Here is a 60948-nt window from a genome sequence, read left to right as displayed (position 1 = left end):
GCGAGCCGGGGATCGAGGGCCAGGGCGGCCGCCATCCAGGCTGGGCCGTGTTTAAAAAAAAAGAGAGAGAGAGAGAGCGAGCTCAAGTCGCGGCGGCGGCGAGCGCTCCGGGAAGCAGGCCCCAGGCCGCGTGCGGCGGGCGGGCGAGGCGGGCGGGGGGCAGCTGAGCTGCGGCCCGGAGCCGGCGGCGGCGGGCGGAGGCGGCGGCGGCGGGCGGAGGCGGCGGCGGCGGCTGCAGGAGCAGCGGCGGCGGCGGCGGCGGCGGCATCTCCTCCTCACATGACCCCACTGTTTGTCCCCGTGATCAGCGCGAGCGGCTCCCGTGTCTCCTCCGTCCCCTCCTGCCGCGCGGCGTGAGCAGCGCCGGGCTCGGGGCCCCCCCCCGCCGGCCGCCCGCCCCCTCCCCTCCCCTCCTCCCTCCCCTCCCCCGGCCCCCCCCCATGGACATGCTGGACCCGGGTCTGGATCCTGCTTCCTCGGCCACCGCCGCCGCCGCCGCCGCCAGGTAAGGCGCGCCCCGCGGCCGCTCGCGCCCCTCCCCGCAGCCCCGCAGCCCCTCGCGCGCGCGGGGGCCGCCATGATCCCCAGCGGCCTCCGGGCCCGGCTCAAAATGGAGGCCGCGGGGAGGGGACCGGGGACCCGGGCCGGGATATGGGATGTGGGGGGGGCACCCGGCCACAGTGTTGACCCTGGCGGGGCCCCGGGGCGGGCGGGCGGCGGGCGGGGAGGGTGCGGGCCTCGCTGACCCCGGGCCCTGCCCCGCGTGTGTCCCCGCAGCCACGACAAGGGACCCGAGGCCGAGGAGGGCGTCGAGCTGCAGGAAGGTGAGTGCTTGCGGGGCCGCGGGGAGGTGGCTGCGGCCCGCGCCGCGGGGATGCGGGCCTGGGGAGGGGCGGGGGGTGACGACGGCCGCCGGGAGGCCCCCCGCGCGCCCGCTGAGCGAGCCCCCGCTGCCCCCACAGGCGGGGACGGCCCGGGGGCTGAGGAGCAGACGGCGGTGGCCATCGCCAGCGTCCAGCAGGCGGCGTTCGGCGACCACAACATCCAGTACCAGTTCCGCACAGAGAATAATGGAGGCCAGGTGAGGCGGCCGGGGAGCCCCGAGGGCCAGCGGCGGGGCGGGCGGGCGGGCGCAGGGCAGGGCGGACGGACGGACGGACGGACGGATGCTCGCCGGCGCCGGGGCGAGGGGAAGAGGCTCCGACCTGGCCCCCTCCTCGGGCCCTAGCGTCGCTCTCGTCGCTCTGCCGCCCCCTGCAGGTGACATACCGCGTAGTCCAGGTGACTGATGGTCAGCTGGACGGCCAGGGCGACGCGGCTGGCGCAGTCAGCGTCGTGTCCACGGCTGCCTTCGCGGGGGGGCAGCAGGCCGTGACCCAGGTGGGTGTGGACGGGGCAGCCCAGCGCCCCGGCCCGGCCGCTGCCTCTGTCCCCCCAGGTCCCGCGGCACCCTTCCCGCTGGTAGGTGGCCCCGCACGCAGCTCCTGGGGATGGGCTGGGGAGGGGGGGAGCCCCGGGGGTGGGGTGTGACACACGCGTGTGAGCGCGCACACACATGCACACACGTTCTCTAGGCCGCCAAAGCCGTGTCAGGTTGACGTTTGGCACACACCCTGGACGACCCTCTTGGAATTTTTTCTTTTTCTGCTATGAAACAGGGGGGAAAAACTTTTAAGAGGAGAAAAGTGGAGTAGAGGAGCTAGGGGTAGTTGAGTCCTGTGAGAGACGAGATACTAGACAGGATGGGGCACACAGCGGCCTCCCCCTCTCCTCACGTGATGAAATAAACACCCATCCCAACAACAAAGGCGGGGTGTAGCTGGGGGTGTGTGGGGCGTGGGGGCTGCTGAGGATGGCCTGCGTCCTCTTCCCTAGGCTGTGATTCAAAATCCATTCAGCAATGGTGGCAGCCCAGCCGCAGAAGCTGTCAGCGGGGAGGCCCGGTTTGCATATTTCCCAGCATCCAGTGTGGGAGATACCACGGCTGTCTCTGTGCAGACCACAGACCAGAGCCTGCAGGCCGGAGGTAAGGGGAGGGAGGGTAGCTAAGGGAAGTCACGCAAGCAGCGCCACCGTGACCCCTTACTGACGCTCACTGCACATTTCCCGCAGGCCAGTTCTATGTCATGATGACACCCCAGGACGTGCTTCAGACAGGAACACAGAGGACAATTGCACCCCGGACACACCCCTATTCTCCGTACGTGCTGTACTCCCGTTTTTTGGGGGGCCCGAGGGAAGGGAGGTTTTTTGTTTTTTGTTTTTTTTTTTTGGCTTAGCCGCTGGACCTGTCAGAATACAGCAGGAATCCGCTATGGGTTTTATTAGCTTTTGCTTCTGGAGTACCAGTTTTAAGAAAAATGAAGTTCAATTTTCTCTTTATTGCCACATGGGTTTACCTTGTAAAAATAACCGTTGTGGGCTGGAGAGGTAACTCAGTGGCATTTTGCAAAGCCCTGGGTTTTTTCCTAGTGCCGTGAAAAAGACAAAGGTGTTTGTCAAGTTTGATAGTCTGGTAAATACTTGAAGACATGGGTCTAAGATAATAAGTGTCTGTCGTTTCCCCTTCTATTCTAGAAAAATCGATGGAACCAGAACTCCTCGAGATGAGAGAAGAAGAGCTCAGCACAATGAAGGTAAGGACGGTGTTCTTGGCCAGCCCCTGGCCTCCAGGGTGCTTTGAGCCCATTGCCTGGCATGCCCAGGTGCCGGAGAGGTGTTTGCTGAATTCGCCTGTCAGGGCTGATGGGTGAAGGGCAGCAAGCTGTTAGGAAAGACAGAGGGCGTGAGTTGGGTTTGGCCAGGCGCTTTCTCGTGCCCAGACTGTGATTCGAGTTGGGCTATTGGCCGGCCTCGTAAAACGGCAGCCGCTACGTCAGTAAGTAGGTTTTTGTTCACGCGTTCTTGCCCCGTCTGTAGCTGGGCAGCCTGTATGTTAAGGAAGTTGCACTTCTGACCAGTTGAAGCCGGTACCTCCTGCCCTTCCGGGAAGCTACAGCTCCACCCTGAGGTCTTTTGTGTTTTAGGGTTGTTCTTTGGTCTCCCTGGCTTGATTGGTCATCAGCATATTGCCAGGACTCAAGGCAAGGCAGTTCTGACACCCAAGCAGCCATCACCCAACAAATATTTACTGACCCTGGGTCCCAGGCAGGGCAGGGCAGCGCAGGCCCTGTGCCAGGACTGCAGCCTGGCCTAAGGACGGCTTGTGGCTGAGAGACAGAGGAAGATTTTTCTGGGAGCTTAGCAAGTAGAGGGGGACACAGGCTGACGAGAGTCAAGTTGTTTCAAGGTTGCTGTTTGCTTGTCACTGAAGCTTTGTGTGGTTTCTCTGAGACTGAACCAGGATGAAGACCTCAGGCCCTGAGGCTTGAGGGTGCTTTGATATCAGAGGGAGTGGGGGGGGGGGGCTACTGTTTAAGCTGCTGGCAAGCTTTTGGCCAACAAGCGCACAGCCTCGCCGGCCTCCATCTAGGCCGCAAGTGCAGTGGACGACAGAAGAGACACGGTCTAGGCTCTTGCACCACTCACTGGTAGGAGACAAACCACACGGTTACCATTGGACCCTTAGCATGCCTGAGCACTGGAAAGAACCCTGAGTGGAGCCGAGTGCTAGACATGAGCTTCAGAGGCCTCTCAGGGGGTGACATTTGAAGAGGCCTCTCAGAGGGTGACATTTGAAGAGGCCTCTCAGGGACCTGGGAAGAAACAGACGAAGGCTCGGGCCCTTCAGCCGTAGACACTTTTAAGTTTGAGGAAGAGCCAAATGGGGAAGGGAAAGAGGAAGGTTTGGGGACGGGCACCCGCAAGGCTGGCTCACTCGCACCAGCTCTCTAGAAGAGAAGCCCTTCCCAGAGTGGCTATCCTGATCCTGGTGTCCAGGGATGGGGACACCAGTGTGGGGTCTGTGTGGAAGCAGGGTGTCACACGCTAGAGATGGCTTCTGGGATGGGGGAGGTCTGGTCTGAGGTGGCGAGATGTGGAGAAGATTCTGGAGCTGCTGGGTTACGTGAGGGGAAGGGTGAGCTGAGATTGGAAGTTGGTTTGGAAGTGATGCAGGGGGATTGCGGGTCCTCTGGCTGTTAAAGTGTCCTGTGTGAAATGAACTCAGGCAGCCCTCAGTGATGCTAGCCCCCCACCCCTAACTCCAGCCCCCCACTGAGCATGCCACCCCCTCTCCACTTCCTTCTGCCCTTCCTGGACTCAGCCAGCGTTGCTGTTTTTCATCCTCCGACCAGCAGTTTCCATAACCTCCCCACCCTCCAGCCACAACCAGCCCTCTGGCTTCTAACCTGTCGAAGGTTTGAACCACCATCTGCCAGTCCCTGTGGCTTGGCAGTCTAGTCTGGCCTACCAGACTGGCTCCATTGAAGGTCACCTGTGGTGACCTCATTGCCAAATCTGCTGGCTTCCTTTTCTGTCTGAGCTCCAAGCATCTGCCCCTGCCTGTTAACCCGCCTGCCCCCCACTGCTCTTGGGAAGGTCCCTCTTCCTGCTCTCTCTTATTCTAATGTCTTTGTTCCTCCCACCCTACCCTTGGGGGTTCTGACTGACAGAGGAGAAGCCCAGAGCTGTCTTTGCTGCACACGCCCTCAAGAACGGGGCACTACTGGCTTTGGCTGTGGGTGCTCCTTGGGTCTGAGTCTCCCCCAGCCAGGGGTGCAGAGAAGCTCTGGTTGTCTGGCCTCTAAGACTCAACCCCAGCACCAGAAGTCTTACTTTTTCTCCAGCGAGGTGATAGCTGCCTCTTCCTACCTTCCTAGGGCTTGACCCCCCCCCCACACCCGTGGCGCCACAAGATGGAGTTTCTGCTCCTTGGGAGCTTGCAGCTCAGAATCTCCGTGTCTAGCAGTCTATGAGATTCACCCTAGCTTATGCACAAAGAACATGCTGTCTGCCCTCCTAAAGGGCTCCGTGTATGCTTCTCTGCCAGAAATGAGGCAGGGCAGCTTTCAGAGTTCAATCCTTGCCTTCCCAGGACTCACCAACATGAGTTCCCCCTTGGCTTCTCTCTCATTTCTGCAGGGGTGGGGGTTGGGGGCTCCAGAAGGTGCGTGCTGGGCCCTGAGGGAGCAGCAAACATTTGTTGTGCCAAGGGGTGGGTGGGGAGCCTGTTGTTAATGGTAGCAGAGTTTACTCTCTGGTGGCGGAAATGCAGGTCTACATGAAACCTAACTTTAAATGCCGAGCTGCGTTCTTTTTCTGTTTTATTATTTCCACTGTTTGTAACAGAGTCTTAACCTGTGGTGGTGGTCTTTGCGGAGGGTTCTTTGTGGACACTGGGGAAGAGCCTAGGCCTAAGTGCTAGGAAAGACACTTGTAACTAAACCCCCAGCCTTTCCTCCTTAAATCTTTTTGAGACAGTCTCACTAATTTGTACAGGCTGGTTTTGAACTCGGAAGCCTCCTGCTTCATGCTCCCGAGTAGCAGGAATCACCAAGTCTTTACTTTTTAAAGCTGGGTATGGTGCCCTTTTGTAAGCCCAGCACTGGTGAGGCTGAGGCAGAATTGTGTGTTCAAAGCCAGCCTGAACTACATCTAGGGAGGCAGAAGCAGGCGGATCTCTGTGAGTTCGAGGCTAGCCTGGTCTACAGAGCGAATTCCAGGACAGCCTCCAAAACAGAGAAACCCTGTCTTGAAACCACCAACTCCCCCTCCCCCCCCAAAAGAACCTGCCTTAAAGAAAGAACAAATGGTGTTGGCGCATGCCTTTAATCCCGGCACTTGGGTGGGGGGGGCAGAGGCCAGCCTGGTCTACAAAGCTACACAGAGAAACCCTATCTTGGAAAACCAACCAACCAAACAAACAAACGAACTTTTTCCTGATGTAAATCTATAGCTTCAGACTTTGTCTAATGCTCCCATTTATACAAATATTTCTATTATCATTTATAACAATATTTTCCAGGTCTCTTACGATTTCTTCTTTGGCCCCAGGCTATTTAGGAGGCATGTTGCCCAGTTCCCAGACGTGTGTAGGGCTTAGGCTCTCGCTTTTGTTGTGGTTCCAGTTATTTGAGGATGTAGGACTTACTGAGCTCTGCGTACCGTCTGGCCTGGAGAAGGTGCCCCCGTGTAGTGTAGTGGATGTATGCCTGCTGCTGGGAAAAGTCCCCTCCACAGGAAGGCCAGGCTGGCTGCGGTGGCTGGGGACTTCCGGCCTGGTGTTTTCTTGCTCTCCTTGGAGAGAGGCAAGCTAGTGTCTCCCACTGTTCTGTCCCTCTTGTCCTTCAGCAGGTTGTACTGTGCGGTGTGGGGTTTGTTTATTAATTTATTTAATTATTTTGGTTTTAGGGACAGGATCTTTCTGTAGATCTGTAGTTTGGCTATTCTAGAACTCACTGTGTAGACCAGACTAGCCTCCACATCGCAGAGTTCGTCCAGCCTCTGCGTCCTCTAAGTGCTGGGATTAAATGTGTGCTCCGCCGCACCTGGCTGTGAGTGTGTTTCAAGTGCTGGGTTGCAACTCCAGGGCTTCTGTAAAATAACTGGCCTTCTGCTGGTCCTCATAGTTTTTCCAAGCACAGGCCTAACCATGTTACCACCTGTAGACAACTTACGTAAAAACAACACGCACACCCAAAAGTGGTTCATGTCATCTTATTATCCATCTTCCTGGGGACCCCTTAAAGACTGTCTGGAGATTTATTGTACTGTGGGCCCCGTGCAGAAAGTATTGTTCCACCCTGCCCTTCCTTGGGCCCAATTACTGTGGGCCCAGCGTCCCCCTGCTCATCCCTTTACAGTGCTGTCTTGAGCACCAACCAGGACAAAGCCAGCATCCAGCCCACCCTGGAGGACATCCGCATTGATAGCCACACACTTGTACTTTTTGCAGGACTGAATGCAGACCAGAGGAGCCCTGTCACACACACCTACCCTAACCCTAATGGGCTGGGGTGTGGTCGTCAGTGAGGCGGGTGCCTGGTGCCTAGACTTGAGGAAAGTGGGTGGGAGGAGGGTGGGGAGCACTGCGTGAGCCCTGTAGCTCTCTGCCAGGGAACCCGGAGGGTGGGGCTTCTGGTCCTGGCTGGACTCTGCCTTGCTGCTGCCGTCCACCACCAGGTTCCCAGAAGATTCTACCGCACTTGATGGTGACAGTGACCATCCCTAAGCCTAGTGGAGATGCATCCCTTGCCAAGCTCAGTCTGATCTCAGAGAGACTCATTGCTGTGAAGAGGGAGTAGACAGAGGGCAAGAGAGTCTGCTTTGGAAATGAAGTCACTCGTGCCAAAGGAGGAGACTCTTCACAGCAGCCTGACTAAGCAGAGGCCGTGACCTCTACCTGTTCCTGGGCCTTGAGGTCCCTTAAGGGAATGTCATGGGCAAGGTGTGAGTTCAGGTCTGAAGAGAAAGGAGCCTGCCCTCACCCGCCCTCTCCCTTAGTTTTCCCCATTTTCTGCTCACTGCCCTCGTTAGGAAATGCCTCCTTGCCCTTTCTCCACAGCCCACCAGGCTCTAGCCCCAGCTCCCTCCACAAATTTGACCACTGTTTTCAGCCCTCCTGACAGCAGGACAGGGCTATGAGGGGACTTAGAGATACCAGGGTCTTTTGTGCTGCCATGAGGTAATGAGGAAGTGCCTGGAAGCCTCGCTACAACAAGCTGTGAACCTGGTTCCAAGTCAGGTGGTTCCTGTTGGCACCATGAGCATATGCCAGGCCACAGCAAGCCGCGGGCCATGTCCGTGGGACAGCGTCACTCGGTATGGCTAGCAGTGGGAGGTTAGAGTTTAATTAAAGCACAGGTCCGAACTTTGACGTGAAGTCTGTCCCTTGCCATCCTTTGCCTTCAAGGTATGGGGCTCACACTCTCCGATGAGGTGAGGTTCAGAGGGCCAGGCCTCAGAGCCATAGCCCTCGTCTGGAGAGTGCAGCTTGCCAAGGCTGTGGAGGGGAATTTTAAACGGGCAGGGCATGATCAGATTTTGGCATTGAAGATGAGAAGGGGCTGGCGTGTAGCTCAGTTGTCTCAGCCATGAATAAAACCAGGCATAGTGGCTACTCAGGAAATGGAGGCAAAAGGGTCAGAAGTTTAGTCACCCTTGACTACACAGTTTGAGGTCAGCCTGACCTACATGAGACCCTCTCCCCCAAGGGGACGAAAAATAAATAAATAAAAATAAGATGAGAAAAGTAAAGTTACAGAAGCCAGAGTCTCTGGGGACGTGCAGAGAATGAAATTCGAGGGTCACAGAGACTGGGGTTGCTGGGTTCTGCCCCTCAAAGAAAGATGGATCCCAGCTCCCGGGGCTGCATTTTCAGCGGCCCGAGTGTGTGTGACTCCGATGTGTGGAGTGCCAGGAAGGCAATGAAACACGCCTGCAGCTCGTTGTCACCGTGGGCTCCTGTCCTGACAGCGTGGCTCTTGAGGATTGAGACTTGGTTGGGCTTCTCGTGAAGCAATGTGGCCCGTGAGGAGGTGGCAGCCTAGGGTCCCTGTGAGGTCCTTACCAGTGCCATGAGGGCACCTGCACCATGCTGGCTTCTGTGAACCTGCCCATGAAGCCATGCCTGTCGCTGTCTCCTACAGTGGAGCGGAGACGGAGGGACAAGATTAACAACTGGATCGTCCAGCTTTCAAAAATCATTCCAGACTGTCATGCAGACAACAGCAAGACAGGAGCGGTGAGTGTCCCCAGTCTCCCGTCCCTGCACAGGAGTGGCCCCGTCCTCTGACTCGGGCCTGCCCCCCTCCCTCCCCACTCCAGAGCAAAGGGGGCATCCTGTCCAAGGCCTGTGACTACATCCGGGAGCTACGCCAGACCAACCAGCGAATGCAGGAGACCTTCAAGGAGGCCGAGCGGCTGCAGATGGACAATGAGCTCCTGAGACAGCAGGCAGGTGTAGGCCGGGGTCCACTGGGGGCCCAGGGTGCCGAGGGCTAGCCCCTGGCTCATGTGTCCTCTCTGGTGCCTGCAGATCGAGGAGCTGAAGAACGAGAACGCCCTGCTTCGAGCCCAACTGCAGCAGCACAACCTGGAAATGGTGGGCGAGAGCGCCCGGCAGTGATGCCCACCCTGCAGCTGCTGCCGGCCTCTGCCGCCCCTCCCCCAGCCCTTAGCACAGAGAGGGAGATACCCCTCCCCAAGCTGCGTTTTTTTATAGTAGATTTTTAACAAAAACAAGGAGACATAATGCATTTCTGTGGATACGTTGCCCACTACCCTCCTCCATGCGGAAAAGATGCCACCTGCCCACCTGTCCACCAGCCTCCCTTCTCGCTCCTCACCAGCCCAGCACTTGTAATGGGCTACCAGGAGGAGCAAGGGAGGAGGACAGAGGCCCCGCTGCCCGCTGCCTCCTTGGTCTCTAGAGGTATTGAGACAGGGTGCTCATGGGAAGGAGGGAGCTTCGGGGACGCCTTCCCTGGGGCCTGGACCTATGCAGGGAGGCCACGTCCCCCACCCCTCTTGTTTCTGGATCCCTGCTCCCCTCTGGGTGTGTGGGTGTGTATGTATGTGTGTGCGTGTGTGTGCGCGTGTGTTTAATTTTCTTTATGGAAAAATGAACGAAAAATAGAGAGAGAGGTATTTAACTGCAATAAACTGGCCAGTGTGGCCCCGCCTTGTCTGTCTGTGTGTCGGTCGGAGTTGGGTGAGGGGACAGGCAGGGATCCTAGGGTCTCCCCGAGGTCTGAGCTTCAACTATATTGTGACTGTGTAAAAACGGCCGGGAGAATTAAGGACTGCATTTCTCCTTTGAGGCCCTAGGGTGCGGATGAGGGGTATGGGAGCTGCGGTCAAGGATGTGACCCTTGGTGTTGAGGGGGGTGAGGCTGGAGTCTCCCAGGTCAGGGCTTCTTGAAAACAGAGCCGATGAGCATCCCTGGCCTCTGGGGCTGAAGCCCTCCCCTCGGCCCCAGCCAATGATGGGGCCTGGCCTTGAGCCCCCCACCCCCAAGGGAGGGCAGAGGGCCAGGAAGCCAGGCTTGGCCCGGCAGTCTGTCGCCGCACACCGTGGCTCTGGCGCCTGTGCTGTGACCCCTGCCCTTGGCGGATGATGAAACCTGTCCTGAGCAGCCACAGTGATGCCTGGCAGGCCTGGGGGAGACCATCATGTCCCCAGGAGACTGACCTATTCCCAAGATCCAGGCCTGCTTGTCAGTCACCTTGCTGTGGTTTCGGCCTTGCCACAGCCTGAGTACACCTGATGGTCTCTGGCTTGCCCCTCCCTGGTGATCTCTTTCAGAGAGCATAGCAAGCAGCCTAGGGGCTCTAGTGAGCAACAGCGTTGGGGTGGCGGCCGCATCCCCAGGCCTCTACACAGGATTGACTCTGGTGTTCCTGTGTGAGTCAGGGGCCGTGTCAGTAGCCAGTGAGTCAAAGTTCCAGAATGTCTCCAGCCATGCACAGCAAGGGAGCCAGGTAATAGACAGGAAGGAGGACACCACACAGGTTTCAGTAGTACCCCAAGAACCAACCATAAACACCCTGGAGTGTGCCCTGTACCAATTTCTGTGGTGTATATTCTCCCAGCATGGCAATTGAGAAGGTTCTGGCCTAATTCCTCTGCTCTGCCAAGTCTAACCTGCTGCTGAGTCCCTTGTGCTTAGAGGGAGATGGAAGTGTGATGATCAGGCCAGGCCCCTGGTGTCAGTGACTAGAAGGCGTCTGTAAGCCTAAACTAACAGAATCCGGGAGGACCACTCGGAGGCCGAATAGCACTAGCTGCTAACACGGAAGTGGGTTGGTACCGGTGCGTAAGATGTGGGGAGCTAGTGAGCCCTGGTGTGTGAAGGAATGGACTAGCCCACATGCCGGGCTGTGAAACATGTTGGCTCTGGCTGTGACTAATGACTGCCACCACCATAGGCAAAAGGGGACTTCAACACGACAGCTACGTCGTGTGGTCTGGACATTGGACACCACAGGCAGCCTATGCTTGGGCATCTGTCTGTCCTGACTGGTGCTAGAATGTGCCCTGCATATGTGTACCCCATTGCTGGGTCACTCTGGGAAGTCCAGTGACAGCCATACTGAAGACACCGGTACGGGTAGAGGGCAATGTCCAGGGGAAAAGGGGAATTTTTCTGGGATCCACAGCGTGACATCACAGGTGGCCGGCTGGAGGAGTGTGTCCATGGCCCTAGCTGCCCCACCCCCTGGATGCAGCTCTGCTGGCTGAGGGTGACACAACCCTGTCCCCTGTCACTCTGTTCCCGCTTATCTCTCCCGCCTGTTCGGCGCCACTATCTTCTTGGAAATGGGTCAGGGCAAAGGGGAGGGGGCTCAGGTGTCCCCTCCTCCAACTGGTCCCATAAAAAGGCCTAGGACTGGGTCCCAGACACCAGGCAAACCCTCAGATGGCACAGCAGGACGGAAGGCACGATGGCACAGAGCACTAAGATCCAGGCTGCCTGTTTCTTGATCCTCCTCATCGCCAACCTGGCCAGCAGCAGCATCCTCCAGCAGCTGGTGAGCACCCTAAGCCTGCTACCGTGGGAGAGCCACTGTCCGGGAGGCAGGGGCTCCTCAGTTATGCAGGGCAGCTACTGAAGGGACAAGGGTGGGCCACTCTCTAGCTGCACAGGGACTGTGGAAAGTGGTCATAAGGAACATGCTGGAAAGCCAGAAACAATGTTCCTCTGGCTGTCCTATTCCAGTCCTTAAAGTGCCTTTACTTGACTATTTAGAAAACACCTATTTGTGGATAGCACAAAAGATGACGGCCGAAGGCCAGGCGTTGGTGGTGCACGCCTTTAATCCCAGCACTTGGGAGGCAGAGGCAGGCGGATCTCTGTAAGTTCAAGACCAGCCTGGACTACCAAGCGAGTTCCAGGACAGCCTCCAAAGCCACAGAGAAACCCTGTCTCGAAAAACCAAAAAAAAAAAAAAGATGACGACCGAATTACTGCCATCAGGAAGGACCAGAATTGGGGCCAAGAGGCAGAAAGCCAAGCCAAGGTGTTTTATAAGAAAAATGATACAGAGCCGGGCGGTGGTGGCGCACGCCTTTAATCCCAGCGCTCGGGAGGCAGAGGCAGGCGGGTCTCTGTGAGTTCGAGGCCAGCCTGGTCTACAAGAGCCAGTTCCAGGACAGGCCTCCAAAGCAATACAGAGAAACACTGTCTCAAGGGGAAAAAAAAAAAAGGATACAGAAAGGGCTGTAGAGGCGGCTCAGCGGTTAGAGCACTTGATGCTTGTGCAAAGGACCCAGATTCAGTTCCTGGCACCCGCACGGTGGCTCCCAACCATCTTTAACTCTAGCTTCAGGGCATCTGATGCCTTCTGACCGTCACAGGCACAGGGCATGCGTGTGGTGCCCATGCAGGCAAAACACACACAAACAAATCTGTAAGGAAGGAACCGCTGCAGAGCCAGGCTTGGTGTGGGCACTCAGAAAACGGAGGAGGGGGGACCGGGAGTCCACAGCCACCCTTGGCTACATAGCAAGTTCCGTGCCAGTCTGGGCTGTGAAAACCCTGTCTCAAACGACAGCGAAGACACTAGATTTGTACCTTGGAGCTGAGACAGCAGAGTGGGCACTCGCAGGACCCTTGGGCCTGTAGGATCTGATAAGCGGCATCAGTGTTGGAAGTAAGGAGAGGGTGGAGGTGGTTCTGGCGGTGCCAAGCTTTGTAGACAGCTGTGCAGATGATGGTTGGTCCTTGGGTCGCTGAGAATCCAGCTGATGATGAGTTACTCTGCTCTGTGGTGACCTAACTGTCAGAAATAAGATGCAGGGAGAACTATCGGGAAGGTAGTGTCCTGAAGGAGGAGAGTACGGTAACAAAGAAGGTACTTGTACAAAGCAGAGCATCCGAGGCATGACGGGGCAAACAGGGCAGGGAGGTCTCTTCTCGGAATTCCATCTGAACACATGTCCCTAAGCCCCCGGGGAAGGACCAAGCTGGCAGAGACAGGTCAGAAAACTGTACTGGAGACTCAGCAGTCAATACTCAAGGGCCCTTTCTGCTCTCCCAGGTGAGACAGCCTGAAGCACTACAGCCCAGGCCCAGGACAGAAGCCAGGACAGAAGCCAGGACCGACGGGACGGTGAGAGCCACTGGGACTCCCTCCATGGTTCCCCAGCCTTTCCCACGCCCAAGCAAGGCGGCTCACTTCCCTTCCTTTCCACAGCTCCTGATCCCAAAGCGAACGAGGCGAGACAGCCACTTCCCATTCTGCACTTTCTGCTGTTACTGCTGCGGCAATTCTGACTGTGGCTTCTGCTGCAAAACATAGAGCCGCCTGCCCGGCCTCCCAACATCCCCTGCCTCCCCTCCGCCCTCCCCCCATTTATTTATGAGCTTGAAATAAAGATGACAATTTTACTTTCACACTATGGTGTCTTTTTTTTTTCTTTTTGCCTTTAACAAAGTTAAAGTTCTTTTCATCAACTTCTCCCTCTTTTCCCCCAGTATTAGATGATCAAACACAGGCCCACACAAAACAGTCAAGTATTTATTCCAAGTTATGCCCTGAGCCCAAAGAAACTTTAATTTTCAGACAGGGTCTTGTGTAGCCTGCCTTTGCACTAAGTAGCCAAGGATGACCTTAGATTTCTGACACCCACCTCTGGCTCCTGAGTTCTGGGTTTATAAGTATGTGCCATCGTGTGATGCTGAGAATCAAACCCAGGACTTCCTGCATTCCAGGCAAGCACTGTACCAACTTTGCCTACACCTCTATCCCTATATGTAGCCCAGGCTATACTAGAACTCACTATGTAGCTTAGGCTGGTTTCTAAACTGGTTGTATGCCTCAGCCCAACTGGAAATTAAAAAGAAAAAAAATCGATCTGCAGGACAAACTCAGACTGGAAGCCAACAGGCACCAACTTTTAGCACCAGAAACTGTAAGAGGCTGCTCAGCTAAGGGAGGCGAAAAGACCACCCCCCCCCCAGCCTAAGTGTTTACAACCTTGCAATTTCTGCTACCCCAGGCTCCTCTTAGCTTTAGTTGTTCGACCTCACAGGCAGGCTTGATGAGATGCTGTAAAGCTGTAGGCGCTGATCACAACCTCTGGTAGGGTTGAGTCCAGGACAAGGAGTGTACTCAGTACAGCAGAAGGCAACACCCCTCCCCCAACAATGACGTCATGGCCCCTGGTCATATGGCTAAGACAGACACACAAATCACAGGACTCATATTCTGGAAAGTGTCTGAGCTCATGAAGAGCTCCACCCCCCTGGTCTACCCTTTCGCACTCTTCAGAAGTCCCTCTCCCCTCACCCACAATTTAAGGATACAACGGGTAACTCTGAATGAAGGTGGTTCAGGGTTCCACATAAGCCAATTCCCCCAGGATGGACACAGGTCACAATATTGCCTAGATTCCCAGTTTGCTCAGCCCACTGAAAGGTCATTTCTCTTAAGACTCAAGCAGCCGTAGTGGACAAAGACCAGAAGCCAATTCAGGGTTTCCTAAATGGAGACAGAAGGGGCAGGGAGAGGACCCAGCTACGGAAGGATTGGCTCCTCATGGCACTGACACTTCTGCCGGTTAAATTCAGTCAAGGAGAGGAGTATAGAATTGTTTTTGGTAACTGTCAAATGCCCCCTACATGTGCAAAGTCAGTATTAACAGGGCAGAGGTGAGGTCTTGACCCTATTTCGTTTTGTTTTGTTTTGAAAACAGAGTCTCATCGTAACCCCAGATGTCCTGGAATTTGCTCATAGACTAAGGGGCTGGAGAAACGATATGACAGTTAGGAGCACATACTGCTCTTGCAGAGGTCTAGAGTTTGGCTTCCAGCACCGATGTCAAGTAGCTCACGGCCACCTCTAACCCCAGCTCCAGGGGATCTGCTGCCCTCTTCTGGCCTCTGAAAGTACCTGCATTCACGTGCGCATTCCCCTGCATGTGTGTACACACTCAATTTTAAAATGACGAAAGCAAATCTTAGAAAAGAAAGCCTCAGCCTTAGCGTCGCCTTCCTTGAAACTCCTGCGCTAAGAGAGTGAAGTGAGGGAACATGGGAATGCAAGGGAAGAAAGAAGAGGAGGTCCAGGTCAGCTAGCTCGTGCACCCAAGAAGGCTGGAGGAGCAGAAGCGAATGATCCTGAAGGCTGAGACGCTTAAGGCTGGGACACCGGAACAAGTTGTTGGCCTGTATGCCGCTGTCGGCAATAAATCTCAGTGGACCTGGGACATTACATTCTGCTCAATGAGACCACCTGAGAGACTATCTTCCTGTAACCCAAACAGCCCTGCTGGTCCTCTGCCCTGCACCTGTGGCATTCTGGACTCATTCTAGTCTTACCTGTGGCCAAGTGTAACTCTTAATTATCGTTCTCACTGCCTAAAAAATAAAATAAAAATATGGTTGAGCCGGGCGTTGGTGGCGCATGCCTTTAATCCCAGCACTGGGGGAGTCAGAGACAGACGGATCTCTGTGAGTTCGATGCCAGCCTGGTCTACTGAGCGAGTTCCAAGACAGGCTCCAAAACAATACAGAGAAACCCTGTCTCGAACAAACAACAACAAAATACGGTTGAGTGGAGTTTTAAGTTCCAGCGGCCGTCTGTTTCTTTTCAGGCTCCATACCGGAAACAAATGTCCACTCCTTCCTGCCATGATGCTCTGCCTGAGGCAACCGACTGCTCTCCTCTGAAACCATAAGCTGAAGCACAACCTTCCTCCTTTGAGCTGTTTCCAGAGGTGTTTTGCTACACTGGCAAAAAGTAACTAATGTGTAGCAGTGCTAATTACACTGGATAGCTCTGGGTAACTAATATGTAGCAGTGCTAATTACACTGAATAGCTCTGGGTAACTAATGTGTAGCAGTGCTAATTACACTGGATAGCTCTGGGTAACTAATATGTAGCAGTGCTAATTACACTGGATAGCTCTGGGCACCCTTCTCTTGTTTTCGGACACATTTCTCCAGAAGGTCCTAGAGTTGTGACATGTAAAGCAGAGGGATTAAAACCTTAGTGCGGCCGGGCGTAATCCCAGCACTCGGGAGGCAGAGGCAGGCAGATCTCTGGGAGTTCGAGGCCAGCCTACTCTACAGAGCAAGTTCCAGGACAGTCTCCAAAGCAATTCAGAGAAACTCTGTCTGAAAAAAACAAAAGAAACAAAACCTTAGTGCGTGTGTGCAAGCCCAGTGTGGTGGCACACGCCTTTAATCCCAGCACTTGGGAGGCAGTGCCAGGCGGATCTCTGTGAGTTCGAGGCCCCTTTGACCTATAGAGTGAGGTCCGGACAGCCAAGGCCACACAAAGAAACCCCTTCTTGGAAAAAATAAAATAAAATAAAACCCAAAACCCAGAAAAGCAAAAATTTAACAACAAAAACAACAACAAAAAACACCCTTTAGTGCGCATGAGGGCAGATCTAATGCAACCCTATTCAAATGCCCACCGCTCCACTGCTGACCTCTCCCTGGAACTTCTCATTCAGCAGACAGGCTAGACCTAGAAATTTTTAGTTTTTAGAAAAAGTCTTCCCTGTGTAGCCCTTGCTAATTATACCAGGCTGGCCTGGAACTCACAGAGATCCCCCTGCTTCTGCCTCCTAAATGAGGGGAGTAAAGGCGTGCGCCACCACTGCCCCCCCTGCTCAACTCCCCCCCCCATCCTAGTCTCTCCTCCCCTTGCCTCCTTCTGGTAACCAAGGCTGGTCTTGGACTAGGTAGGTGAGGACCATCTGGAACTTCTTATCCTCCTGCCTCTCCCTTCTGAGTGACGGAATTATAGCCAGACCACTGTCTACCCAGTGTATGTGGGGCTGGTCTCCAACACCAAGCCGTGTGCATGCTAGGCAAGCCCTCTGCCAACTGAACTACAGCCCCAGGCCCTTGAACTTGCTACAGAACACAGCCCTATAGCTGCTGCTGACCTGAGTGTCACACTGTGATGACCCTTGACATGAAATACCAGTCCTGACGAAGAGCAGCAAAGGGACTCTGGGCTGACCAAGCCCCAGGCCCAAGACAGCCTTAAGGGATAGAATGACTATCAGAACGACATGTCTGGGCATGTTTTCTCTAGTTTGCATGTTATTTTGGATAAAACTGGGCTACCAAGCAAAAAAATCATTACACTACACAAAATTTCTGTGCCTTCCTCACGTATATCCTGACATGTTAAACCCCAGTCCCTCAGAATGTGACCTTAGTTGGGGATGGGGTCTTTTTTTTTTGAAGCAGGGAGGATAAGACAGGGTCTAATGTAGCTGAGATGATCTTGATCAGATCCTCCTGTCTCTGCCTCCCAAGTGCTGGGATTACAGGTAAGTGCCACTATATCTGGCTTTGGTGGTAGGTATTTACTGACAGTAGCCGACAAAATGAAATTATAATGAGAGGCCCTAATCCAATAGGATTGATGTCTTGGTAGAAGCAGAGATTTGAACACAGACAGATCCAGGTAGAGCTCTGTGAATATGCAAACCTCTAAGTCCAAGACTGAGTGATGGAGCCACTGCGGAGCTGGGGGGCTGGGGGACTGGGGGGCTAGGGGGGCTGGGGGACTGGGGGCTGGGGAGGGGCTGGGGCAGATCCTCTTTCTAAGCTCAGTAGGGAGAAACCCTGCTGGCAACTTGATTCCGAAATCGAAACCTGAAAAGATGTGAGCTAATACATTCTAGTTTGGAAGTGTGTCCCCGGCCCCTAGCCCTTGCAGACCGAATACCTGCTTTCTTGAAGGCCTCAGCCGATCAGTGTGACAGGTAGTGCTCTCACCCAGCCCTCTCTGGCTCTCATTCCATCCGCTCCACCCTTATGTGGGGCCCTCCCAGCCCCCTGGCTCAGCAACCGTCTCCCCTGCCCATTTCCCCCCTCTCTAGGGACTGCCTCCAATTCACCTGGAGTTGACAGACTCACTCCACAACCCTGCAACCCCACCCCGAGCGCGCCTGGGCAGGAACACCAACTCAGTGACGCCGGTGTGGTTAGCACCCCAGAATCTTTATCTCTACCCCCAGAGTCCAGGCACCAGGGCTCTCGCTTCTCCGGAACCCAGGCTCTGAAGCCCCACCCCACTTTCAATGGACCATTGTCCCAGACTGGGAAAGGCACGGGCAGAATCTGACATCATGAAGCCTGAGGTGGGGGGGTGGCACCCCCACCCCAGTCTTCCTAACTCCTGATCTGCCCCCACCCCCACCCCAGCCTAAGGGATTTCCCTACCCTCTCTCTTGCAAGAAAGAACTCTCCCTCCCCCACCTCCGTCCTGCTCTGGCACCTATAATAGCAACACTCTGGAGACTTGGGCATGTTGTATTGAAGCCTAGCCTGGGCTACATAGTGAGCTGGAGGTCAGCCTGATATATATATCCTCCAGTAACAAAAAAAAAAGAGGAGAGGACCAGCAAGATTGCTCAGTGGGTATTGGGGCTTGCTGCTAAGCCTGAGGACCTGAGTTGCATCCTCACTGATGAAAGGGGACAGTAGATCCCTACAGGTTGTCCCAGGTTGTCCTCTGAGCTCCACATGCAGCTGAGGTACACCTGCAAATCTGCACACATACACTAAATAGACACATAAATCAGGAGCCTGAAAATCGGCACTCGCTGCTCTTGCAGAAGACCTGGGTTCAGGTCCCAGCACCCATATGGAGGCTCACAAGCATCTCTAACTTCAGACCCAGGGGTTCTGATGCCTCATCTGACTTCCACGAGGATCAGACACGCAAGTGGTGCACAGATAACAAAGCACCCACTCACGTAACATCAATCTGAAATAAGCAAATCAGTAAACGCAGCCTTTAGGAGGGGGAGTCACACCTCCAGCGTTAAGCACCATACTTCTGGGGGTCAGGAAGGATGGGGTGGAGACAGCTCTCCAGGAACTTGAGGGGTAAGAATAGCATCTCAGAGCCAGGCGTTAATCCCAGCGCTCGGGATGCAGAGGCAGGAAGATCTCTGAGTTTGAGACCAGCCTGGCCTACAAGAGCTAGTTCCAGGACAGCATCCAAGGCCACAGAGAAACCCTGTCTCAAAGAAAGAAAGAAAGAAAGAAAGAAAGAAAGAAAGAAAGAAAGAAAGAAAGAAAGAAAGAAGGAAGGAAGGAAGGAAGGAAGGAAGGAAAGAAGGAAAGAAGGAAAGAAGGAAAGAAGGAAAGAAGGAAAGAAGGAAAGAAGGAAAGGAAGGAAAGGAAGGAAAGGAAGGAAGGAAGGAAGAAAAGCATCTCTGAGTCCCAAATGTCATGGGGCATTAGCAGAATATATATTTTAACTGGTGGAGATCAGAACTACACAGACAGTCCTTGTCCTCACCAGGGGAGCATGGCTGCCTCACCAGGAGGTCATTGCCGAGGACAAGAAGTGTCAATGAGAAAACAGACCAGGAGAGGAGGCACCCACACAGTTGACTCAAGGCGGTGGAGGTGATGGAGCCGCTGAAGGAGAGGGCGTGTCTCCTCCTGGCAACCGTCTCTCTCTCTGTATTGGCCTCTTGGGACCAAGATCACATTTAATGTTGCCAACAGTTCCTCGAAGACAACCCGTTTCACCTTTCAGCTGGCAACTTTCAGAGACATGAGGCCACTCCCACCTCCCCAGCCCCCGAATTAGGGTGCACATCAATGGAGGAAGGGGGAGGAGCAAGGCGGGCAGACCCCTCATCTTCTCTAGGAAGGAGCTAGTAGGACCCAGGCGTCAGGCTGCCCGGTCCCAGCTTTGTGGTGACAAGGGCCCCTTTGTGCCCCCCTCCCCCGAGGGCAGGGAGGAGCTGGGCCCTGGAGGCAGGCGGCCCCTGGCACCCAGGGGGAGAGGAGGGGCTGACAAGTGGGGGCCCTAGACCCTGGGAAGCCAAGAGACTGTGAGCCCGGTCAGCGGAGCAGAGGGCACCGAAGCCAGACCGTCCAAGTGAGTACTGAGGCAGAGAGGGTGAAGGGGAAGGCGGGGCAAACCACCCCCAGGGGGTCGGGAGCATTGGTAGCCAAGGCACGTGAGGGCCAGGTATGCCAGGAAGTCGAGGAGCGTCACTGAGAACCGGAGGGTCACTCCTTTCAAACGGGACGGGGCGGGCGGGTGGCTTTGGAAAGCATTGGGATCGGAGGGGAGACAGCAGCAGGGCTTTGAGACGAAGAGATAACGGGACGTCAATCATGGACACACCTCATGATGGAGGCAGCTTCTGCCATGCCAGCTCCCCTGAGGTTCCCAAATTTGGGAGAGTTTGGGACAGTGATCTGGGCTGGGGCAGGGGGAGGAGAGGATGCAGAGGCATCAGACACCTGAAGCCACCGTGAGGGAGAGGGCGAGGCCAGCAGGCTGGGAGCACCTGGGAACACCGTGGGGGGGCGAGTGTGTGTCTGCCTCCCCCCGGGGAACCATCTGCGTTAGTGCTCATGAACTCTTCTTCATCATACTTTACTAACGAGATCTGCAGGTGTGGTTTTTCCTGCCCTCACCCCTCCTTTGGATCTGTGCCTGTTTGTTGAAACAGGGCCACTCATAGCCCAAGCTAACCTCCAGCTTGCTAAGGCTGGTTTTGAACTCCTGACCCTCCTGCCTCCCGTTCCACATTCTGGGATGACAGGTGTGCCGTCACCATGCCTGGCTTCTCCAATGGAAATTTAGCACCACAGATCTGATATATTCATATATACATATATGCATTGTGATTCTTTAGAAAAACTTCAATTCAGCATCCTAGCTGAGGACGGCTTGGGCCCCCACCCAAGACCACAGCTTGCCCGAGCAAAGGAGGCTAGTGTGCCCGCCTGTATCACCCATCTGCTTACACTGAACTGGTCGGCTCTCCCCTCTGGGCATCTCCAGGTCCTTCCAGCCACAGCTGCCCCGTGCCCATAGATGTGTCTGGGTGGAGACTCCGTAGTCACCCTTCAGTGCGTGAGCAGGTCCTTGGGACCCGTGAGCGTGACAGCCAGAGCCATGACTACCCAGGGCAGTCGGGTGGTCTGTGCATTGCCTGTGTGTGCATTGTGGATGCTCCCCCGTAGAAACGGGGGCCTCAGGGCAGGGGTGTGTCCTCACGAGTCTCCCAGTCTCCCTTGTGTGAGTCTGTCCTTGCTGGCTGCCGGGCTTCCTACTAGCGTTTGCAAGCTTCTGGGCATGCATCTGTGGGAAGAGGGGGCAGTCGAGGCTGGAGAAAGCAGCCGCTTCAAAATCCTGGCTCCGGTCCCAGGCGACCCACAGAGCGACGAGCGGACCAAGGGGCCATCACCTCTGGCTCTTCCTGGCCCCTTGCAGAGCCCAGCCAGGAGGACCAAGTTCTCACTCATGCCCCACCTACCCCCCCAGGAGGTCCCTAGGATGAGGCACCCACACCCCCGAGGGAACAGGGCTCTTTTGTATTGGTCACTGGCCTCTGGTGAGGGTGGGGACACCCAGGGCCTGCTGCGGTGGGAGAGGGCGGCAGGAATTCACAAGGCATGCTGGGAATGCTGATGTTGTGAAACCCAGTCATTGATGGGACTGGGTCCCTGACTTACCACCCCCAGGCCTCATCTGCTCCTTCACCCCACTCACCACGCGCTGCTCCCCTCAGCCCAGAGCTATCCACTCCCTTCCCTCCCCACAGCTCTCCCACACCCCAGCTTTTGGAGGAGGGGGGGATGTTGTTGTGGTACAGTATCTCTGAGGCTGTGTGGGAGCATCCTGGGTATCCATGGATACCAGAGAACATGGACACACGTGGAGGAGCAGGAGGGAGGCTTTCACCCCCTAACTCCTGTCTGACTTGTATTCTAGGTTGACTGGCATTTCAAGTGGAATCAGGAGATATTCCCAACTCAGGGAGACTGAGGTAAGGCATAAAATACCAGTGTTTTCTTCAGCCCAACAACCCACTTACCGGGCACAGGAGGAGTGTTGGCTCTGTCTTTGCCTGGCACTCTCCGAGAGGTGGAGAAGCAGGACAATGGTGCTTAGGTCATTATTAACCCGCCACTGCCACCCAGGGACAGCGCAGCGTGGCTGCCAAGTCTGCAGACCAAACTGTGTTAGCTCGGGCAAGCTTTAGATGTGACCCCTCCGGACTTTATAGATGTGGCCTGTAATTGTACCTACCTCAAAGGCACCGGAGTTGTAACCCCAGTGCCCACTTGAGCTACGAGAATGCCAGACGTGAGACAAACAGAACCCTAAATGACCCAGCTGAACAGTTGTTCCTATTATTCCAGAGACATCAGGGGCTAAAGGCAAAGGAGAATTGGGGTCAGGAATGAGGTGCCTGGGCCCCTGCTTGGGCTGGGTAACTTTAGGCAGCTTGGTTAACTTCCCCGGTGACTGGGTTCAAGCCTGGGAGTTGTGCCTGTCTTGTGACATCCGGCTCTAGGTAGCAGAATGAGACGCTGATACCTGGCATTTACAAATGACAACGTCAGATAATGTTGGTCTAGGGTGCCCCTCCTGTGACCCTTTTCTTTCCTTCTTTTTTTCTTTTTTTCTTTCTTTCTTTTTTTTTTTTTTTTTTTTTTTTTTTGGTTTTACGAGACAGGGTTTCTCTGTATTGTTTTGGAGGCTGTCAGTCCAGCCCGGCCTCGAACTCACAGAGATCCACCTGCCTCTGCCTCCCGAGTGCTGGGATTAAAGGCGTGGGCCACCACCGCCCGGCTCCTGTGACCTTTTTCAAACTGACGCTTAGCACTCAGGAGGCAGAGGCGGGCAGGTCTCAGTTAGAGGCCAGCCTGGTCTACAGCGTGAGTTCCAGGAGAAGCCCTGTCTTGGAAAACAAACAAACAAACAAACAAACAATAAACAATAACAAAGTTCACCCTTGTCCCTCCACAGCCCTAGCTCACTCACTTGCTGGACAAGATGATAATCCTCACCACACTGCCTCTGTTTTGGATAATGATCTCAGGTAATGCATGGGGGGGGGGAGTGTCCCAGCCCCAACACCCCCGCCTGGTAGGAACTGTTGGAGATAATGGGGTGGACCCTGCGGCTCAGCTTCTGCGCTCCCTCCACCCACCTACAGCTTCTCGGGGAGGCCACTGGGGAGCCTGGATGCCCTCGTCCATCTCAGCCTTCGAGGGCACATGCGTCTCCATCCCGTGCCGCTTCGACTTTCCGGATGAGCTCCGGCCAGCTGTGGTACACGGCGTCTGGTACTTCAATAGCCCCTACCCCAAGAACTACCCGCCGGTGGTCTTCAAGTCCCGGACACAAGTGGTCCACGAGAGCTTCCAGGGTCGCAGCCGCCTGCTGGGAGACCTGGGCCTCCGGAACTGCACCTTGCTTCTCAACACACTCAGCCCCGAGCTGGGGGGCAAATACTATTTCCGAGGGGACCTGGGTGGCTACAACCAGTACACCTTCTCGGAGCACAGCGTCCTGGACGTCATCAGTGAGTCGGTCCCCCAAGCGTGGGTGGGCTCTGAGGGGCTGCGGCAAAGCCGGTAGGAGAGGGAGGAGCAGGTGGGGGTCCTCAGCCCCTGTGACACCCACATGACAGACCCACAAGAGGTCAGTTTAGCTGGATACAAACCCCAGCGCGGCCCACGCAGGTCACTTGGATGACAGACATAAGCAAATCAGGCCCTGAGTAGTCTGACTGCCCTCTGACGCTGTTCTTAGCCTTCTAGAGACATCTAGAGCCAAAGACAGAGGGGACCTGGGGTCAGGGGTGAGGTATCTAGATGCCTGCTTCAGCTGGGTGACTTTAGGCAGTTTGATTAAGTTTTCTGGGCCTTAGCTTCTGCATGCGAAGCAGGGGCTAAGAACAGCATGCATGGTGCTGGATGCCTGGTTTTAAGGCTGGGAGGGGTTTGCAGCACCGCATTTAAGCTCTGGCTGGTGGATGCAGGAGCATGACTCTCAGCACACTGTTTGCCATAGAAACCAGCACTGGAGGTCTCAGGTAACAGCCGGATTCTTGTACTTGCCTTGAATGGTTCTATTCCTGATACGGCGGGTCGGGGGGGGGCAGGATCCCCAAATGGATAACGGTGCTTGCCCCCAAGTCATACAACACAGATAGAGTGTTGACTAGGTCCAAGAGCCAACCTTCGAAACTGTGTTGTCCGGGTGGGGGAGGGAAAGAAATAGGGGGAAAATATCTGCAGGTAGTTATGGCCAGGTTTGGCAATTAGAATAGAGTCCCCTGCCTGGGACTCCTGCTGCCTGGTTTATGAGAGGCTTCCCTAACTGGAGAGATCTTAGGTTAGGTTTCCAGCAGCATCTGGTCTTTGTGGGTAAGCCAGACGACAGCCCTAACACAGAAAGAGACCGTGCCGCACACGCAGCACACCAGAGATACCTGTGACACACCCCCAAGCCACGCACATGCGCCCACACAACATGCCAGCTCCCCACCCCTACAGTATCCCTGTCTCCGTGTTGCTTTCTATTGCTGTGACTACACACAGCAGCCAAAAGCGACACGGGAGGGTAGAGAGTATTACAGTTAACGCTCAGGTCAGAGTCCACCACTGCAGGAGGCCTCCTGGAGGCGGAGCCTGAAGCCGAGACCACGGAGGAGAGCGGCTTACTGGCTCGCTCCGCGGTCTGACACGCAACAGCTTTTCTCAAGCCATCCGGGACCACTTGCCCAAAGATGGCGCTGCCCACCACGCCATAACTCTCCCGCATCAATCATTAACCAAGAAAAATGCTTCACAGACGTGTGCCGTAGGCCCGTACGACAGAGCCGTTTTCTCAGTTGGGATTCCTGCTCCCAGCTGACTCAGGGTGACCCAAAACCAACCAGGACAACATCACATACTCATACACACACACCACCCCCTGCCAGCTGCCCCCCCCATCCAGCAGCTCAGGTAGGGGACCAGAGAGGAACCCAATGAAATGGAATTCACAGATGCCCACAGAAGCAGGGGACAAAAGTCTGAAGCCCAGTTTTATGCTGCCATAGCTGTGGCCTTGCCATCTTCATGCGCGAAGTGAGCACAGCAATAGCATCCTCTCGCTGGGCGTTAGTGGCGCACGCCTTTAATCCCAGCACTCGGGAGGCAGAGGCAGGCGGATCTCTGTGAGTTCGAGGCCAGCCTGGTCTACAGAGCGAGTTCCAGGACAGCCTCCAAAGCCACAGAGAAACCCTGTCTCGAAAAACCAAAAAAAAAAAAAAAAAAAAAAAAAAGCATCCTCTCAATACCCTTGTCGCTTTATTCTAGTGTCCCGATACGCTCGCTCTGCGAAGTGCTGAGGGACAGGGTGGTGTGGGTCGGGGAGGGGACCAACACCAGGGAAGGGTGTAGCTGTGGGACTCCGGGCTTCAAGTCCCAGGAGTGGAGCTGGATCAGCCAGGTGAGCATGACCACGGCCGGAGACTGCTTCCGGAACCTTCCTTTTTCTCCGCTCCATACACAGACACCCCCAACATTGCGGTGCCCCCGGAGGTGGTGGCAGGAAGAGAGGTGGAGATCAGCTGCATGGTGCCGGACAACTGCCCAGAGCTGCGCCCAGAGCTGAGCTGGCTGGGCCACGAGGGGCTCGGGGAGCCCGCTGTGCTGGGTCGGCTGCGGGAGGATGAAGGCACCTGGGTGCAGGTGTCGCTGCTACACTTCGTGCCCACCAGAGAGGCCAACGGCCACCGTTTGGGCTGCCAGGCCGCCTTCCCCAATACCACCTTGCAGTTCGAGGGCTATGCCAGCCTGGATGTCAAGTGTGAGCCTGGGTGCGGGTTGGGGCAGGGGCGGGGCCTGGGAGAGAGAGACCGGGTAGGGAGTCTAGGGGCAGAGCTTGGATGGGTGGGATCTGGGGCGTGGCTTATTGGTGGGCGGTGTATCGGGGTGGACCTGTCTGGTGGGTGGTACCTGGATGGTGGGGCTTGTAGTGGGGAACCTAGGCTGTTTGAGCAGGCTGGGGGCCTCGGATGGAGTTAGGTCTGGTTTGTGAGTCCTGGAGGGGTAGGACCCAGAGGAGGGGGCCTATAAGGTGGGACTTGGGGGCGGGACCTGGGCCGGTGGACCGGGTCTGGACCTGACTCTGGCCTTCTGCCTTATCCCGGGCCTCAGACCCCCCAGTGATTGTGGAGATGAATTCCTCCGTGGAAGCCATCGAGGGCTCCTACGTCAGCCTGCTCTGTGGGGCTGACAGCAACCCCCCGCCGCTGCTGACTTGGATGCGGGACGGGATGGTGTTGAGGGAGGCAGTGGCTGAGAGTCTGTACTTGGATCTGGAGGAAGTAACTCCAGCGGAGGACGGCGTCTATGCTTGCCTGGCAGAGAACGCCTATGGCCAGGACAACCGCACGGTGGAGCTGAGCGTCATGTGTGAGTAACCCCCACCCGGGGTGCACCCCTGCTGGGAACAGACATAGGAAAGGCTTCACTCAGAGGGCCAGCCTTAAACATCGGGAACTTATTTACATTTTAAAATGAGGACAGTCGTGGCTAAGGTTTTTTAACATTTATTTAATTTTTATGTGTGTGTGCGTGTGTGTGCGTGTGTGTGTGTGTGTGTGTGTGTGTGTGTGTGTCTTGTACGTGTCAGGATGCTGTGTGGAGGTTCATTTCTGACTTGCTACCATGTGGCTCCCAGGGATTCATCTCATTCATCTGAGCCATCCCGCTGGCACCCATTGTAGTTTGATGGGAGGGCTGAGGAGACCCCAAGGCATCAATCAGCCCGTTACACAGACCTGGTTGTGATCGGAGAGGGACGCTGCCAGAGTGGGAAACTTAACTGAGAATCAAGCACAGGCCATTCATGCATGCATGCATGCATTCATTCATTCACAAATATGTATTGAGGCAAAGTGCCCAGGGCTGGGGATAATAAAGACAGTCACAGCCAGCGTTCACTCAGCTCTTCCTGACGGCTTCACACACATGCTCTCTGCATCCCCTACGCCGCCCGCTCCGCTCCGCTCCGCTTGCTCGCTCAAGGCTCCCCCAAGCCTTCCTTCCCCATCCTACTTAGAGCTGTGACCACTTGGTGCCTCCTCCCTAAGCTTTTGTTTTCTAAGCACAAATCCTCGGGCTAAAAATGTATTTTATTTCCTTACACAGCACCTTCCCGTAGGGCCTTGCTCAGCTAGAACAGTGCCTGTCACTTACCTGTATGGGTTTCAGCCCAAACTGGATGATCACCTCTATTCTGTGAAGCTGGGACTATTAAGCTCGTTTTTTTTTTTTTCAAATGGGAAAAGCGAGTCCCGGGGTTAAGACTAGAGTCTGCACAGCTGGGAAGGGGTAGGTAGTGCTGGCATCCAAAGCCAAGCTCCCAGGCCACAGATGTGATTCCAGCATTCAGGAGGCTGAGGCAGGAGGATTGCCACAAGTTCAAGGCCAGCCTGGACTGTATAGTGAGGCAAAAGGCCAGCTAGGGTTACATGGCAAGAGCCTGTCTCAAAAAGCAAATGAACAAATAAACAAACAACATTAAAAAAAAAGGACGGACTGTCTTTCCTACGGAATGACAGTTCACGTAAGTAAGACAGCCAGGACTGGATGCTGTAGATATGAGGTGTCAGCTGTCGAGTTTGATGGTGGGAACTGGCCAGCAGATGGAGCAGTTCTCGTGGGTTCTGACACTTTGTCTTGCCCCAGACGCGCCTTGGAAGCCCACAGTGAATGGAACGGTGGTGGCCGTGGAGGGGGAGACTGTCTCCATCCTGTGCTCCACGCAGAGCAACCCGGACCCCATCCTCACCATCTTCAAGGAGAAGCAGATCCTGGCCACGGTCATCTATGAGAGCCAGCTGCAGCTGGAGCTCCCCGCAGTGACGCCCGAGGATGACGGGGAGTACTGGTGTGTGGCTGAGAACCAGTATGGCCAGAGAGCCACCGCCTTCAACCTGTCTGTGGAGTGTGAGTGCCCCTCCCCTCGGCTTCCACCATAGGGCTCAGTGGGGGACAGCTGGGTGACTGGGAGGCACCCACGCATCCCAGCTGGGGCCTGCTTTGACCGTCCCTGCCCCCTGATAAGGATGGGGGAAGCTGAACCCATGCTAACGGCATCCTGGGAACTGGGGGAGCTTTTGACCAAGGGGGTTCAGGACCCTCTGGTCACCGTCCCTCTATACCTTTAAAGTGGCCACTCTGGTATTGTCTCCTGGAAAGCATTGCTGGGCACCAGACACTGATGGGTGTGTTGTATGCAGGGTCCCATTTCATCTTCATGACATCAGTGCCCACTTCATAGAGAAGGAAGCTGAGGCCCAGAGAGATTAGGACGCTTGCCCAAAGCCACGCAGCTAACGCAGCTAAGAAATAGCGGAGTTTGAGAATCAGACCCTCTGGCTCCATTCTGCGTTACATGGGGTTGACCACCCTGAGCTCATGCACTGACTGAGCCGTAGCGATGTGCTCTCGTGAGGTGGGATGTGGGAGCAAGGGGCCGCCATTGCTGATGAGCAGACTCAGCACAGTCAGGGGGATGCAAAGCTAATGTCTTGGGAGGGAAAGTAATTATTACACTGCCACTTTAGCACCTGGCCCAACCTCTCTGTGAACGACTCCCTCCACTCTGTCCCCCCCTACGTCTGGGTTCACTACAGGAGTCTCAGTTTTTTTTTTTTAAGATTTATTTATTACATTTGCAGTGTTCTGCCTATGCCTGCATGCCAGAAGAGGGCACCAGATTGAATTGTAGATGGTTGTGAGACACCATGTGGTTGCTGGGAATTGAACTCAGGACCCCTGGAAGTGCAGTAGGTGCTCTTAACCTCTGAGCCATCTCTCCAGCCCCCAGGAGTCTCAGTTTTGACTCCTCTCTCTCCAGTTCTCCAAGAATTTCCCAGCAAAGAGTGCTACCTCCTTGTTTACAGGTCGCTAGGCTTCTCTCTCACCTTTGCCTGACTTTTAGTACCGGTCTCTAAGGTCTCTAAACGGCACTTCTTACAGGGCTGAGGATGAAACCTTGTGGGTGTTAGGCAGGGTCTCTACCACAGAGCCACGCCCCAAACCCTCACTGGGGAATTCTAGGCAGGGGCTCTACCACTGAGCCACACCCCCAGACCCTCATTGGGGGATTCTAGGCAGGGGCTCTACCACTGAGCCACACCCCAGCCCCTCACTGGGAGATTCTAGGCAGGTACTCTACTCCTGAGCCACATACCCAGTCCCAGCTCCTTCTTCTACAAAAGGAGCTGACAAAAGCACCTCACAATTAAGATGGCCATGAGGGTGAAAGGAATGTGTCCTATGCATTCTTATATTTTTTGGTGAGCCTAGCCTTTAATAGCTGAGCCATCACTCCAGCCCTTAGATATCGTCGTCTCATTCCATTGGCTTTTCTTTGGGACTCAAGCCTGGGTGCTTGTCACTGCCATCAAAGCTCTGTGTGCTTCCTCTGCTAGATGCTTTATGTATACAGATGTAAGCATTTGGCTGGGATGCTAAGCATTTCATACATGCTCATTCATTCACCATTCACCGGGCTTTGGAGCCCCATAGCCTCTTGTGAGCTAACAGCACCTCCCCTTCTCCAGGGACTGGGAATGTAGCCCACTTGGTAGAGTGCTTAGCTAGCGTGTATGAAGCCCCAACTTCCATCCACAGCATTGCAGAGTGTTGGCATGCCCCCCACCCCACCCCTCCTCCCAAATGCCAGCAGTCAGGAGGAGGAGGCAGAAGACTCAGAAGTTGCCCTTGGCTACCTAGAGAGCCTAAGGCCAGCCTGGGCATCTTCATTTTCTTTGGTGTTGATAGGGGAGACAGGTTAACTAGCTCACGTTTCCAGGCTACAGCCTGTCATTACGGGGACGTCACGTTACCAGGAACCTGAAGGCGCTGGTCACGTCACAACCACAGTCAAGAGCATAGAGCATGAATTAATGCCAAGCTCAGCTCTCTCTCTCCTTTTCGTTCAGTGTGTGTCAGGGGACCGATGACCCCATAGACTGATGTTGCTCGCTTCCAGAGTGGGTCTTCCTTCAGCAAACTCAATTAAGAAAAATCCCTCACGGCCATGCCCACAGGCAAGCCTACTCTACACAACTCCTCACTGAGACCCCCCCTTCCCATGTAATTCCAGTGTTGACCATTAACACTACCACACCTGGGTACCCAGGGCTTTCTCAAAAAAGAAACCCCAAACCAAAGCCCCCCCCCCCCCGACCTTTATTTACCTATCTTGAAGGTTCACTGGCCACACTCAGCCAGTAGATGGCAGAGTTGGGATGTTAAAGCCAGGTACTCCAAAACTTCATTGTTTGAATCACGCCAAAGGGTTCCGCAGTTCTTCTGAAACTTCTGAGAAGCCAAAAAGATATACACACACTCAGTTAGGGTCCCAGCACTCTAGCATCTGGAGTGGGCACTTGTCACCAGCGTGTGGGCTGTGATGTCCTGTGTTTCAGAAATGTTCTAGAATTCTCTTTTAGTTCAGATCTGTCATGTCCTCTGGGCTGAGCTGAGTGTACATGGGCCCTATTGGTTTTAACCCTGCAGACTCAGAGACATAGGCATCGAGGCTCCAACTGGAGTTTACCCATCCCCGGGGTAGATTTGTCTGCTCCTGAGACTTTCTGCCAATCACCATTACTGGCACTGTCCTCTGGGCCTGGGGATGGGCAGGGTCAGTGAGGTGGTGGTCTTCTGCCCATGTGAGCAGATTTGGGTCGGAAGTTACTCAGTACCAGCACTTGGTCTAGAACCAGCAGAGAGAGGTCACATAGTTTATGATAGATGAACACAGTTTAAAGGCGGGCTAGGGAGATGGCTCGTGTGTTACATGCTTTCTGTACAAGTGTGAGGACCTGAGTTCAAATCACATGACCCCATGCTAAAAGAAAAAAAAAAAAAGAAAACCACATGCGATGATGGCAGGCACCTGCAATCCTAGTACTGGGAGCAGAGACAGGAGGATGCCAGGGACTTGGTGGCCAACCAGTTGGTGGACTCTAGAATTAGTGAGAGACCTTGTCTCAAAACAATAAGTGGAGAGCCGGGCGTTGGTGGCGCACTCCTTTAATCCCAGCACGCGGGAGGCAGAGGCAGGCGGATCTCTGTGAGTTCGAGGCCAGCCTGGTCTACAGAGCAAGTTCCAGGACAGCCTCCAAAGCTCCAAAGACATAACATCACTCTCTGGTGTCCACACATGCATATATGTACAACTGCACATACATATGCACAGCTCTCTCTTTCGTGCTCTCCCCCTTACACACACACACACACACACACACACACACACACACACACACACACACACACTTAGCTGGGCATGATGACTCAAGCCTGTCAATCCCAGCATGCGGGAAACAGAACCACAGAGAGCTCCAGGCTGTTCAGAGAGTTCCTTAACACGCCTGTCTCAAAACAAAAACAAACAGAAAGCATCCCTCCGTGTTCTAGTATAACTGCTTTTCTGGACAAATGAAAGAAAAAACCCACCCTAGACTGCGTGTGTAATCAAAGCTATGGAAGCTAGGTGGATGTGGTGATAATGAAGATGGGAATCAGGATTCAAGGAGTCTCCGGGAAGGAAGAGAGTTGGGGGGCATCACCAGGGTCAGGGGAGAGGAAAGGAAACCTCCAAAGGAGACTTTAGCTCGGATGGGTCAAATGACCAAAAGCCACAGGTCCCTTTTGGAAAACGTCACCCAACCACGACGAGAGGCGAGGGCCGAAGTTAGAGATGGCGCAGGAGGGAGAACACAGCTGTTTCGTCCCCAGAGCAAGGCTGGGGTCACCTCAAAGGCAGAGAACACAGCTGTTTCGTCCCCAGAGCAAGGCTGGGGTCACCTCAAAGGCAGAGAACACAGCTGTTTCATCCCCAGAGCAAGGCTGGGGTCACCTCAAAGGCAGAGGCAGGAGAGTCTCACAGGGCATGTCCCAAACAGCTGGGCTGATATGGGTCAGGATGCCAAAGAAAGAATCCTTGGATGTCATGGTGGGCCACGTGAGGTGTCTATTACGAGAAGTAGTGTGCATGGGGCACGGTGGTGTCCCCATCATGTGAAGAGTGAGAAACGAGTGCCTGTCATTTTGAACTCAGGTCTCTCTCTCTCTCTCTCTCTCTCTCTCTCTCTCTCTCTCTCTCTCTCTCTCTCTCTCTCTCTCTCTCTCTCTCTCTCTCTCTCCCCCGTCTCCCTGTGACTGCCATTGAACACAGTGTAAGACAATGTGGATGCTGGTGTAGGCTGGTGAATTTGTTTGTTTGAGACAGGGTCTCACTGTGTAGCCCTGGCTGGCCTGGAACTCCCTAAGTAGACCAGGCTGACCTCGAACTCACAGAGACCCACCTGTCTCTGCCTCCTGAGTGCTGGGATTAAAGGCAGGCATACACGATCATACCCAGTGCTGGCTAGTGTATTTCAGTGTTTGGGGAGGATCTAACCATTTTGCCAGGGCCTGTGAAGTCCCGGTTGTTGCTGGGCTGTGTTCAGTCGGAACGGACAGCATGCAGTGGGCGGGGTTACAGAGTGGTTGGTAGTCCATGTAGTTCTAGGCCAGGACCCACACAGAGCTAGCTTGCCCACCTCTGGGCACCCTGGCCTTCTCACCCTTAGTGTTGGTTTTAATCTTGCAGTTGCTCCCATAATCCTTCTGGAGTCACACTGTGCCGCGGCCAGAGACACAGTGCAGTGCCTGTGTGTGGTGAAATCCAACCCGGAACCCTCGGTGGCCTTTGAGCTGCCGTCCCGAAATGTGACTGTGAATGAGACAGAGAGGGAGTTTGTGTACTCCGAGCGCAGCGGCCTTCTGCTCACCAGCATCCTCACACTACGGGGGCAGGCCCAGGCCCCACCCCGGGTCATCTGCACCTCCAGGAACCTCTATGGCACCCAGAGCCTAGAGCTGCCCTTCCAGGGAGCACGTGAGTGACATGATCTGGGGGTGGGAGCCATGGGGAGCTCTTGGATCCACCCCACCCCCTACTCCTGCTGATGGACCAGCTTTGTAGACTGATGAAACAGCAAAACATGTTATCCAGACTCGTCATCCCAGCTATTGGGAGGCCGAGTCAAAGAATTATGAGTTCTAAGACTGCATAGACAATTTACTAAGACTGTAAGTAGCTCAGTGCTGGAGCCCCTGCTTAGAATCCCCCAGTGAGGGGTTGGGGGTGTGGCTCAGTGGTAGAGCCCCTGCCTAGAATCCCCCAGTGAGGGGCTGGGGTGTGGCTCAGTGGTAGAGCCCCTGCCTAGAATCCCCCAGTGAGGGGCTGGAGCCCAGGGATCAAGCATTTGCTTAGTACTTGGGAGTTCCTGGAGTTCAAACTCCAGTACTGAAAAAGCTAATTCTGTAACTGTTGAGCAGAGGCTGCCTAACATTTTGAGTTCTGACTCCCTGGGGTGTCCTCAGGCTTACCAATAGCCCTGAGGGTTCCTGCCCCTTCTCTGTCCCTAGACCGGCTGATGTGGGCCAAAATCGGGCCGGTGGGTGCCGTGGTCGCCTTCGCCATCCTGATTGCCATTGTGTGCTACATAACCCAGACCCGCAGGAAGTGAGTGCCCACCAGGCTGGTCTGGGGATGTGGAGACTCCAAGCAGGGTGGTGGCAGACTCTGAGAGGCTGGGCGAGCTAACCCGGGTGGTTCTGTATGCGCAGGCTGTACCAAGAATGTGTCTCCCTGGGGACATGTTTGTCTGAGTTCTATGCTGCAGCCTTCCCCTGTCAGCAAGCACAGAAGGCCTGGAAGCAGGCAAGGGAGGGAGCCACTGCGGTATGAGGAGAGGGTGACCCAGGAGTCCCCAATAGAACTGACATGTCATGTCTCCCTGCAGAAAGAACGTCACAGAGAGCCCCAGCTTCTCTGGGGGAGACAACCCTCATGTCCTGTACAGCCCCGAATTCCGAATCTCTGGGGCCCCAGATAAGTATGAGGTGAGGGCCGCACCCCTCCCTGCCTGTGGCTCCTGGCTAGCCAGGGAATGTGGCAACCAGGGCGGAAGGGAGGCCAGTCTCATGGGAGGGCCTTGGGAGGGCTGGATTGGGCTGGTGTTTGGGGAGAAGGTACCTTGGAGGCTCCAGTGGGCTGGGGCGGGTGGGGCCTGGGTAGCCCCGCCCTCCCTGCCTGTGCCTGTGACTGCATTTCCTTCTTCAATAGTCCAGAGAGGTCTCTACCCGGGAATGTCACTGAGAGCCCCAGGAGGTAGGTCCCGGGGGCCTCAGTGTGCCAGCCTCCAGGCCCTAGCTGGGCCTCGGGGTTGGGGTGCATGTGTGTGTGTCCCAGTCAGACGTCCGTGGTACCCTTTGGTCAATCCCAGCCTCGCTCAGCAACCCTGGCCTTGTCCCTTCTGTCCCTTCGCTGAAGCCCTTTTTTGCTGTCTGTGGCCGTTGTCCTATTGTGTGTCCAAATGCTGTGGCGCAGGAGTCAGGAGTAGACAGTGGGGGAAGGGGAGAGTCACGCCCCTAGAATAAACTCAATCTCTCCAAGTGAGGAGAGTGGCCCCGCCCCATACCCAAAGGCGCTTGCAACCTTTCCAAAAGGGTGGCGCAACCAAGATTTAATCCAGCGAGGTGTTCTGGGTTAAATGCTGCACCCTAAGGTTGCTTTCTCAAAGAGGGCTTCCTGGAGCCTGGAATTCCTAGGCGAATGCCAAGGTGAGCAACTAGAAGATAGCAGTGTTATCTTGCAAAGCCCCCCCCGACCCCGGAGAATGGGGCTCAGTGACTGTGGAGCTCCCTGAGCTGGTGGCCCCCGAGGAAGGGGTGCCAGCACCCCAGCCTTTGCATGGCGAAGTCACAGAGGATCCCGCTGACAGTCGTCTTTCTCCCCTCCACAGAGCAAGAGGCGCCTGGGATCTGAGAGGAGGCTGCTGGGCCTTCGGGGGGAGCCCCCGGAGCTGGACCTCAGTTATTCCCACTCAGACCTGGGAAAAGAACCCACCAAGGACAGCTACACTCTGACAGAGGAGCTGGCTGAGTACGCCGAAATCCGAGTCAAGTGACGAGGCTGGGGCTGGCCCTGCGGCTCACCCCCCAGCAGGGCCCTCGCTGGCCCCACGGGCTGTGGGCTCCCTCCCTCCTGAAGGTGGCAGGGTGAGGGCAGGGAGGGGCGCAGGGCAGGAGATGGTGAGGTCCTGGGGGCCCCCCCGGCCTCCCGTCCTTCCCAGCTGCTCCTCCTTGACAACACGCCACGCCCACATTGCCTTCCATTTAACCTCAGCTGTTTAGAGGGGCTTTCTGTCTGTCCGTGTTATTTATTGCGATCCCTTTCCCTGTCTACTGTCCCCCTACCTGGCCCTGGGACCTGTACAAAAGGGACATGTAATAAATGTCCTAATGCCAAATGCCAGTCTAGACCCATCCTTTGGAGGAAAGGGGGTTGTATCAGTTATTTTCCTCATGGCTGCAAAAAATACTGGACAAAACCAACTTTGGCAATTACGTTTCTGTCACTGTGAGAAAATCTCATAGCCACAAGCAAGGGAAGAAAGGGTTTATTTTTTTTTAATTTGTGTTTAAAGATTTATTTATCTTCATTTCATGTGTGTGTGTGTGTGTTTTGCATGCGTATGAATATACCGTGCCCGGGACCTGCAGAGTCAGAAGAACTGGAGTTAACAGACAGCAGTGAGCTGTGATGTGGGTGCCGGGAATTGAACCCAGGTCTTCTAGATGAGCAGTGAGTGCTCTTAACTCCCGAGCCATCTCTCCAGCCCCCAAGAAAAGGCTTATTTTGTCTTATGGGTCCAGTAGAGAGTTCATCCTGATAGGAGAGACTTGGCAGGAACAGGAAGTTGGCTGGTCACATTTTTATCCACACACAGGCATCAGAGAGAAAGAGCAGGAAGTGGGACACACTCAAAGCCCGCCCCCTGCCCCAGTGCTTTGGTTCATCCACTAAGGCTCTCCATCACCTCCACAAACTACCCTGACCAGCAGGGCATGGGAGGGGGGTCGAGCCCATGGGACCCTGGAATGGTGGAACAAGAGATACAGAGAACTGGCAGCAAGACAGACTTTCCCATCAAGCCGCGTTGATTGAGGCTTATACAGAGGTGGGGGACCACAGCATCTCACAGGTGTGTGTTGGCTGCCCTGCTGTCCCTCACCAGCACACTGAACTTCGAGCCTTCACCTTCCCAAACAAATAAGCTGTGTACTGAACCCCTCGAGGAAGACGGAGCTGTTGTGAGCAGGGATAAGTCCCCTGAGGAAAGGGCTGTTTGGTGGGGAACGTCTATTCACCCCAAATACTGCACCCAGGACACATACAACCATCTGACTCAGCTCAGTGAATCCAGGGCTTGACCATGATTAGTTACTCCAAGACAACTGCATCGCTGAATAGCCCACCCCAGAACGGGTGGTGTCCCACAAAAGTCCATGCCTAGATTGTCCTAAAGGCTTGGAGGCAGCATGGCTGACCGGAGAGTCTCCTCTCCTCTCTCCAGCAACTGTTACTGCTCTATAGCCTCATGGAGGCGCCTCGTGAAGCCAGCAGCCGTCTGGATTTGGGAGCTTACTAGAAAGGAAATTCATCCCCTTCCCCACCCACACTGTAGGACTCAAATGTTGTAGCTGTCTCGGAAAGCTGAGGGTCCCTGATGTTTGAAGAACGGGAGTGCTCGAGTCTGGGAGGTCTAAGTGGCTTCTTTGTGTCTCCCCATTTGCTGGTACCTGTAGAGTCCGGTTTTGAGCCACAGGCTCTGCCTCTACAGCTACTGGGCGGCCCTGACACTTTGATCCAAACTACTAGCAACTCGTAGGGTCCTGGGTCTCCCCCAATCCCCTGCAGCTGTCAGTATTACAGGGTCAAGGACAACCAGGCTCATACACAAGACCGAACTGCAATTCGTCCCACCTGGGCCTCAGGAGATTAGTGGGGCCTTCAGAGCACAGGACAGCAGTGAGGCTTAGGGTCTTAGGGGTCAGGGCCCCTGCAGGAGAGTTCCAACTCTGTCAAGACCCCCCCACACACACAAGTGGTAGCCCAGCTTGTAAAATCCCAGGAACTAATCTGTGTGTGGTGGCACAGGTTTATAATCCCAGCTCTCAGAGGCTGAGGCAGGAGGATCACCACGAATTTGTGGATAACCCCAAACCACATAGTGAGTCTGAGACCAGCTGGACTATATATATATATATATTTATTTATTTATATATCAAGACCCTACCTCAAACCCAACACCAGGAGTAGAGCCAGGGCAGCAGGGCGAGGCGAGGCTGAGGATAAACCGGTGTCTTTTGAGACAGCTGGCATGGAAGTTTGCTCCAATTCCCACATGCACACCACACACGGGTGGGCACACCCTGGCACACCTTTCCAACAGACCCAGGCTCCAGCTGGGCTGGCTTGGTAGAAGGGCATCCTGAGGACTTTGCCCTGGGGAGAAGAACGATGTCAATAAGCAGGGCTAGGGGGATAACCTCGCCTCCACAGGTACAGTCTGGACCAGCGGCTCTCAGCCTCCCTAAGGCTGGTTTCTTGGTTCTCAGCCTGCCTAATGCTACGGTCTTTTAATGAGTTCCTCATGTTGTGGTGACCCCTAACCATAACACCATTTCGTTGGTGCTTTTTTTTTTTTTTTTGGTTTTACGAGACAGGGTTTCTCTGTATTGTTTTGGAGGCTGTCGGTCCAGCCCAGCCTCGAACTCACAGCGATCCTCCTGCCTCTGCTTCCCGAGTACTGGGATGAAAGGTGAGCACCACCACCGCCCGGCTCATTGGTACTTCTTAACTGTACTCTTGCTACTGTTATGAATCATAATGTGAATATCTGAGATGCAGGATGTCTAATATCTGACCCCAGTGAAAGATCATTCGATGCCCCCAAGGGGGGTCGCGACCCACAGGCTGAGAAGCACTGGTCTAGAGCCATGCTGGTTCGGGAGTTGATCTAGACAGGGTGTTCTTGTTAATGCATCGTCTCGTGTATGTCATAACAAAAGCAGCACCCTGAAACAGTGTTTTCTTAGGCAATAAAAGGCTAGAAAGAGACCAAGACAAAAAAGCAAAGTTAAGGGACTTGAGAGGTGGCTCGGTGATTGAGAGCACTGGCTGCTCTCGCAGGGGACCTGGGTTTGGTTCCCAGCATTCATGGCGGCTCCATGAGTTACAAGCATCTGCAACTTCAGCCCCAGGGCATCTGGCACAGTGGATATGCACATGTCTAGGCAGAACACTCATATGCATCAAATAAAATCAACAAATAACAGAGAAAGGAGAGTTAAAACCGAAAGAAAAAAATATCAAGGAAACTGGGTTTGGTGGTGGTGCACTTCAGTCATCCAAACTCTTAGAAGGCTGGGCCACGCGTAGTAAGATGATGTCACAATGCAAAGAATCGAGTCAATTTCTAAAGATGCGTTTGTCTTTGTATGTCTGTGTGTTTGCCCGCTCGTCTGTGTGTGGTGGTCAGGAGAGGAGGCCAATGCTCCCGGAGCTGGAGTCGTAGGTGGTTGTGAGCCGTCTGAGCTGGGTGCTGGGAACCGAACTCAGGTCCTTTGCAAGAGCAGCCTGTGCTCTCCACTGCTGTGCCGCCTCCCCAGCCCCTCCAGTGAGCTGGTTTAAAAACAAGAACAAAATGGAAACATTCCAGGCCATTTTACAGACAGGGCCCCGGAGATGAAGGCTGTGTCCAAAAACAAAACAAACAAACAAACAAAATCGCCTGTATCATTTACTTCTCTCTCATAGCTGTGACAAAGCCCTGGCAGAAGCAACTTAAGGGCAGAAGGATTTCTTTTGGTTCAGTTTCAGAACATCATGGCTGGGAAGGCGGGGCCAAGCTTGTAATGGCAGGAGTGAATGATGGAGGCTCCTTGAAGTTTAGCAGATCAGGAACCAGGCAGTACGGACCTGACCAGAAGCCACCTTCAATGGTTGCCTCCAGTTATCCAGGGAGGCACTCCTGCTAGCTAAGTCAGCATTTCAAAGGTTCCACTGCCTTCCAGAAATAGCAACACACCAGCTGGCATGATCCTAAAACAAAAACAAAAAATAAATTTGGTAATCAAACACCGGAGCCCGTGGGAGACTTCTCACATTCACATCCTAAGGCCATCTCTCAGGAGGCTAATGTCCCTTGAGATGCCCAGAAGTCAGGCCTGGGACTTCCTCCATGCATCTCCTGAACCCCAAGAGAGGGTCACGTGTGATCAGCGAGCCAGCGCCAGGCCCCAAAGAAGCCACCCCTGACCTCCCGGAGCCGACTGTGAGAACAAGACAGGTGACACCCGGATGAGCAGGTGTCCTGTCCCTGCTCCTCAGATAGTTAGGACAAAGCGTGACGTAGGTCGGGTGTCACAGGAGGTTGCGCTTATAGGGAGCGGGCTCTTTGGGCGGGGCCTGGGGAGAAAGAAGGAGGCAGCCTGAGCTCCGTTGTGGAAAAGGAAGAGTTCTAAGGAGAGCCGCAGCCAAGGGCGAAGCCCCACGGCCGTGATGTATTTTGTTGCCTTTGTGGAGAAAGGAGCTCGCGTGTCTGAGCAGAGGGATGGAGGAGGCGTGGCTGTCCGAGGGAACTGGATCAAGGGGAGCTTCGAAGGTCATGGACAGGATGCAGATTTTACCCTGAGCAAGACGGTAGCTCTCGGTGCTTGGAAGAATGCCCAGGAGCGTTCTGAAGACCAATGGTAGATTCGGACAGCTGTGGACAGAGGATCTCAGAGTTCGTGGTCATCAGTGGAGAGTGGGGGACAGTGGGGGGTCGGGACCCACGGAGGAGAACCATTGCAAGGCCAAAGGGAAGAGAGGAGTCCAAGACGGCCCCTGCTGCTTCCTGGGAAGAATGAGGGTGGGTGGATCCTAAGAGAGGCTTCCTCTGGCCGTGTCTGGGGACAGGAAAGACAGTAGGTGTCCCTACCTTGAGAAATACCAATAGGGCAAGAGTGGAAACCAGGACACTGAAAGGTTCAGGCGTTACGCTGGCCTGCTCTGTCACCTGACAGGATTCACTCAGGCAGCACTCTGGCCAGCCCAGGGTTCCATGAGACCCAGTCTGCACGCAGGTGCAAAGGACCCCTTTAAAGGACAGATCCCGGCCGGGCGTCGGTGGCGCACGCCTTTAATCCCAGCACTCGGGAGGCAGAGGCAGGCGGATCTCTGTGAGTTCGAGGCCAGGCTGGACCAACAGCCTCCAAAACAGAGAAACCCTGTCTCGTAAAACCAAAAAAAAAAAAAAAAAAAAAAAAGGACAGATCCCTGCCTGCTTACTCTCTCTCTCTCTCTCTCTCTCTCTCTCTCTCTCTCTCTCTCTCTCTCTCTCTCTCTCTCTCTCTCTCTCTGTCTCTGTCTCCCCTCTTTTGGTCTCACTATGAAAACTATGGTTAACGTGCTCTCCATGGCTCCGTCCTTCATGCCGGTTCTTATTCCATAATTAACAACAGACACAATGACTTAGAGAGCCAGAGTTAGAGCTCCAGGGTTGGGGCGGGGCGGGGCTGACTGGAAGAGAACTAGCTGGGTCTCCTGGTCTCAGAGACTGCATATGCTGCATATGCCGGACACGGAGGACACCCAGGACCGTGCCGTGGTTATGACACAGGCCTCTTTGTTCCTCTGGCCCCACCAACCTCCTGAACGGTCCTAGACACAGATTCAAGACAGACACTGAGGTGGATTCCGGTGGGCAAGAAGTTTCTCAGAAGGGCTGTAATGTCATGGACAGACAGACAGACAGCAGCTCGTCAGGGGCCCTGAGTTCAGGCTCCCACATCAGAGACAGACAGCTCCTGAAGAGAGGAGTCAGGTCCACATGGCCCAGCTGGATACCTTGCCATAGCTCCCTGAGGAAGGGGTTTCACAGTGCAACCCTACAGCTGGGATCTTTGGTTCCTGGGCAGCTGGTAGGGAAGGGGGGGGCAGGATGTGTGGCGGGACACCAGCTTTGATGTGAGCTCACTTCCCAGGTGAGACATCTGAACACCCGGAAGTCGGTAAGCTGGAGATGCTCAGCGCAGTCCGTGGGTATCTGGGAGAGGGGAGGGGCTGCAGGCACTGTGGCCGGAGCAGCGTCTGGTCTGGACTCTAACAGCCCATCTCCTGAGTCACTCTGGGCTGAGATGGCACAGTTTATCCCTGACCTGTCCCTACCCCAGATACAGGCTCCGGGCAGGTGGGGCTCCATTATCTTCACGGTTTTAATAGGCTACAGATGACGAATGTCTACATCTAGAACTTTCCCCGGGCTAGTCTGGCTAAGCAGGGTTGAGCTCTGACAACAGTGGGGTGGGACAGGGGCCACAGCTCAGAAGGAGTCACATCCCTTCATCCCCCATCATCCTCTGCTTCCTCGACGAGAGGTGTTCACCCCACAGGCAGGACAGACAGACAGGCAGAGTGCCGTCGCCACCCCAAAATCCAATCTCCCTGAACTATCTTCCCTGGGGAGTGAGTGGGAAGGAAGCAATGTCTTACTCTCAAGGGTCTTTCTGTCCCATCCAGCAGTCAGAGGCGTGGCCTGTCAATGCGACTGAATACCCAGAGAAACAGCTCAAGGGAGGAAAGGGATGCTTCGGCTGATGTCCACCGTGCTGGGGAAGGCAGGGCATTGTTGGAGATAAGGACTGAGACTGGAGCCAGGGATTGGCTGAGACCTTCAAGGCGCATCTCTGCTGTCCCGCTTCCGCCACTGAGACCCCACCTCCTGAAGGCCCCAGGCATGGTCTCTCAAAGCTGCACCATAAACTGGAGACCCGGTGTTCAAAATATGAGCCCGTGGGGGACCTCACAGCTACCACGGAGGTTTCCACAGTGACGGCGGTGGATACCTCCACAGAGGGATACTTCCACAGAGCACCCCTACAAAGTGACACAGGCACACCGGGAAGTGTTTCACGAGCGTGTGATTTGGAAAGGGTGAAGACCATGCAACACACGGGTGAAGTTGATCACGCCAGCAACATTAGACCAGACGCAGGGATGTCACGGCTGGTAGACGGAGAGGTGGATTCTAAGCCCAGGTCTGTTTGCTGTGCGCTTGTGCTACCCCATGTATGCTGCTCTCTCTCTCGGTTTTTCAAGAGTTGGTTTCTCTGTGGCTTTGGAGGCTGTCCTGGAACTAGCTCTTGTAGACCAGGCTGGCCTCGAACTCACTGAGATCTGCTTGCCTCTGTTTCCCGAGTGCTGGGATTAAAGGCGTGCACCACCAACGCCCAGCTTCTCACTGCTGACTTCTAAGAAGAACCACACCTCTACCCTTTCACAGCCAAATTGAGAGATTCTAGTCTAGGCTGGACCTCTACCACTGAGCCACACCCCAGTCCCTCACTGGGGATCCTAGTCAAGTGCACTAATGCTGAGACACGCCCCCAGCCCCTCAATTCTGTGACAATTTCACCAAGTTACCCAGGATGGCTCTGAACTTACGCTATTGCTCAATCAGGCCTTGGATTTGTGATTCTCCTGCCTGGGCACTTGCACCACCAAGCCCAGCTCTTTTTTTTTTTTTTTTTTCTTTTAGCTTTCTGTTTTAAAGTAATTACAGATACGGGAAGTTGTGAATGTAGAGCACCGGGGTCTGTGCACCAGTCACCCGATTTACATAATTGCTGTTTAATACCCACTGCAGGGACCTCATGGTGGGAATGTGTGTGCACAGTGCAGTAAGATATGGAGACCCCCGCCCCACCCTGTGCTGAAACGTATAGCACAACCCTCCTTTGCCCCTGTGCTGATGCCCTGGCAACCAGCCTTCTCCCCCGAGTCTCCATGACTCTGTCACCATGAGAACATTCTGGCCCTTTGAGACGGACTCTCACCCTGTAAAATGACCTTCAGAATCACCTGGATTTCTCATTAAAAAACAAACAAAAAAACTATGTCCAGTCTTCCAAAGTCTTACCCTCTATATTGGTCCAGTCACCTCTCCATCTTCTAGTGTCCTCTGCCCATCTTTTCCCAACCCCGTGCATGTCCTTCTTTGAATTATTATTATTATTACTTTGGAGCTGGAATGATGGCTCAGCGCTTAAGAGCACTTGTCTCCTCTAGCAGAGGATCTGGGTTCATTTCCCAGCACCTACATCTTGGTTCACAACCATCTGTAACTCTAGTTTTAACATCATCTTCTGGTCTCTGGAGGTGTTGCATGCACGTGGCACACATACGTACACATACATACATAACACACACACACACACACACACACACACACACACGCACGCATGCACGCAGGCAAAACACTCATATACATATACAATTGAAAATATTTTTAGGCCAGGCATTGGACAGGTTCCAAAACTATACAGAGAAACCCTGTCTCGAAAAACCAAAAAAAAAAAAAAACAGAAAAAAACAGAAAAAAATTTTTTAAGTGTTTTGTTGTTGTTGCTTTTTGTCTTTTTTTTTTTTTTGAGACAGGGTTTCTTTGTGTCGCAGTCCTAGGTGTCCTAGAACTCACTCTGTAGACCATGCTGGCCTCCAACTCACAGAGATCCGCCTGCCTCTGCCTCCCGAGTACTGGGATTAAAGTCGTGCACCACCACTGCCCAATAACTGTTTACAGTGTGTTCCATATTATAATGGAATAATTTAATTAAAGCAGACAGGGGAGGGTACGACTCAGTGGTCAAGTACTTGCCAAGCGTGTACAAGACCCAGAGGTTGACTCCCATTACCATAATGAAATACAGTGAAATGGTTGAAAATCAGCACAATAAAGGGCTGTGCACACATTATATGCAGTGTTTCTACGATCAACTTGAGCGCCCTAAGACTTTGCTCTCCGAAGAGGACACTGGCTCAGTCATCACGGATATTAAGGGCTGGCTGTATCCCATGCTACGGATGCAGCTTGGTTCGCTCAATTACCCAATCTTCAAAGGGTGTGTTCCTTTTTTCCAGTGTTCGGCTGTCACAAAGAAAGTAGTGATAAGTAATTCACATAGGGCTTTTGTACACAGACATAATTGTCTTATTTGTTGATAACAAAATGCCTCGGAGTATAATGGCTATGCCAATGACAGGTACATTTGGTTCAGGCTTTCAAGAAACTGGCAAACCATTATCTGTGGTGGCCTCATCAGTTTGTACTTCCATCTGCAGGGTATAGATGATCCAGGCTTCTTCATCTTCAACGGCGTTTGGTATTGTTATCATTGTCATTACCATAATCACTATCATCACCATCCTCATCACCATCACCACCATCATCGCCATCTCCACCATCATCACCATCACCATCAACAGTGATGGCAGCATTGTTATCATAGTCATCTTCATCGTCATCCAGGAGTAGTGGTTCCCCAGCCCTTGGGAGGTAGAGACAGGAGAATCAGGAGTTCAAAGTCATCCTCCCCTACACAGCTAGTTTAAAGCCAATCTTGGAGAGACGAGACCATGTATCAAAACTATTGTTGTGAGACAATGTCTCACTATATAGCTGTCCTGAAACTGTGTATCAAAATTATTGTTGTCGTGAGACAATGTCTCACTATGTAGCTGTCCTGAAACTCATGATCCTTGATCCTCCTGCCACCATCTCCCAAGAGCTGGGATTGCAAATTGTGCTTCCAAGCCCAGCAGGACCTGTCCATATTTCTTTATTTGAGCATTTCTGATAGCTTGTCATGGCCTGGTGTGCATGTCCCTAATGGCTAATGGTGCTGACACCCTTCCTGGTACTCATATGCCATCTGTGCGTCCTCCTCAGCAAAAATTCTCAGGCAATTTACTCATTTTCTGACTGGGTTGACTTAACTAGTCATGGCCCATACGTCACATCCATTTAAAAAGGATACCGGTGGCAATGTAAATCAGTTTGTGTGTTTATTTTATGTGTGGGTATTTTGTCTGCATGTATGTCTGTGCACCAAATGTACATCTGGTGCCCTCAGAGGCCGGAAGAGGGTGTTAGAACCCCTAGGGCTGGAGTTCCAGATGGTCTTGAAATGCCCATGTGGGTGCTGGGAATAGGACCATCCTCTTCAAGATTGCCAGTGCTCTTAATCACTGAGCCGTCTCTCCAGCCCCAGCTCAGCGGTTTAAAGTGTATAAACGGAGTTGTGAAAGTAACACCATCTCCAAGTTTAGAACATTTGATCACCCCTAAATATCCTGTCCCATTAGCATTCGTTCCCCATTTCCTCTCAATACTCCCCACCCCTCCCCCCGGCCAACCGCTGAATCTGTGTTCCTGTTCGGGGCTTCGCATCGTGAATATGCGGTTGCTGTCTTTCCTGTACTGCGTTCAAAGCCCATTCATATTGTTGCTCTTATTATCAGGGCTGCATTCCTTTCTCACAGCCGAAGAATATTCCACGGGCGGGATATGCCACGCCTTGTTCCTTCAGCCTTGCTTGGTGGATGACATCTTTGCCGTTCATGAGTAATGGTTTCTTAGCATGCAGTGAAGTCTCTGGGTGGGCACATTTTCACTTCTCTCCCGTGTCTAGCTGGGGGCGGGGTGGAGCTACCGCTCTCTGCTGAATCTTTGAGTAACTGTTTTGAAGTAATTTTTCCACAGTGCCCGGGGCCACTTTGGGTTCACTCTAGCAACATACAAAACATTCCAGCTTTTCACTTGGTCTGCCGTTTTTGTTTTGGTGGCTTTAATAGGCGGGTCATGGTGACACCTCATTTGCATTTTCCTAAAGGCCAGTGATGAGGGTCTTCCTCCCTTTACCCGTCTCCCCCTGCTGACCTTGAACCCGTTGTGCCACCAAGAATGACTTGGAAGTTCTGTCTCCACCTTCTGAGAGCTGAGATTTCAGGAAATATCAGCACAGCTAGATTATTCAGTTTCCTGAATGCCAGGCAGGTGCTCTACCAACTGAGCCATATCTCCACCCATAACTTTTTTGTTTGTTTGTTTGTTTCTCTTTTTTTGGGGGGGGTGTTTCAAGACAGGGTTCCTCTGTATTGTTTTGGAGACTGTCCTGGAACTCGCTCTATAGACCAGGCTGGCCTCGAACTCATGGAGATCCTCCTGCCTCTGCCTCCCAAGTGCTGGGATTAAAGGCATGCACCACCAAAGCCCGGCCGTTTGTTTGTTTCAAGATGGGGTTTCTCTGTGTAGTTTGGGAGCCTGTCCTGGAACTTGCTCTGTAGACCAGGCTGTCTTTGAACTCACAGAGATCCACCTGCCTCTGCCTTCCGCAAGTGCTGGGATTAAAGGCATGTGCCACCAATTTTATGTGGTTATTTTGTCTATATATCCTTTTGGGTAAAATATCTCTTCATGCCACTATGTAGCCCTGGCTATACTGGAACTCGCTATGCAGGCCAGGCTGGCCTGGAACTCACAGAGATCAACCTACCTCTGCCTTCTGAGCGCCGGCATTAAAGGTGTGTCCTACCCACCACAGGCAGGTGGGAGCTTTTTAACAGAGTATTGCTCTCTTCCTGTTGTGTTAGCAGAACCTGGGCTTGAATGCAGGGGCTTGGGGTTGCTGCACAGACACCGCACCATAAACCTGTACCCTCATCCCTAAATGAAACTTTCTCTTTCTTTTCAAATTTATGTATTTATCATGAATACAACATCCTGCCTCCATGTATGCCTGCAGGCCAGAAGAGGGCGCCAGATCCCATTATGGATGGTTGTGAGTCACCATGTGGTTGCTGGGAATTGAACTCAGGACCTCTGGAAGAGGAGTCAGTGCTCTTAACCTCTGAGCCATCTCTCCAGCCTTCTCTTTCTTAACTTACTCTTCTCCCATATTTACCTCCCAACTGCAGTTTCCCCTCCCTAACCCCGCCCAGTTCCCTTCCCTGACTTCGCCTCCTTCCCAGACCCAGTGCTCTGCCATTTCCCTTCTAGAAAGAGCAGACTTCCCGGTAATGTCAATCAAACACAGTATTACAAGGTGCAATGAGACTAAGCACAAACCTTATTTTAAAAAAAAAAGATTTAGCCAGGCGTTGGTGGCACACGCCTTCTATCCCAGCATTTGGGAGGCAGAGGCCGGCGGATCTCTGTGAGTTCAAGACCAGCCTGGTCTACAGAGTTCCAGGACAGCCTCCAAAGCCACACAGAGAAACTCTCTCAAAAAAACAAAACAAACAAACAAAAAAGATTTATTTATTTTTAGTGCATTGGTGTTTCGCTTTCATGTATGTCTGTGTGAGGGCGCCAGGTTCCCTGGAACTGCAGTTACAGACAGCTGTGAGCTGTCATGTAGGTGCTGGGAATTGAACCCAGGTCCTCTAAAAGAGCAGTCAGTGCTCTCAACCCCTGAGATATTTCTCTAGCCCCCCCCCCAAAATCCTCATTTTTTGAAACAGGGTTGCTCTGTGTGACTCTGGCTGTCCTGGAACTCACTCTGTAGGCCAGGCTGGCCTTGAACTCAGAGATCCACCTACCTCTAGTTTGAGTGCGAGGTTTAAAGACGTGCGCACCACCACACTCAGCTTGGCTTTCTGTTTTTCACTTTTGAGACACAGCAGTGGGCTGTGAGAATTCAGAGCCTCACCCGCGTCCAGATTCTTCTCTCTGGCTGAAGGTGAGATCTCACAGCTCCCTGCTCCATCATTACAGCCTCTCCCTCTGGGACCTTAAATCAAGCCAGACTCCTGAGCTTAAACACCGCCACGAAAGTGACGAAAACAGCCAGCACCTTCCCACCTCAGCCCTGAGAGTGCAGGGTGCCCCTTGAGCCATTTTTATAAAGGCTCATTTGAAATCTTTATCAGATTATTGTAGGAATCTAGAAGAGTCACCGCATCCGGGGTAAACATTAGAGTGAGTGGTTGCTTTCTAGAAGTACTTTGGCCTGGAAGCATCATTGTGGAGCAACACAGTGATTGCTTCCGTGATTTATAGGATTGTTTTTCTAGAGGGGTCTTGCAGCCTACGCATGGCTTGGGTCATAAGAAGCCTCTGGCTCCTCTGAGGCTCTTGGATTATTGGGTATTACAAATGGATAATGGATAAAGGACTAGAGTCGTGAGGGCACGTGACACTCTCCTTTGGAGAGACAGATGGGGTAGTAGGTAGATTAGGGACCTTGGCATGAGGAAATACTTTACCCCAAAAGCAACTTTGTATAACAATCACAGCAACTTTGTATAACAATTAATAAAACCTCCTTTGTACGATCGACTGTTCAAGGTTCAGTCCATCATAGGTTGAATCTTCCTGCGGCCACACAGGCCTTAAACTTTCATCTTGGAGGGCTAAAGAGATGGCTTAGAGGTTAAGAGCATGAGCTGCTCTTCCAGAGGTCCTGAGTTCAATTCCCAGCAACCACATGGTGGCTCACAACCATTTGTAATGCGATCTGGCGCCCTCTTCAGGCATGCAAGCATATATGTAAATAAATCTTTAAAAAATTAACCTTGGAGTGACCTTTTCCTTCGACCAACTCATGCAACAGAGAACACCCTAACATCTGATAGTTCTTTTTTTTTTTTTTTTTTTTTGGTTTTTCGAGACAGGGTTTCTCTGTGGCTTTGGAGGCTGTCCTGGAACTAGCTCTTGTAGACCAGGCTGGCCTCGAACTCACAGAGATCCGCCTGCCTCTGCCTCCCAAGTGCTGGGATTAAAGGCGTGCGCCACCAACGCCCGGCAACATCTGATAATTCTAACATCAGTGTTATCCCAATGCTGGCATTCATAAAATCTAAGATTTCCTTGTCAGCCTTGTAAGCACCTGAGGTATTATTGGCAGTCACTTCCCCCCCACACACACCCAGCTGCTCCAAAGAAGCAACATGTAGGCAGCCGCTTCCAAATCACCACACAGAGACTTAATATTATTTACAAATGCTCGGCCAATAGCTGGGGCTGGCTACTAGCTAGCTCTTACATTTAAATGAACCCGTTTCTATTAACTTATGTATTGCCACGTGGCTTCACCTGTCCTCAGTAGCCGGCTGGCATCTCTCCAACCCCGCCCTCCTTCTTCCCATCATTCTCAGTTTGGCTTTCCTGTCTAACTTCCTGCCTGCCTGTCAGGTTTTCATTAACCAATGAGAGTGTGCAGAAGGGTTATTCCGTAGCAACAGCACACTGCCTCATCACCCCCACAGGGGCAGTAAGAGTCTTCATCTGGACTTCCCTTGTGCCCGAGGGCGAGGACGCCTCCTTATTGCTGGGCATGGGGAGAACTCAGGATGCCATTAGGTCCCTGCTAAGATCATCCGGTCTTAGTGAGAAAGATGTGTCTGGGGACCAGTGAAGGACACTCCCCATCCCCCGAACACAGCAGGGGCTCCTGCACCGATGCCAGGTTAGGGACAAACCACACTCAAGCACCCGTTTTCACAGAGATCCTTTATTAATTGGGGAAGAAAAGTTCAAGTGGCTGCTTTCTGACTCAGGCAGAAAACAGCAGCAGCCAATGACCTCGCAGGCATGATTTTTAAGAGGAGAAGAAGCGGAGGTCTGTGTTAGAATGGGCTAGGAGGAGATAGGGGTGGAGGGAGAAGGGGAAGGGGGCAGGGATGTTTGTCCCAGAGGTATCAAGGACGGCCTCTGGATAGAGAGGACACAGACATGGTACATGGGAAAATGGTGGTTTATAAATGTAAAGGGGAACCCCATGTTAGGATGAGGTGTTTAGTTTTAATTGGGCATGTTGATTAGGTGAGCCAAAGGGGGCTATTGGTTACCGGATTTCAATACTTTGATAGCTGGACCTTAGCAGTCAGCCTCAGGAGAGGGGCATGGCCAAATAAGGAACAGACCTTGGTGGCAGCTTTAGGAATGTCATCTAATGGTTTTTTAGCAAGGTGGAGGGGATGGGGAGAAGGGCAAGGCCTGCCAGAGCCACGTGCTCGAGTGGGCTAGAGTCCCCTCAGCTCTTCCCGCGAGCTTGCCAGTGTTAGTGATAAATGGAGACCCGTGACATCCCCGAGAGCGGGTGCGAGCCCTGACTTCCTTTAGGCCTCTGACATCCTTCCAATAGGCCCAAGGGTGGGTGGGGGAGGAGGATACCCAGGAGGATGGTGGTCCCTGTTGTGCGGAGGTCAGCCCACTGGCAATAAGGGTCCCAGCTCCACACCCTGTCTTCCCTGGTGCCGCTTGGAGAGTGTGGAGAGTATTCTCAAATCTTTGTCACCCAGCCTGGCAGGGATGACAGTCTAGACCCACACAGGACCTTCTCCAGCACAGACACAAACGGACAGGATAATGTTGGGCTTTTCTGTACAATGCGGCTGACACACATCGGTTGCTGATGTCGAGTTCTGACTCCAAGGGTGTCTGTTTCTTCGTGTTTCAGCTGAAAAAGCAGGGTTTTGTTAGAACTTTCTTGTCCGTATGCTAGCTTCACCAGCGTGTCGTCTGGTATTGACAAGGCAGAGACAGAGAGGTACGGGTGTGACTCGGTTGGCACAGCGCTTGCCTAACGTGCAGGAAACCCTGGCCTCATGCCACAGTACCACGTGAGAGCAGGGTCCCGCCTCTAATCTCAGCACTGGGAGATGGAGGCATAACGGTCAGAATTCAAGGTTATTCTTGACTGCGTAACACGTTTGAGGCCAGGCTGAGACCCTATGTCAAAAAAAGAAGCCAAGAGTGAGGGAATAAATTGCAGTATCATTCCTTGGAGCTCAGGCTTTCTTCCTTCCTTCCTTCCTTCCTTCCTTCCTTCCTTCCTTCCTTCCTTCCTTCCTTTTTCCCTCTTTGGTTTTTCAAGACAGGGTTTCCCTGTATAGCCCTGGCTGTCCTAGAACTCACTCTGTAGACCAGGCTGGCCTCAAACTCAGAGATCCTCCTGTCTTTGCCTCTGAGTGCTGGGATTAAAGACGTGCACCACCACTGCCTGGCCAGGGCTCAGGGTTTCTAACTGGCATGAGCCTTCTCTCTGCTCCCCTCAGCCTTCCTGTGCTTTTATTTATTTTTACAAGGTCTGGGAAATAGGGAAAAGGATGGTCAGTCTTCCACATCATCCATGTTGGAATCTATGGATTCAGCCAAACATCCATCAAAAAATGTTATTTAGTCCCAGGACTCAGGAGGCAGAGGCCAGCCTGGTCTACAGAGTGAGACCCTGTCTCAGAAAATATGGTTAGAGTCTAGCTTGGATGGGGAGGGACACATGAGGCTCCACCCCTCCTGAAGATTTCCTGGTTGTGAATTAAAAGTGTGCACCACCACACCCAGCTCGTTATTTCCTCCTTTTCAAGTACAGTTCTGGTCAGGAATCAAATCCAGGTATTCACCATTGATTTGGGGAGTTTTTCCACCTTGGTTATGTCCCTGCTGTGTTACTACTTTTGAGGGAGACAGTACTGGGGGTTAAAAGTAGGTCCTCATACATGCTAGAGAAGTGCTCTACCACTGAGCCACACCCCAGCCCCTCGCTGGGGGATTCTAGGCAGGGGCTCTACCACTGAGCCACACCCAAGCCTCTCAGTGGGGGTTCTAAGCAGGTAGAAGACTCTACTTTTCTCCCACACTCCTAAGGCTCCCATTTTTTAATTTCATTAAATTGGTGAGGCTGCTCTTGAAATTACTCTGTAACCCAGGCTGACCTTGAACTTTTGATTTTCCTGTTTCAACTTCCTGAGTAGTTTGGAAGATAGTCCTGCTGTTGCCCCCATCACCCCGAGTCACTATCTTCTGCGGTTCTTCTTAATCCTTTCTGATTCTGTCTGTGTGGCTTGCTACCCTCAGGCCACTCCTAACGCCTATGACACGTATCATCAGACAGCTTGAGAAGGTCCCCAGTAAAGCCTCCTGTTGAGGAGAGGGCATGAGGGCTTCAGGTCTGTACAGATAACCCTGGAGAAACCAGGAATGTTGATCACGCAGGGATCTCCTCTGCTTTTCACTCAGAAAACTAGTAGCGGGCGTCACTAATAACCTGCTGATCTTTGCTAGCCATAGAGTCAGACCTCACCCGAATCCCCAGAATGTTTATCCAGACTCTCCCTCCCTAGCTCCTAGGTAATAGATCCATCCCATCGATAGGGGAGGCATCACATGCACTTTGTATCCTGCTGACCTCTATGCTGCCTCAGTCGGAAACCGCACCAGATCCTAGACCCGCAAGCTATGGAACACATCTTCACTGGCGAATGTGCAAAGAGTTTATTGACCCTTTGCGGCTTGTTTTCTGGTCACAAGGCTTGCAGGGACACCACCCTCGCCACCAACGGCAACTGTTGTGTTCATCTTCTCCCAACCGGCCATGACCTTGAAGTCTTTGTGTGTGTGTGTGTGTGTGTGTGTGTGTGTAACACATTCCCTGTGCTTGGAAAGCTGAAATCAGCTCTCCCTCCGATGTTCCCCACTCCCTGTAGGATTTGTACCCCTGTGGCAGCTGCTGGAGAAGAAGGAGGGAGGATACAAGTGACTGGGATTCAGCCTCAAGACTCCCATTTATGGGGGGTAAAGGTGGTTGTGGGCAGGGTTAGCAATGGAGGCTTCGCTCCTGGAATTTGACTGGTCTACAGAGCAGGTTTTAGGACAGCCAGGGCTGTTGCACAGAGAAACCCTGCCTCCAAAACCCCCAAATAAATAAATATCAAGCAGAAAGGACTCCCATACAGTAACCTTTCCTTTTCCAGAGCTCTGGTTCTTCCCCAGTCTAGGGCCAGTTCCCCCGTTCCTGCCTTTGATGGAACTGCTAGCAACAAGGTTGTGTCACCAAACTAAAGCCACCTTTGTTTTGTTTTTGTTTTTTGTGTTTTTTATGAGACAGGGTTTCTCTGTATTGTTTTGGAGGCTGTCGGACCAGCCCGGCCTCAAACTCACAGAGATCCGCCTGCCTCTGCCTCCTGAGTGCTGGGATTAAAGGCGGGTGCCACTACTGCCCGGCAACTAAAGCCACCTTTTAAGAAGACCCCTTCCTTCCCAGCCAGCTGGGAGCAATCATGAGGGAGGGTTTCCCAGAGGGAGACACGGGCAAACCTTGGTGACTCATCAGACACGGATCCCACAAGCCAAGACGTGACTGCGGAGTCAAACGTCCCTTCCAGTTTGACTTTAATCCCGAGTTCTCCACAGGGCCTCTTCCCCCGACTCCACGGTTCACCCTATCTGCTGGTCTCAGAGCCACAGAGAGGAAGGGGGTGTGGCCAAGCTTCTGAGACTCCACTCACTTTGACTCTCAGAGGCTGCTAGGGACCCTGAAGAGCAAACACGCCACACGCACAAGGAGACAGGTAAACACCATTTTGACCTTTTCTCTTGTTCTCAACAAGGAAATATGGAGCAGTTTCTGGGTGCTGACCACAAGGACCTGCTGTTTGCTTCTGTCTAACTTGCAATAGGCATAGACAGAAGCCTGCCTTCCAACACCCCCTTTGCCAGGTTTTCTGGGTTCTCCGAGGTGGAAGAAGCTGTTGGATGCCCAGGAGAGAACGGTGGGGCCGGGAAGCCAACCCCAAGGCTCTCAGCAGGTCTGAACTGAGTGCATCTTAGGTCTGGATAGTGAGGCCCTGTTTGTTCTAAGTTTCTGGATTTAGTAACTGTTGCCGCCCTGCCCCCTCATCCATCCATCCCAGGCCCAGGGCCCTGCTCCTTATGCTACGGTGAATCCCATGGGCATGCAGCTTTGCTCTGGAATTGCCCCCTTCCAGCCAAGCCTCGCTGAGGATGCAGAGGTGCTGCCAGAGAGGTACACTGGTCCAGCCCCCCGGGGATGATTGCGGCCACAACCCTTGTAGTGACCCGCAGGGCGCGTCCCTAAGTACAGCAATCCTTAGGCTTGTGATGGAAGAAGTAAAACAGACTCGCGGCCTGGGAAGTAAGGGGGAACGGCCCGTCTACTCCATGTCTAGGGACATGCGTCGCACGCGCAGCTTGTGGCCCTTGTGGGAAGGGGGAAGCCTTCTGCTGAACTCCGCTTTTCCCAAGCGGCTTTGGAGGGTATCACTGTGAGACCCGCTCCCCGCACCTGGAACGCTGCACTGCGAGCAGTTCAGCCTCTGGCACCTCGCCTCTTACACAGAGTGGGGGCCAGGCCAACCCCCACACTGGGGACAGAAGCCAGGCCGTCTGCTTTCCCTATACCTGCTCCCGGTCCCCACCTGTGTCCTGCAGCCTGGGAGGGGACTCGCTGGAGAGAGTTGCTGATGCTCTGTTAGGTAGAGGACATGTGGACAGGGTAGGGTGGGAGGAAGGGACGAGGTTCTGCGCCGACACCGGAGACACACTAGGTCGGCACATCCTGCGAGGTCCCTGGGGGCTGACGCAGGTCACAGCCTCACGAATAGAGTTAAATTTAACTCTATGTAAAGTGTAGGATGGTGGTGATGTAGGGGAAGCTCATTGCAAAGGAAGAGAGAGAGAGAGAGAGAGAGAGAGAGAGAGAGAGAGAGAGAGAGAGAGAGAGAGAGAGAGAGAGAGCACGTACTGGGGTAACAGTTGTAAATCCGTGGCCCCTGAATACACAATTAAGTTCTGTCAGGCCAGCACTCCATATTTCTGTTGTTTAGTTTCCTTGAGACAGGGTCTGGCTTGGGAGGCCAGACTAGTATCAAACTTGTATTCTTAGGTCCGCACTCCAAAGTGTTGGATTTTAGGTGTACGCCACCATGGCTGGTCCTACGTATTGTTTATAAAACAAAACATTTCTCATGATAATCTGTCTTCTTCCTTATGGTAAAACAGTGGATGATCAGTCAACGGGAGGTTCCTGTTCCCGCCTGGCAAAAACTGGCCCATGCTCTTAAAAATGAACACCTTTCCCTGTTTTCCATCAGCACCTGGGGCTCTGGAGGGGGTCCTTTAGACTATTCTCTGTTTTTAAAGTTTTTTTTTAAACTCCCTCAAAGTGTTTTCCTGGTGTTATACTTCACTATGGGATGAGTCCTAGTTTTTGATATAGTACTAGTGGTTAAACCTAAGAACTGTGCCTTCTAGGCAGGGGCTCTACCACTGAGCCACACCCCCATCCCCTCACTGGGGGATTCTAGGCAGGGGCTCTACCACTAAGTCACACCCCCATCCCCTCACTGGGGGATTCTAGGCAGGGGCTCTACCACTAAGTCACACCCCCAGCCCCTCACTGGGGGATTCTAGGCAGGGGCTCTACCACTAAGTCACACCCCCAGCCCCTCACTGAGGGATTCTAGGCAGGTGCTCTCCAAATGAGTCTGGCCTGCAGTCTTTTAGTTCCAAACAAACACACAGAGGCTTGTATTAATTATAAACTGTTTGGCTAATGGGTCAGGCTTGTTGTTGACTAGCTCTCTCTTTATTATTAAGCCTTCTATTAATCAGTGTATCTCCACATGCTCTTGACTTAGCGGTAACACCTGGACCTTTTGCTTCCTTGGCAACTACGTGGCACCTCCTTGACTCTGCCTACTATCTTTCTCTATCCCTGTTTGGAAGTCCTGCCTGGCTAGATCCTGTCTGTCTATTGGCCAAAACAGCTGTATTCATCAACTAATAAGAGAAACTATTTCACAACATACAGAAGGACATCCCCCATTATCTCTTCTTTTCTGTCTAAATAAAAAGGAAGGTTTTAACTTTTTTATTAAGATTTATTCATTTATTATGTATACAGTGTTCTGTCTACATGTATGCTTCCACACCAGCAGAGGGCGCCAGATCTCATTACAGATGGTTGTGAGCCACCATGTAGGTGCTGGGAATTGAACTCAGGACCTCCGGGAGAGAAGCTGAGCCATCTCTCTGCTCCAGAGGGTTTTAACTTTAACATAGTAAAATTATGCGTAACAAAACAGTTATCAAACAAGAACTACAGTAAGCAATATTTAGTTCGTTAAATTAGTAAAATTTAAAGAAAATATTCAAGTGGGTGTGGTTAGCGGTTCGGTAAACTGCCCTTTTATTACCTCATCTGTATGTATCTCTAATAAGTCACATGGTTTATGGCGGAGCACTGTTTCCTCCTACAGACTTATTTATTATGAATACAACAGCCTGCCTCCATGTCTGCCTGCAGGCCAGAAGAGGGCACCAGATCTCATTACAGATGGCTGTGAGCCACCATGTGGTTGCTGGGAATTGAACTCAGGACCTCTGGAGGAGCAGCCAGTGTTCTCAACCTCTGAGCCATCTCTCCAGCCCCCTATCCTGTCTTTGTGAGCCTAAAGTTTTATATGTAACTTATCCTTTATCATAACTAAGGAAAATCTTAACCATAACTATCCTTCTTCAACTCTATCAAAGACCCCAGAAGGTAGCACTTGTATATGTTTTTGTTCAGCTGGTGGACAAAGGCAGGTTACACAGGTGCAAAAATAAATCCTCTTTTGCAACCCAGAACTCATTGCTCAGTATGAGTTTTGATACATACAACAAGAAATGTAAGATAGCAAACAAAGCAAAAACGCCCCATGTCTTGGACTGGTGTTTGCGGGGCTTCGATCGGGACCAGTGGGGGAGTGTGGATGAGAGAAGGCTAGCTATCAGCATTAAAGAAAAGACAGAGACATCAGATCATAGCAGGAGGGCAGCGTCAGTTAATACTGAATGTGCCCAGTTTATTCCCCCATCATGTTAAGTAACCAACCAAAGATGGGGACAATGGCAGAAGACTTCTATGTCATGTATGAAGGGCAGACAGCAATTACTTCCCTTAATCCTAAAGATACTCTTGTGTACATATTCCCTCATGTATCACCTAGCCTTCAGGACAAGTGTAAACTCACCTGGGCCTGGGTCTATTGTCGTTTAGATAGGAGCCATTCATCACCAAGGCCTGCACATCCTGCAGCCATTTAGCTAATATCTTAAAGACAATAGGAGTCGAGGCTCTCTGAACCTGTGGTAGAAAGGAATAGATTTCCAATATATGGGCCCCCAACAGCCCCAGAAGGATGTAATATATAAACTCTAGAATTGACAGAGACATCTTGCTGCCTGGACAGTCACCCAAAGTTCCTCTGTAATGTTGGGGCATCTGGCTGTAGTGGTCTGTGAGGCTGCATGGTCTCAGCTGTCTCGGATGTTGGATCACCTGGGCCACTGCTTCAGGGGGTCTTGTTTGATCAAACCATATTAGCCTGGAAGGAATCCACAGCTTTTTTAATCTTCTATGGAAACAAAAGCAGAATCTCTTTTCCAAAGCAAAATGTCCTTAGAGTTAAATTTTGAAGTCAAGGCACTTTCAAAATATACAAATTGTATTAACCCAGCAGCATTGACAATCAAATGTCTGTTAGCAGCTGCTGCTTCCTCAGCAGTCAAACAATTCAAAGGCAACACAATAGCATCCAATGTTCAAACTCTGCGTATTTTCCATCTTTACGTGACTTTTTAAAAAAATTACTGTATTTCTTTTTTTTCTTTTGTTTTGTTTTTTTGTTTTTTTGAGACAGGCGCGTCCTGAGTGTGCCGCCAACACTCAGTTTATTTCTTTCATTTTTATTTATTTTTATTTTCTTGTTGTTTTTGAGACAGGGTTTCTCTGTTTATCTTTGGTTGTCCTGGAACTCACTCTGTAGAGTAGGCTGGCCTTGAAATCATAGAGATCTGCCTGTCTCTGTCTCTGGAGTGATGGGATTAAAGGCGTGTGCCACCACAGCCAGCTACTCTATTTCTTTTTAAGGGACTTTATCCTTTTTATTTTCTCTCCCAAGCTTACGTGTATTTTTAAACATACTGTAAACCCATTAGAGGTTTTTCTTAATCTGAATCCGTCTTTACTGTATGTCTCTATCTTTTTCTGACCATGAGTCTTTAATCTGCTAAACAGCATGGCTCCCTTTGTCCCATTCCTAGGCTTCTGAGAGAGTCTAGCTTCATGGAGAAGGTATTGGCGGGAGCCATATTTATGGAGGATTCTAGGCAGGGGCTCTGCCACTGAGCCACACCCCCAGCCCCTTACTGGGGGATTCTGGGCAGGGGCTCTGCCACTGAGCCACACCCCCAGCCCCTTACTGGGGGATTCTAGGCAGGGGCTCTGCCACTGAGCCATACCCCAGCCCCTCACTGGGTCATTCTAGGCAGGTGTCTACTGCTGAACCATACCCTCACTGCCCCACTGGGAAATTCCTCTATCACAGAGATACACCCCAGCTCTCTTTTTACTTTTTGTTTTGAGACAAGGTCTTATTAAGTTGACTAGACTCTGCTTGAATGTGCTTTGTTATCAAGCTGAACTAGAACTTGCAATTATTTAGCCCCATCCTCTGGAACAGCTGGAATTCCAGGCCTAAGTCACTAGGCTCAAATTTTGTTTAATGTGATTTTTTTCCACTGAAGTCTGTCTGTCTCCTATGTAAAATCTTGCACCAGAAGCCTGGGGAGATCCTTGTTACCAGGCATTGAAGGCATACAACAGTCTGGCACCACAGAGCCTGCGAGCAGGGTAAGGCGTTTTAGAAGGTATAAAAGTCAGCAAGATGGCTCAGTGGGCAGATGTGCTTGCTGTGCAAGCATGACCATATGAGTCGGGTTCCTGGGACCCGCTTAAAGGTGGAGGTAAAGAATCAACTCCACAAAATTCTCTACAAAGTTGTCCTCTGGTCTCCACCCATGCACTGTCGCATACACATGTCCCCTACATCACACACACACACACACACACACACACACACACACACACACAAATAATGTAAAATAAAAACTTAAAAATAAATAGATGGGGCTGGAGAGATGGCTCAGAGGTTAAGAGCACTGGCTGCTCTTCCAGAGGTTGTGAGTTCAATTCCCAGCAACCACATGGTGGCTCACAACCATCTATGAGATCCGGTGTGTATGGCAGAACATTGTATGCATAATAAATCAATAAATCTTTAAAATAAAATAAAATAAATAGATAGATAGAAGAGAGGCAGAGAAAAAAGAAAGGGAAGGTCTCTGCTTGAAGACATGTAGTGTACCCAGAAAAGACTCTATGGGCACCCTAACATCTCTATCATATGTAACCAGATATGCACCGCCCCCCCACCCCACCCCCCAACTCAGGGCCAGAAAAAACGGATCAGAGTTCAGAAGACAGAACAAGCAAAAGTAGCCAGATGCCGGGCGTTGATGGCGCACGCCTTTAATCCCAGCACTCGGGAGGCAGAGGCAGGCGGAGCTCTGTGAGTTCGAGACCAGCCTGGTCTACAAAGCGAGTTCCAGGAAAGCCTCCAAAACAATACAGAGAAACCCTGCCTCAAAAAACCAAACCAAAACAACAACAACAAAAAAGTAGCCAGATGGCCCAAAGGCAGATTCTTTTCGTTGTTGACACAGGGCCTCTGAATATAGCCCAGGATAGCCTCAGACTTGTAGCAATCCTCCTGCCTCAACTTCCAGGATGCTGGGGTTATGGCCACACACCGGCACACCCATCTTACAGATTAAGTCTTCTCTCCTTAGGTCCCACTGAAACGTGACACCATGAATGTCCACTGCCCGTTGCTCCTCCTGACTCTAGGTAAGGCCCAGGCTGGCACCTGGGTTTGGAGATGTCATCGGGTAATATAGAGAGGGGGTGGATCTGGGGGATGAAGGGGAAGGCAGCGTGCACACACAGATGTGCCCCGACCGCTGTGTGCGCCCCCCCGTCTCCTACTCCCTATGAAAGTTCTCACCTCTCAGTGATGATTTCTGACCAGTGTTGTGGTCTCTAGGACAAGTGGCTTTGTTTGACCCAGCATTGAAATGGGCTGTTGACCACCCCCCAACCCTCTTCGCCTGGGAGGGAGCCTGCATCTGGATTCCTTGCAAGTTCAGAATGCCAACTTACCAAGCCAGACTGCAAGAGGTCTTCCTGTATCACAATTACGACTTTGACAATGATACCAAGAAATTCAAGGGGAGTGTCCTCTATAATAACACCAGGATCGAGTCTTCTCCTTCTGAATATGGAAGGGTGACGTTCATGGGAAACAGAAGAGATAACTGTACCCTGAAAATCCACCCGATACACACCAGTGACAGTGGGAAGCTGGGGTTGAGGATGGTATCAGGTGGCGACAAGTGGATGGAGCCCATTTACCTCAACATCTCCGGTAAGGAAAGCAGCGCCCGTTCCAGCAGAGGCCAAAGGGGAGGTGGAGTTCTGAGCTGCCCTGGGGTACCCATGGCTGAGGCGCCTGTTTAACATATCACAGTGGAAATGCCCCCCAAGCTCTCCCGGCATCCCTCAGTCCCTACCCTCGGCTGCCTTCCCCCAGCCCCGCCCAGAGGCTCTCCCCTATACAACCGCCATTTTGGTCACCCACCCTTTTTATCTTTTGCCGTCTTGACTGCTGCGCCTGGTTCCCCTCTCTCCCCTCTCTCTTCCCCTCCACCTCTCAAGAGGCTCAATGGCTCAGGGTCATGTCACTCTGGGCTCTCCCAGATGTCCCTTCCTCTGGCCATGCTCTCCCTTTTATCTGCAATAAACCTTCTCCACTGTACCCAGGAGCAGCCAAGCCAAGCCCGTTCCTCTTTCTTTCTTTCTTTCTTTCTTTCTTTCTTTCTTTCTTTCTTTCTTTCTTTCTTTCTTCCTTCCTTCCTTCCTTCCTTCCTTCCTTCCTTTTTTTCCCACTCAAAAAGGAGATTTTTTTTCCTTTTTTTTTTTCCCCCAAGACAAGGTTTCCCCATGGCTTTGGAGGCTGTCCTGGAACTCACCCTGTAGACCAGGCTGGTCTCGAACTCACAGAGATCCGCCTGCCTCTGCCTCCCGAGTGCTGGGATTAAAGGCGTGCGCCACCAACACCCGACTTCAAATAGAGATATTGATAGCACTGAGGCCAACTTCAGTGCAAGCATTTGTCTTACCTCAGACATTTTCCCCTCAGGTCTGTTGTCCAGGCCGTCAGTCAGGTTTTTATTATCTATTTATTTATTTATTTACATTTTCCTCTCATGTCTGTTGTCCAGGCTATCAGTCAGGTTTTATTTTTTATTTTTATTTATTTATTTATTTTAGATCTTTCCAAAGAAGACAGAGGTTTGGATTTTCAAATCTCTTTTAGCCTAGATGACCAGAACACAGGGCTCAGTCGCGGCCCATCACCACAGCCGGGGCCTCTGCCCTGGACAGTGTCATCAGTTCATACTGGCGCTATCAAGGCTGTGCATCTTGACGTCTGTGGGGTCATCCAGCCCGGTGGAGATCTGAAACCTGGGCCTCAGGATCACCCCACTAAAGAGAGGTCTGCTTGACTGACTCCAATCCATCGAGGCTGCCAAACAAACACAAGCATGTCAATGCTTAGCAAGACACGCATAACTAAACCAAGGAAATGCGCCCTGGGTGACCCTGGGGCCTTTAGAAAGTAAATGAAAGGAGGAAGTGAAAAGCAAAGTAAATGTAAAATGCCATTTCCCCGGGCTGGAGGGATGGCTCAGAGGCCAAGTGCACCGGCTGCTCTTCCAGAGGTCCTGAGTTCAATTCCCAGCAACCACATGGTGGCTCACAACCATCTGTAATGAGATCTGGCGCCCTCTTCTGGCGTGCAGGCAGAACACTGTATACATAATAAATAAATAAATCTTTAAAAAATAC

The 60948-nt window shown here is 52.7% G+C and overlaps 4 protein-coding genes and 1 non-coding gene across 9 annotated transcripts in view; all 5 read left to right on the top strand.

Moving 5' to 3' along the window:
* Positions 1-401: 401 nt before the first annotated feature.
* Usf2 (upstream transcription factor 2, c-fos interacting) lies at positions 402-9564 on the top strand. Of its 2 annotated transcripts, XM_040735464.1 has the most exons (10): positions 402-505; positions 778-824; positions 963-1081; positions 1261-1461; positions 1876-2026; positions 2113-2200; positions 2578-2636; positions 8529-8623; positions 8707-8835; positions 8918-9564. In XM_040735464.1, the coding sequence occupies exons 1-10, from the start codon at positions 441-443 to the stop codon at positions 9005-9007; spliced, it is 1044 nt and encodes a 347-aa protein (XP_040591398.1). In that variant the 5' UTR covers positions 402-440; the 3' UTR covers positions 9008-9564. The 2 variants fall into 2 exon arrangements, with proteins under 2 accessions (XP_040591398.1, XP_040591399.1); XM_040735465.1 differs by lacking the exon at positions 1261-1461.
* A 138-nt stretch (positions 9565-9702) lies between these two features.
* LOC101832484 (hepcidin antimicrobial peptide) lies at positions 9703-13277 on the top strand. The gene is made up of 3 exons (XM_005081868.4): positions 9703-11412; positions 12922-12993; positions 13078-13277. Exons 1-3 carry the CDS (start codon positions 11326-11328, stop codon positions 13180-13182), a joined length of 264 nt encoding a protein of 87 aa, XP_005081925.1. The 5' UTR covers positions 9703-11325; the 3' UTR covers positions 13183-13277.
* A 6343-nt stretch (positions 13278-19620) lies between these two features.
* On the top strand, positions 19621-34997 carry Mag (myelin associated glycoprotein). 2 transcript variants are annotated; one of them, XM_040735489.1, is made up of 12 exons: positions 19621-19753; positions 21605-21659; positions 22646-22718; positions 22836-23204; positions 25184-25480; positions 25831-26088; positions 27367-27627; positions 32291-32578; positions 33112-33208; positions 33489-33588; positions 33812-33856; positions 34491-34628. In XM_040735489.1, exons 3-11 carry the CDS (start codon positions 22673-22675, stop codon positions 33842-33844), a joined length of 1749 nt encoding a protein of 582 aa, XP_040591423.1. In that variant the 5' UTR covers positions 19621-19753; positions 21605-21659; positions 22646-22672; the 3' UTR covers positions 33845-33856; positions 34491-34628. The 2 variants fall into 2 exon arrangements, with proteins under 2 accessions (XP_040591423.1, XP_040591422.1); XM_040735488.1 differs by lacking the exon at positions 33812-33856 and having other exon boundaries at positions 34491-34997.
* A 17660-nt stretch (positions 34998-52657) lies between these two features.
* Positions 52658-60948, top strand: part of Cd22 (CD22 molecule) — an 18759-nt gene continuing 10468 nt past the window's right edge. Inside the window, exons 1-3 of one of the 3 annotated variants that reach the window (XM_040735514.1) lie at positions 52658-52705; positions 58830-58887; positions 59084-59464. In XM_040735514.1, coding sequence (XP_040591448.1) covers positions 58851-58887; positions 59084-59464 — 418 coding nt within the window. In that variant the 5' untranslated portion in view covers positions 52658-52705; positions 58830-58850. Of the gene's footprint in view, positions 52706-52820; positions 52943-58829; positions 58888-59083; positions 59465-60948 lie in introns of those variants that run through there. The other 2 variants (XM_040735516.1, XM_040735515.1) reach the window with 2 other exon arrangements.
* On the top strand, positions 55701-55828 carry LOC121136019. Its single transcript, XR_005873148.1, has one exon. It is a non-coding gene; the product is annotated as a small nucleolar RNA SNORA40 (small nucleolar RNA).

The sequence above is a fragment of the Mesocricetus auratus genome, unplaced genomic scaffold, assembly GCF_017639785.1.
Source record: "Mesocricetus auratus isolate SY011 unplaced genomic scaffold, BCM_Maur_2.0 Super-Scaffold_100046, whole genome shotgun sequence".
Taxonomy (NCBI): domain Eukaryota; kingdom Metazoa; phylum Chordata; class Mammalia; order Rodentia; family Cricetidae; genus Mesocricetus; species Mesocricetus auratus.
Note: the sequence above shows the minus strand (reverse complement) of the source record. Positions and strands in the feature narration are given on the sequence as shown.

What these genes read in the sequence shown, in the direction of transcription:
- Mag (XM_040735488.1), top strand. Translation starts at nt 22,673, where the DNA reads ATGATAATCCTCACCACACTGCCTCTGTTTTGGATAATGATCTCAG. An exon ending in TGCCAGCCTGGATGTCAAGT is followed by an intron (nt 25,481 to 25,830) that starts GTGAGCCTGGGT and finishes CCCGGGCCTCAG; the next exon opens with ACCCCCCAGTGATTGTGGAG. An exon ending in GCTGCCCTTCCAGGGAGCAC is followed by an intron (nt 32,579 to 33,111) that starts GTGAGTGACATG and finishes CTCTGTCCCTAG; the next exon opens with ACCGGCTGATGTGGGCCAAA.
- Usf2 (XM_040735464.1), top strand. Translation starts at nt 441, where the DNA reads ATGGACATGCTGGACCCGGGTCTGGATCCTGCTTCCTCGGCCACCGCC. An exon ending in GCCGCCGCCGCCGCCGCCAG is followed by an intron (nt 506 to 777) that starts GTAAGGCGCGCC and finishes GTGTCCCCGCAG; the next exon opens with CCACGACAAGGGACCCGAGG. An exon ending in CCGCGGCACCCTTCCCGCTG is followed by an intron (nt 1,462 to 1,875) that starts GTAGGTGGCCCC and finishes CCTCTTCCCTAG; the next exon opens with GCTGTGATTCAAAATCCATT.
- LOC101832484 (XM_005081868.4), top strand. Translation starts at nt 11,326, where the DNA reads ATGGCACAGAGCACTAAGATCCAGGCTGCCTGTTTCTTGATCCTCCTC. An exon ending in GCAGCATCCTCCAGCAGCTG is followed by an intron (nt 11,413 to 12,921) that starts GTGAGCACCCTA and finishes CTGCTCTCCCAG; the next exon opens with GTGAGACAGCCTGAAGCACT. An exon ending in AAGCCAGGACCGACGGGACG is followed by an intron (nt 12,994 to 13,077) that starts GTGAGAGCCACT and finishes TCCTTTCCACAG; the next exon opens with CTCCTGATCCCAAAGCGAAC.